We start from the raw sequence: 71819 nt of genomic DNA on the forward strand, positions 1-71819 counted from the left end.
GTCGCTTACGAATTGCCGCCCCACTGCAGGCAGGGACACACGGAGCGTTGAGCATCGCTGCGCCGCTCTACCCAAGCTCCGCCCATAACCGGTGTCGCACTTCGCCGCCGTGCAGCGTACCTAAGCGCTGCTCGGGATGGTGTAAAAATATCACAAGAAAAGACAAGATCGCCTTGTTATCAGAAAGTCTGCTCGAGCAGCGACAAACCATGCCTGCTCATGTTGCGAGCTTTCGGTAACGGCAGCGCTCGCGGGCAGTCCGGGCGACGAGCTCTGCTGCTGCCTGGCTGCCGTGGTCGTCGCTAGGCCTATCGCCTCTATCGCATCGAAGCCGCAGCGGCCGGCGCATCGGAAATCGCCTGAGCTATGTTGAAAGGCCTGCTCTACACATCGCTGTGCTGTCAACCGCGTCATGTCACAATAAAGTAATAGTATGGTCAATTTCCGCGACGCCATCAGCAGCGAAGCGAGCGGGCGCCAGCCGAGCCGGACCCTAACGTCGAGCCAGCGGCAGCTGCGAGGCGGTTGCGGCAAGAAGTTTGGTCGTATCACAGTCGTTACCTTTACCAGCAGCTCAGTATGGGTCAGCGATCCTCAAAAATGACACATTTTTCACATTTCTTATCCCAGGGTTTATTATTTAAGTCAAGAACACACTTTAGCTCGTTTTTATGACGCCGGCAGACGGGATCCACGCCGGCCGGCCGGCCGGCCGGCATGCTCGGCGTACTACGTTCGCACAAGAAAATACAGAACAGCCGTGATACCAGAGAGGATACTTCCTAGATTCGAGCAACGACAATATACCTGTGCAAAAGAGGATCTTTCGGCAACGACACCGCCGACGGCAACGCCGGGCGACGAACTGCGCGCTGGTCCCGGCTTCCCTAGTCGTCGCTAGGCCTAGCTGGTTTCGCATCGAAGCCACAGCTGACGGCGCTTCGGAAGTCGCCTTTGCTATAATGAAAATGCCTAATATTTGCATCGCTTTACTGCGAACTCGTGCCATAATAAAAGATATGTTCGACAGAACGTTAACAAACAATACTCGCGCGTTTTTCCGTCGCCGGCGGCCGGCATCAAAGCTCGCAGACCGGCCCGGCGTGGCTCGGCCCCGAGCGCTCTGAGCAGCGCTCTACGTCATCATGACGCTGCCGCTCTCCGCGCTCGCATTGGCTCCCGCTTCCCGTCGTTGCGTTTGCCGCGCGCGGCCAACACCACCTAGAAGACTGCGGCTCGTCGTTGACATCCAGCAGGTTGGACGCAGGTGACGAGCTGCGATCGTTCGTTGCGACGACGGTCGCAACGACGCGCCGCAGCGAATCGCACGCACTTTTCGCACATGTGTCCCCGTCTTAAGTCGTCGCAACCGACGAGGGTCACCTCCCAGTCCTTCCGCGTTGGGTTGGACTTTTTAGGCCTGCGCGCGGCGCTGCAGCAATAGGCCGGAGCGTTCATTCGGTGAGCAACCTCTAGCCATCCCCGATTAAACTGCCACCTGCCAAGGTGGCAGGGTGGGTGCACTGCCTCTCCAGTGTCCCGACCACACTCAATGTTACAGATGTCAAGTCGCGTCTAGTTGCCCGATGCAACACTGCTTTCTCCCACTAACCAGGTTCAACAGCAGTTAAACCGCAGCTAATTTTGGTCGTATTATGTGGTCGGTTGGTTTATGGGGTTTAAGGTCCCAAAAGCGACTCAGGCTATGAGAGAAGCCGTAGTGAAGGGCTCCGGAAATTTCGACCACCTGGGGTGCACTGACATCGCACAGTTCACGGGTCTGTAGAATATCGCCTCCGTCGAAATTCGAGGTCCTATTAAATTCGTTTGGCAGGAGAAGCCGTACGGTTGGCCCATGACAGGTATCGTCTGGAGCGCCTTGCGTAATGTATAAGAACAATCATTTCCAAGTATGACTATTATGCCTAGGTACTCAAGCCAGTCGAAATTTCTATGTTCAAGAAGACAGCAATAATTCAACCAGGTGGGTTCTGTCAAAGTTGCGAGAGTTTTGAAGGTAGTTTCTATAAGCAGTCAGTAAACATGTCAGGATGTGAAAGAAACTTTTAATTATTTATTTACAATAGTGACACTCTAAATCGAAGACCACAGCAGGTGAGCTAACAAAAGGAGAAATATATCACGTTTTGAAATATGCAGGCATTCTTTTCCCATCAAAAACTAAAGGGAACGTAAGAGCGATTGAACATTTAAATTAGAAATATTAAAACACATAACAAAATAATCAATATCGAGCCGGCATGTTCCGCATCACGGGTGAAAACATGTATAAAACATGGACAAATCAGAAAAAACACCGCTCACAAATCAAAAGTTATGACAGTGTAGTGGTGCGTTTAAATATAACAGCATTACTAAGTGTATATTTCTGTCTGTGGTGTGAGCGAAAATAATATGTCTATAGAAATTATTTAGATGGTTCAAGGGTTTTGACCATTGTATGCGATCCAGCAGGACGGATCATCATGTGGACGCTGGGGTAGGAGTAGTGGTCGAGTGGGTGGGGATCCGCTCGATAACTCCACTCGATACCATCAGCGTAACTGTCGTGTTTGCCATTCAGGTTCAGGCCGTTCAAGTTGGACGAATGGCAGTTGCTGTACCACCACGCTCCGCGGAATTTCACGGCGCAGTTCTCCAGCGAATTGTCATTGTCCCGGTCGAAAGTGCTGAAACCGCACATGTTGCTGCTCCTCAGCCCGTCCCAGCCTGCGTGTAACACGGTATATTATAGCTAACAGGAAAGCATTCCTGCCACGGCATCAAGAAGCATCTTATATATGTTAGCACATGATTTAAGTACTAAAGCGCCTCTCAAGCCACGCTAGGACTCTACAGCATTTATTCCGTCTAGGCACACACTTCAAGAAAGAGTCCACCCTCTCCGTCGAAACATTCAGAACCAAAAAGTGCAAACTGTTGAATACTGTTCAATAAAGAAATAAGAGGCATCAAAATACGGCTGAATCTAAATAAAGTGATGGGAAAAAGACTGAAAATTAGCAAAAGTATACGAAATGACAATGGACTCATTAAAGAAATTACAGGCATCAAAATATGGCCCAATGTAAAGAACGTCATGGGAAATGGACCGAAGATTACCGAAAATGATACGAAATTCGAATTTGTGCATGCACCTTGCTCCTACTGTAAAAAAACATTCCGCGCGAATGTGAACGTTGGGTAGGCACTATTGAATAGTACTGGCCGGCCTTCGAAGTCTGCCACATCGGTGCGAATCGTCCTTGCTTCACCGAGGCTGTAACAATAACCTGTGCACCACCGCGACAACTATGCTACAGGTTGCAGACACAGATAGCAGATAATGGGAACCAACGCACGCCCACGGAGCCATCTCGAATATTGTGCTATCAAAACAGTCACACGCTTCATTGCCATGGCGCGGCCGCCTAAAGGCGCGTCTCCATGGGCCCATCCGAGGCGCACGAGCGCAGCGCCTAGAGCGTACGCTGGAGCCGGTCTGCGCGTGCGCCAGGCGCAGGCGCTAGCTGGCGCTGGCGCGTGGCCAATATCTGTCCAAGTCAGATACTCGCGCAGCGCTCGCGCTGGCTCCGGAAGTGGCTCGCTGGTTTCCGGTCGGTGTAACCAATCAGAAAACGCAGTTCGCCCGGCATTCTGTACGGCCCTTCGCGCCGTTTTCTTCACTGAGATGAGGCGAGCGCCATTATACGAGCGACGGGAGGCGACAGGCCATTAAGTTGCATATCTTTTTCGACGCTTGTCGCGACGCGGCGCTGGGCGCGTAGGCGCTGCGCTCCTGTGCCTCGGATGTGTCCATGGAGATGAGCCTTAATGCTGGACCGGCGGCCGTGGCATGCCGCCTCTGTATCTTACAGTTTACCATTCAATGCCTTATGCTTTAGATTTACCATCCTCTGTCATCAAAACATGGCTGAGTTCGAAGAAGCCAAATGTCTGTCTGAATTAAAGGTAAGTTTGAATGAAGTGACTTCGAAGGTTTAACACTCGCTTTCATAAATATGGGCTTTGAGCCACTTATTTACCGATGTCAAAAAACACCCTTGCTACTGCAGCATGCCTTGAGGACGATATCGTTCCTCGACAAAGAAAAACAGGCAACAGAAGTGGGCAAATAATTCTTCCTCAGCCGCAGCAACTGCACAAGCAGAAACCAACAGCCAGCAGCAGCAGCAAGCATCATACAGCAGGAAGTAGCAGCAGCAAGCATTTTACAGCAGAAACAGCAGGAGCCGCGATGAGAATCATGCCGCAATAATCAGAAGCAAGCAGCAGCAAGCAGACAGCAGAAGTAGCCGCAGCTGCAGCAAGCATCATGCAGCAATCAGCAGAAACAGGCATCAAGCAACAGCAAGCATCATGCAGAAATCAGCAGAAACAGGCATCATGCAACAGCAAGCAGTCTGCAGCGGCCACAGCAAGCAACAACAAGAAGCAGCATTCAGCACCGCCAGCAGCAAGCAGCAGCGAGCAGCACCGACCCACGTCGAGAGAATTGACTCTCGTAGCAATTAATTTCTACTTGCATTATTATAGCCACCATGTAGACATCAACACAAAACATGGACATGGGCTTATACATTACCCTGATTACTGAATAATATAGTAACGTTCCCTTTAGAGCTTCATGGAAGTTTGTTCTTCCAGCTCTCTCCTTTTTCCCCTGTCAGGACATTTTTGCCAATTGACTGCTTGTACGTACCAGGTGGACCAAGGAATTCTCCCAGCTCCAGTCTGAACAGCTCCTCTTCACTGCCAACGCGGAAGCTCTCGTAGTCAAGAGAGGCTGTCTCACCCGTGCCGTTCCTGAGGACCACTTTGAGTTCCATGCCACCCGGAACCGACGTCAGAGCGTGCAACGCCTCGTTTCCTGTCCGCGCAGAACGAACATGGTGATTCAATATCTAGGTCAGTGCACTACAACGCAACATGCTCGCGAGCAAGAATTTTAGCGTTATAACCTAAGCACAACGAAAGCAGATGAGCAGAATTCACTAGCTCAGATTCACAAATAAAATAACAATGGTATGAATTCAGTAGGTGCTCACACCGTGGAGTCGTCTTTGACGCTATCCATAATGAAAACAACGTCCGTAAGAGCTCTCCACTTAAAAAGTCTGTTCTCTTCAGTTCCGATCTGCGCCTCCCTTTTATAGGGATCTAACAGACAAATGTACCAGCCAGCTTTAGCCATGGCTGGAAACTATACTGAGACACAGTATCTGAAAGCAACGTCTACCATATTGTTCACCGATGTGTGTATTAATTCGGAGGAATTTTAAGGCGAAAGCGTTTAATGGCTCATGCTCGCTGCGTCATTCCATACTCGCGGTGTCCATCCGCACGCTGGAATCGTGCCAACTGTGGCCTCTCCTCAGGGCAGCGGCGCAACCTCCTCCGTAGTTTCCTTTCCTCAAATTCATTTTCTTCATTACGAGGGGGAGGGGGGGGGGGGCTCTCTTTCTGTTTCTTCTTTCACTCCCACTTCCTCCCTCCTTCTACAAACGAATGACGGGTGTGCACCGAGATATGCGAGACGTTTACTGCATAATTTCCTTTCAACAAATACAATTTTCATTTTCTTCACTACGGCCCCTCTTTGTCTTTCTTCTTTCACTCCCAGTTCCTCCCTTCCTGTACTGTGCGGTTCGCGTGTCCACCACGGCGGTTTCTAGGCAACGGCTCATAAGGACGCATCAACAACACAACAGCGCGATTCAGGTGTCCACTGACCAAGGGAGCCAGTTTGCGCACTTCGTTTCCTTGAAATGATCGGAGTGTAAAACGCCAACGCCAACGCCAATGAACATGAACGCCGAACGGGTGACGGCGACGGCGACGCCGCAAAACGGGCGCCAAAGAGCTGCGCTCTAAAACACTATAATAAAATTTCGCAGTGGCTTAGCTGTGGTTAAGCTTGGATATACAAGCGAAAAGGTTCAGTTACGCTTGGTTTGACGTCATGGCTGTCGCAGTTCGCGCACAATGCACTGGGAGCACCACGATAACGGTGGAGGCGTTCGGCCGTCCACACACTGCCTGTACGGAGGCGAAGGGGCTGCGCGTGTAGTGAATACGGTGCTGTCTTAGTAGGTTGCTTTAGAGACACATACTGTGGTATCTATATCTATTCCTTTCCGGTGTACACCAAGATATGAGAGACAGGCATTTCCTTTCCTTAAAACAAATTTTTATTGCATTTAATTTTCCTTAAGGCCCTTACCGCGCGGTTCGGGTATCCACCGAGATATCAGAGACAGGCGTCGTTTCCTTTCCTTTAAACCAATTTTCATTTTTCTTCCCTTGCGGCGTGGTTCGGTTGTCCGCCAATATGTGTGTGTTTCCTGGCGCACTGCTTGACTTTTATTTGTTTTTTTTATTTGTAATGTTTTATTTTCCATTTCTTTTTATTTTTGTTTCTGTGATTATTTTTATTCTTTTTTTTAATACGGAGTCGGCGGCCACCAGCGATACGCGTGACTTCACTCGGTTTCGCGCATGCGCAGAATATGTCTTTTGCAGCATACCCGGCGTATGACCCTCGTAGTGAAGCTTTTCGCTTAAAAAAAAAACGAACGCACTCGCCAAAGACAAAAAAAAATGGCTGAGGCTTAGCTTAGGTTAAGCCCAGTCAGATGCGAAGCATATTGTCGCCGAGTTGCATATCGAGCAAGCCGCTTGGCTAGACGTTGTAACGCTCTTCATCAGTCTCTGTAGCACGCCGCAACTTTTGCTTCTCATTCCAACGAGCAGCCCTGTTTCCAGGAGGCATCTCTATCCCGTGTACGCCTAGCAGAGGCAGGCGCACCCCCTTCCCTTGCATAGACCAGATTTTTTTACCCTCGCACGCAGGCTGCGGGCGCGCTCCTACTCTCGACACCAGTCGCCATCTGTCGGCGCGCGCGGCCCGAGGGACTGCGGGTCGCGCCGGCGCCGCGCGTAGAACGCATGTTTACGTGTTCGCTTCGGTCGTTGTCGTGCTCCATCAGCTAACGTATGAGGGTGTGTGCTGTGCGTCACTACTCACATTTTCCCTCTTCCAGACAGTACTGCGGTTATCTTGTGCGCAGTTACTCGTTAACGTGACATCCGAGGGTAGTCGACCAGGTAGTGTACGGACTGGAAACCGGCACTTCAACGCAGATTTCTGCGCTGTGTCGTGTCGTTTGTTGTCGCCTTTTACGTGCGATATCATCTATGATAATTTTATGCATCAGAATGTAGATCTATTGATTTGACTCAGTGGAGTAGTAACTGGATAGGCGAGCTGCAGACTGAAGGTTGTCCCGACGGAGCACGTGTTTTCTATCACCAGTACGTGTTCGGCATCCTTGAGCTGAGCTTGCTCTTGTTCCCATTAAACACATTTTATGCACAGGATTGTAAGCACGACCGCTACCGATTTCAGCTGCTTTTTCGGCACGCATGTCAGAGGGATATGGGGGGTAAAGGTTTATCTATAGTATCTTTCTGCTCTTGGTATCTACACTAGTTTGGTTTGGTTTATTAAGGTTTTACGTCCCAAAGTGACTCAGGCTATGAGGGACGCCGTAGTGAAGGGCTCCGGAAATTTCGACCACCTGGGGTTCTTTAACGTGCACTGACATCGCACAGTACACTGGCCTCTAGAATTTCGCCTCCATCGAAATTCGGCCGCCGCGGCCGGGATCGAACCCGCGTCTTTTGGGCCAGCGCCGAGAGCCGTAACCACTGAGCCACTGCAGCGGTGCGGTATCTACCTTATTCATAGGAAAATACTATGCGCGATTTCATTACATTTTCCATACTTAGCCAAACGGCTAGAGCTCCTGAATAAAATAACGCGACTTCAGACCTCAGAATTAGTGAAAGCTGGATTAGCTGCTCATATCTATTCAAGCTTTGATAAATTAAGCGAAAGTACGTTTTTATGCACCAGGTTGGATAAACCATGACAAAATTTGTTTTCTGTAGGCGCTGCGGCTCAGTGAGCTCACAGCGGTAATTTGTTGATAACCTGGCGCGGCGACAAGAAAGCTGTTTGTGGAAGGGGGGGGGGGCTTTATGGCCGGCCGGCAGGAAAGAAGAGTGCATGGGAATTGGAAGCGCATGCTAGCCGCACACCTAATACTTGATATTGAACAAAAAGTTTTCTTTGCGGTGGAGCACCAAGACGGAATTCGATATCAGCACGACCGCGTTCTAAGCGCCGGCACAATTAACCTGAATGTCAAACTAAATGTCATTAAAACGCGTCAACGTTTTCGCTTTGATAACGTAAATACTTCCTGCAACAGAACCACGCAGCGGAAGTATGCTCGACAATGTTTTTTTGGCGCCCGAAGCGCGGCTATATGCCGGCGCGGCCGCGGAACTGCCGCAGCCCCGCAGTCCCCAAAGAAACGCCCGCACCGCGGCGCGCCAGTCGGTGCAAAATGGCCGCGCCCGGGAGAGGCTCAAAATTCTGGTCTATACCGCCGCTCCAGCATCACGTGTTCACTACAGCGCACCTAGCGGCAGAAGCAGGAAACACATTGGTCGCGACGCCTCGCGCGACGGCGCGAGCTGGGGCCCCGTTTCTCCTATGTCGTTACGTCACGCATCACGTGGTCCTCCTTGGTCGCGACGCCTCGCGCGACGGCGCGAGCTGGGCCCCCGTTTCTCATCTGCTGTGACGTCACGCACCACGTGGTCATCCTTGGTCACGACGCCTCGCGCGACGGCGGGAGTTGGGCCCCCGTTTTTCATCTGATGTGACGTCACGCATCACGTGGTATGACATGGAGGTCACGAAAGGTCAATGGTAACGACACCGCCGCGCTCGAGGAGCTGGGTTGGGCTATTTTAGTATGCTTCGCATAAAATTGGCTGTGGCTTAGCTAAGATTAAGCCTGGATATCTCGAAGCGAAAAGCAGCGGCAAGGCGGAGGAGGAGCCGCGTGTGTAGTGAATACGGTGCTTTAGCGACATGTACTGTGGCTTGCATTCCTCTCGGGTGTACACCAAGACATGAGAGACAGGCATTTGCTTTCCTTAAAAGCAATTTTCATTTCATTTTATTTTCCTTAAGTCCCTTACGGCGGGGTTCGGGTATCCACCGAGATATGAGTGGTTCCTCACGCACTGCTTTTCTTTTATTTATTTTTTTATTTGTGCAGCATGTGACGTCACTCCTTTCGGGTGTACACCAAGATATGAGAGACAGGTATTTCCTTTCTTTAAAATCCAATTTCCATTTCATTTCATTTTCCTCAAGGTCCTTACGGCGCGGTTCAAGGTATCCACCGAGATATGAGAGAGACAGGCGTCGTTTCCTTTCCTTAAAACCAATTTTCTTTTCATTTTCCTTCCCTTACGGCGCGGTTCGGCTGTCCAACGTGACGTCACGCAGTTCGCACGCGCGCACCTGCGGCTTTTTCTGACGACGGGGCCCACGCTAGCCTCGGTGTTGACTAGCCTAGTGAAGCTTTTCGCTTCAAAAATCTCTGCCTGTCCCGTAACCGAGAGTACAGTAAGCATGAAGTGTTTACGGGCATAGCACATTGGTTGTAGATGGTACTAGTCAAAATCTTGAAATGGGTCTAGTGTTCAACACACCACATCAAAGCACGACGAGACGCAGGCCTGACAAGAATGTATATGCAGCGCGTTTGAAACTCTAAAGTGCATAGAGGCGAAAGCGTTTTCCGCACCAATTTGCCTATGTGACACTGGTGACGTCATCACTGGATTAAGTCACACATAATTGATGACGAAGTAAAGACCAATTACTATTTAGTGACTAAGTACTGATTAATGACTAAATACTAATTAACTGCTAATTAATGACGCTTAAGCTTCGCCTTTAGGAGTGGAACGCGACAGCGTATTGTAGCGCTGCCAGGCAGTCCACGGAACTCCACCACCCGTTCGGCCCTATGCCTTGCCCTTTGAACGCGACCATCCTGGCGACTTGCTCACGAGCCGTAGTTTCGGACCGACTGGGTGTGCACAACACGATAGATGAGCTGATAGAGGCACACCTTACGGCGCAGGTGGTACGGCTGTCCACAACTCGGACTGGCCGACAAGTCCATAGTGATTTAAACATCAGTTGGCCCCGACAGCTAGACACCAAAACCAACATCCTAGCCTCATGGAGTGGACAACTCAAGCCAGCTCCACTACCCAGGAATATGCACCCCGATTCTCACCAGTCAAGACGACAAGCACGAGCCGAAGCCATGAAAAGGCACTACGGCGGGGGCGAGGGCGTGTTCTATGTCGATGGCGCGGGTCCCGAGCAGGGAATGACGGCCGTCGCGGTAGTGCATCAAAATACAACAGTCGACGGACTAGTACTGGCTAGCTAGGACGTACTGGCTGCGGAAGAAGTGGCGATTGCTCTAGCTGCCACACACACAAGCTCAGAATACATTCTCACAGATTCACAGACAGCATATCGCAATTACCTCAGGGGCAGGGTCGCACCGCTAGCAGCTAAAATCCTGCAAGATAGCTACACCCGTGGCTACCAACCCCCCCAAAAACACTTAATATGGGTACCAGGTCATCAGGGCATCCCACGGAACGAGAGCGCACATGCCTCAGCCCGAGCATTTCTCCCTCGGGCGCCCAGTACGGATGCCGTGGAACCTCCTACCCCACTACTAACTTACAATGACATACTTCAGCACTTATAATTATTCCGTCCGGTCTACCCTCGCCGGCTAAGACACTAGATAAAGGGGAGGAACACCTCCGAAACCTACAGACCAACAAAACAACCCACGAAGACTACATGCCATAGACCCGGAGTCATTTGACTCACAATGCAAATTCTGCGGAGAGAAGGCGGACCTGTACCATATATATGGTATGGGCCTGCCAACAAAATCTGGCGATCACTGTTAATAACCAGCCAACGCAGGAGGGGTGGGAGGCAGCTCTGACCATTTCGGGTGAAAAGAGGCAAAAGCAACTCATAGAGAGAGCCCGGACAGCAGCCTACGCCTAATGGGATTCCCGACTGAGAGCTCTAACCACCGCTACAACCTCCTAAACTATTTCATTAAAATATTTTCACCCCCACCACCCTTTGAACGCGACGGTGTTTGAGGAAACGAAATAAAAAAATCCCGTACGGTGCCCGGATGCTCTCGTTTCAGCTCCCGGATGTGTCGCATTCAGTGCCTGTATGAGTGGAATTCCCGGATATTGGCTCTCGGTCTCGGCGTGACGTCACCACACTGCCGACAACGGGAGCTAAAAGCATTCTATGCTTTAAAAAAATACCGCACAGGCGGGAAGCCGACCACGCGCAAAGCGGTCCGGGGAAGCGGCAGTGGGTTCACCACAAGGCTTTCGCCAAGCACACTTTAGAATTTCCGAAGTGTCTTCAAAAATTTTTATATTTGGTTCAATTGAATGTTTAGATGAATTGAAGGCTATAACTTTAGATGTTGAGTTTTGAGGAAGTATTCGAGTGCCGAATTGTAGACCACCTCATAAAGCGTCTAATTCATCAGTTTCTATTTTGATGTAGGCTACAGATTTGTGTTTGCGCATTGAAAGTAAAGCCCGCAAAATATAAGATACATTCTACATGTTCTACGTAACCACGCCTAGGAGGGGGGGGGGGGGGGGGGGAGGTGGTGGAGCGATCGCGGCTTCGGCCGCTTATCTGTGTTACGGTGCGGCCCTTGCCATATTAAGTGTGATGAGCGTTGTTCGCGCGCTATCTTTCGTGCGCGTTGTTTGTGCGCGGTTTTCAACCCGGCGTGCTGGATCCACTAGAACTTTTTTGGACACTTTTTGTTTTTGGACACTTACGTTCCCTGTGAGTGTGTGTGCATAGGGCGACGTCAGTTGCCGCAATGTATCTCTGTTTTTGTAGAGGGACGGATGTCCCCTTTTGATCGAGAGTCCAAATAAACTTATCTTATCGGTTTGTCCAGCAGCGTCCGCTTCGGCGGACGCGGTGGTTGCTGCGACGCGCGTCTTTTCTTTTCTTTTATGTATTTCCTCTGATCTTTTAACTCTCCTCTATCTGCACGCGGCAGCCAATAGGCAGGCCCGTGCAATTTCCTTTTCATCCTTCTCCCAGTCACAACAGCAAAAACACCATGCCTTGGCGCTCCTCGACCACAGTGTTTTAATACATTTTGGAGAAACCGCGCAAAGTTGTCTCAGGTGTTTACTGGTGGTTTAATATTTGGGATTCCGGAAAGTAGCGACGCTCAGTGGTGCCACGAGTGTTACGGGGCAATAAGAATGCACTGGGCGATGGAGGCAAAATTAAAAGTAATACTTTGTGACCTGGCCGCGCTTTCCTAGTCGCTGGACGGCGTTTCGCGGCTGGCGTCTCGCATCTGGTGTGTTGTCTTTCCATGCACCTGACACCCTTCGGCACGAAATTTTCTGTCCGAGAAATTCAAGATGGCGGCCTTGTACTAAATCGATATAGGCACCCAATCGGTGATTTATTTGTGACGTCATTAGTATATCAAAATGGTGATAGCTGACGTCACTGATTTTGTGACATCATAACTAAGTAGTCATGTGACTACGTTTGTTCACTTTGAACTCGGTAATTATTGAGGCATAATAAAACGAATTACATATTTGGAATCCTCTCTAGGATTAGAACAGGATATGCACCAAAATTAACTAATGACGGTAATATTTAGTTGCGGTTAGGCTTATATTTAATTGCTTATAATTAACTAATCGATAACGCAATGATCTAACTAATGGATAATCATAACGGACTCGAAGAGTAGGAGGACATTTAGACACCAATATTGTCTAATTAGGCTAACATTTTTTTTATGGTTAGGTTAAACAAGGCAGCCATATCGTCAGCACTCGGCAGCTCACAATTTCATACCTCATGGTGATCGGCCACCTGCCGCCTTGAGGTAAGGAAAAATGGCCCTCCAAAAGATCGAAAAACTTTTAGGACCAAATTGGTAAAAAATATCCGACTACAAGGCTACCGTAGGCGCCCGCTCGCCGCAAGGTATGAAAAGTAGCCTGAACAAGTGGCAATGCATCGCATGGACGATAGATGACGCTACTGAACAGCTAATTCTCGCTATTTCAGCGTCTCCCAGACGGTCGCGGCATTTCTTTCTCCGGCTCGACGGAAGATACTTGCGACCAATGACAGGAACTATGCTTAGCATTTCCGCCTGCGTATGATTGCGGGAATTCGGCGCGCCCGCCAATTCTCTCCCTGAACGCGGTCAGATCGAAAGTGTCACTTTCAATTTTGCCGCCAGCGGCCACAATTGCTTTCTCCCCTCACAAACGGGCATATATCAAACGAAATGAAGGCATTCCAGATTTGGGAGTGCCCCTGTCGCGGCGCTTAACCGCGTTTTCACGTGCCATATTTTTTTCCTATATTTAGATTTTTTTTCTACGGTAAAAAAGTCAATGTACGTTGAGTATTCTGCTATTTTCTTCTGTATATTTTTAATATTTGGATATAGTTAGCTGTGGCGCTTGGCCTACAGCAGTAGCCTTAGCATGAGCCCAACTATAGAAGAAGCGTTATTCTCCTTATACCTCTTATTAAATGCACCACCACATTCAGGCTTTCTAGCGCGTAAGCCTACGTATGCCACAAGGTTCCTTTGACTCACAAATAGGTAGACCCAGACATGCCGTAAATAGAAATACTTTTAGTCAAACAAACTACTATACTCAAACCTCCAGACTTCAAATTCTTGATAAGGCAGTATATACTCATTGACATCCACCCGAGCGCAGCCATACGGCTACAAAGGAAAGCTATACAGCTTTCTCAGAAACTTCATAGTTAAAGAAAAATTCGTCCTGGTTCCGGGTTCGAACCCGGGACCACCACTTCACTGGAGCAGTTGCTCTACCAATTGAGCTAACCGGGACGGCAAGCTTATGGTAGCGCTAGAGTGAATTGATCAATAACTCGAAGTGTTGTTGTTGTTGTGACTGAGACAAGGATGAAAGTGCATGGGCCTGCCGACTGGCTCGAGTCGAGCCACCACCGGTGGCACGTGCAGATAGAGGAGAGTTAAAAGATAAAGGAAAGAGTGAAAGAGATGACACGCGTCGCAACAACCGCGTCCACCGAAGCGATGACGCTGCCGGAACTACAGAACTTTTGGTCAAATGTTTTAGGGGAATAGCCTAAAATGGAGTAGATTTGTACCAAAGAAGTAATTACTCAATGAGTAATAACTCGTAGTTATCTACTCCACCTCGGGGGATGCCCCTAAAACATTTGACTTCATATTCTTGTTTAACTGCTGGATTAACTTTATCGTAGTTAAGTGTGTAAATTTTTTTGTCTATGGCACTATGCCGCTTGGATTGACAATTGATCCACATGTACTAAAGCGCGTAACATGGGTATACACAATTTCTTACCAATCCAGTACTCCTTGGATGGGTCACCGAAGCCAGTGGCGTACTCCGTCCAGTTTCTGTAGAAGTAATAGGCTCGATTGCGGAACTGACCGCGCCTTTGGATCACCTGCGCAAGCAAGAAGTGGTGATAATACTTCCGAATTACAAAGGTTACAGCGCTGCACTTTCAGCATCAGTACGAAAGTACTTGCGACCCGAAAACTCACTGTTTTCTGGCTTAAAAACGAGCACAGAAATCACATATATGGACCACATTTTAGTGCGAGAGCAATTATAGTGCGCATTCCCTGCATTAGCCCTGGTCTGTCCGTCCGTCCGTCCGTCTGTCTGTCTGTCTGTCTGTCAGTCCGTCCGTCTGTCTGTCTGTCAGTCCGTCCGTGTCTGTCCGTCCGTCCGTCCGTCCGTCCGTCCGTCCGTCCGTCCGTCCGTCCATCCGTCCGTCCGTCCGTCCGTCCGTCCGTCTGTCTGTCTGTCTGTCTGTCTGTCTGTCTGTCTGTCTGTCTGTCTGTCTGTCTGTCTGTCTGTCTGTCTGTCTGTCTGTCTGTCTGTCTGTCTGTCTGTCTGTCTGTCTGTCTGAAGCATGATCTGTGCCAGGCTGCCTACCTGCCCACATTGTTGTGGAAGTTTTGGATATCAAATCTCACAGGTTATCTCCGCATGCAAGGGTATCTTCTGGGATGTTGCCGTCAGCACTTGAAGTGTTCGGTTGTAGTGACGGGTTCGGGCGTCAAGGGTGTTTTCAGTGGTAGAAGCTTCAACGGCAAACTCGCGACGGTGTTTGGAGGATCTCGGATCAAACCGGCGAACAGTTTCTATTTTATGCCGCGCATCAGAAAGTTGAGCTTCTTTTCCTCAGTCATGTCAGGGTTGGAGCGCCTGAAAAGGCGGTTCATTTCGTCCACATACGCAGTTACGGTTTCGTTTGGGTGTTGAATTCGTGACTGCAGCAGGACCTCCGCTCTTTCCATCGGTACGGCGCAATTGAATGTACCCACTAGCTGCTTCTAGAAGGTCGCCCAGGCCGTGAGGAAAGATTCGTGGTTCTCAAACGACGTTCTGGCAGTGCCGTCCAATGCAAAATATACATTTCGAACCTTAGCGCTGTTGTCCCAGGCGTTCAGCGCTGCCACCCGGTCGTACATACATGTCCAGCCAGTCTTCCACATCGTCGTGTGGTTGTCCACGGGAAGTCGGTGGCTCACGGCGCTGGCGAAGCACGACGGGCGTTGGCTGTGAGCCAGGTTTCATCGTGAGGGGCATAGCTGGATAGCAGGTCAGCAGCTCCATCAGATGTCACGTTGTGGTGACTGCAGTCGGCGAACAGGAAAACAGCGGGAATGGCTTCTAAACGAAACTCTTTATTTGGGCTGACTTGCACCCGCAAAGAACATAATCACTCGGTGGCGGCGTAGCAGCAAGCGTGTTCGGCGGTCGTCGAACAGAATGCCGGCCTCTCTCGGTCAGGCTCTTTTTAAAGCTGATGGCGAACTTTCGAGGTAAAGCTTGGAAAGTTACTACAACACTCTGCAACAAAGTAGAATCGGCTCCGCCTGGATGCGATCAATCGAGAAAAATCTGGGCGTGTCTTGCATCACAACGCGATAAAGCGGCGTGCTGGCAGCTTTGAAGAATGAACAAAGACTGCAAACATTCGCGGGAGTATATACCAGTGTTTCAGGTAAGCTGGTCACTAAATTCTAAAAGTGGGGTTTCTGACGTAACGAGAAGCTTTTTGCGGCATAGTAATACCAAAGTTTGCGTATGTAAAAAACCTGGTGAATGATGTTAACCAGTAAAGTTATTAACTAATTCTAAAAATTGACTTTTTCATTATTACCGATAGGAGCATGATTGCGATTAACTATTGTTAACCGGCTTTTAGTAGCAGTCACATAAGTTTTTAGAATTTAGAAAACGCGATTACTCTCGCCGCTGTGGCTCAACCAATTTTGGCTATATCGTACCAAACTGCATGTACTTCCGAGAAATATGCAGGCAAATGCAGTGCACCTGAGCAGTCTAAATCGCCTAATTACCTATGGCGAAGGCGTTAAACATCAGAACATTGCCATCGCCTAAAATAAAATTCACTCCGATAAAGGACCGTGAGAATTTAAATGAAACTGATTTTTAAATGAGGCACTTTTGGTCAGCGCTTTATAACTTTGACTGGATTTAAAATGTCAAATAAAACATATCTGACTTTCTAGCGCACAGTAAACATGCATTAGCGCCTGTGTGCTTTGCACTTCTTCCAATCTGTTTGAACCTTTTACAATATAGTTGCCATGAACAACGTTTAGTGTTACCATATTTCCAGCATTGTTATTATACAGTGCCGTCAGTTCCCGCCATTCCTATGTCCATTGAAATCTGTCGTGGCCCGTGTACTCGTGATGTGAGTACACGTTAAAGAACCCCAAGCAGTCAAACTTCCGGAGCCAGTCACTACGGCATCCCTCATAGCCTCAGTTGCTTTGGACCTTAAACCCAATAAAAGCAAACCCAAGCCTATTCCCATTCAGCAATTAAGATTCCACAAGTGCTCGCGCTGTTATGACGTTCAAAGAAATGTCACACGTTGTTGCTAGACACCTTTTGTAGATGCCGTTCGGTCGACGTTATAGAGTGCTAAGAATATATTAACAGAGTTCACTTCAATCACTCTGGAATATTGTCGGCACATTGCCGATAGGGCGTCGTTACACCAATTGTTGCTAAGCCTATGGTAGGAAGTAGAGAGACTTTCGATGAACACGAGCGTTTTCAATGACAGCGGCCAATTTTCGGAAGAATATCGACAGGTTTTTGCTGGGCCAACTGTCTTCATATATAAAAGTCAATCATATGAAATCTAAAGGCTTCATATGAATACGATCTTTCTGAATGACGGTGGCGACTTCTCGGATAGTTGTCAATTAGTTGTTAATCAGATGTATATAGATTGCTTATAGATAGATATTGAATAGTTTGGTAATTGGTTCTATAGCATTAGTCAATATACATCCTGCTGAACGTCACTGAAAGTTTTGTAATGCAACAAAGTACAGAGTGCCTGCTTTCACCAAACAGCTTCCTTCTTGCGCGTTACGAACACGACGGCAGTTCTGGTGAAGAAAGCCAGGTAATTAGTGGCTAATTACTATACTCCAAACAACGTTCTTCAGTACAGCATGGCAAGTTCAGCCCTTCTGCAACAATAATGAGGATACCAAGTCCTCTCCGCGTAGCTATGTGGATTTACTTACCGTCCACCCTCCCCCGTCCGTTTCCATGTCGCAGTACACAGCCTGTCCCGCCATGGCATCCGCCCTCGGAAAGATAGTGTAGACTCCGCTGGTCGTCTGGCCCGCGTGCAGGTGGTCTGTGCAATGCTTCGGCTGCAGGTTGTCTGCGGATATTGTCCTCGTATCCACAGTCTGATTCGATCTTGCATCACGATCTTTATTTCATATCAGTTTCAAATCAGCTTCTTTAATGTTTGTATAAACTGCGCGAGCACATCGGAGGCATACGCATCTAGTATGGCCTAGAATATCTCCTGAGTTACGGGAAATTCAAAAGGTGTATCTTCTTTGTTTCCATCAGCATCAATACATGATGGTTTGGTTTGGTTTATGGGGTTTAACGTCCCAAAGCGACTAAGGCTATGAGAGACGCCATAGTGGAGGGCTCCGGAAATTTCGACCACCTGGGGTTCTTTTACGTGCACTGACATCGCACAGTACACGGGTTTCTAGTATTTCTCCTCCAAAGAAATTCAGCCGCCGCGGCCGGGATCGAACCCGCGTCTTTCGGGCCAGCAGCCGAGCACCATAACCACTGAGCTACCGCGGCGGCGGTGCATCAATACATGAATATGCACTCGGTTGCTCCACATGAGCGCTTCCTTCAGCTGTCACTAAAAGCCTCCGCCGTCTTAAAATTTTCTTGCAGAGAAATTTATCACTGAGAAGTACTTGTGGTTAGGTTTGTCGGTGCGTATTTAGGAATGACTTAGGAGCGGAAAAATATGATCGCGCTGACACATGTACAGCGCCAGTCCAGTTTGCGCTCCTATGTCTTTCCTGTGTTTATTAATGTTGTTACTGAGCAGAAGGCGGTCGCAGCGCGTAGAACCACCGAAGAACTGACAACACGAGGCACAGGCACTAGCCACACAAGGAGCACAAGGCACCGGCCACCACGATAAATTCGGCCAGCGAGCACTCGCACAGCACACAAAAACTTCCTCAGTGTCGTCACCACTAGGTGCGTTTGTAGCACTATCATCGCTAACTGTTTATTAAAAGAACCCTGAATCATTTTTAATTGGAATACTTAAATAAACAGATCAGTAGAGGACTTCTTTTTGAGTTTTCAAGCTAAGTTAAAAGCTCTTCGTGTACCTTACAATTTAAAAAGAATTCTTAAAAAGTGCTGCTCGCAGTAGCTCGCAACCGATTAGGGCTACACCTCACCGCGCACCCCTACCCTGATGACATCAGCGGCCAGTATGGTCTAGCCTTGTCATCAAGATGGCGACGGTGAGATGGGGCACGGACGGGTGCAATGCTAAGCTGTTTTCTTTTTTTCTCTGGCACGTTGGCGTGCATGAGTTGTGGAGGCCGAGGAGGAGCGTCATTTTCAATCGCTGATAGCTTTCTTCGTAATGATCGGCGCCAGCTTAAACATGTTTGCGGTGCGCCGACGAGTGATAGAATACCGGTCTTTCGTGCTTTTCCTGTCCACAATATATAGAATTTCATGGTCCATTTAAGATAAGCAAATTTGCTATGACCACCCACAGCTGCAATACTCTTTCTCATCCTCATTGTCAATCCGTGTTGCATGGTCACAAAGCGCCCCGGATATGCCTACCAACGTGCCTGCTGGGGCCGTTATTTTCCTACCCATTATACGAAATCTGCGCAATCATAGACCGCTTGCGCAACTGCAGCTCTAGGGAGCAAGAGAGAACGACTTAATCTGAGGGACTGCTAGTAAGGTCTAAGATGTTGTTGGTCAAGGCTGTGGGGATGCCTTCGTCCCCTGCGTTCGTTTTCCCGCATTGCACACCCCACTGTTGTTAGCTCCCCCCGAAAAGCACTCCTCTCGGTTCGGTTACTTTTAACTAACAGGGGAGGGCGCTCGCGTCGCGACACCAGCGCCACGGATGGCGTTTTGCTGCGCGCGCGCGAAGGAAAAATGGGCTCTCTTCTCCCTGGGCCCGGGAAGCGTGTTGGACGTTCACGCGCAAAGCTCCGCTCTTCGCCGCGGGCGTCCTCTTGTGGAAACGTGTTCCCCTCAGCTCGTCCCGTCCGGCCTCGGAGATATTCCCTTTGCCCTAGCGTGGGCGAACGTTCGCTCGTAGCCGTGCTGGTGAGTCGGACATCCTCAATTCCTCAGTGTATTTTGTTGCTAGCTGGCGTTATTGTTGTTATAGCAATAAATGCCTTGTTTGTGTCAGCCAGTGTGTCGTTCCTTTGTTCCCTCAGAGCAAGGCCCGCCGTGGTCGGCGTGCGCTCGGTAGCGCTCGCGACCACGGGGTGGGGTCCGCGCGGTTTTGAACTGTGTCAGCCGCGGTTAAACGGGGAGAATGGATTTATCTCCCCAGTTGAAAACCCCAGAAGGCGTGTTGCACAAATGGAGAGGTCGTGTAGAGACAAAGAGCTCAGGATTGTAGGTGGTGTGTGAAGAAACAGGAGCAATTAAGCTGTGTTAACATCATCAAAGGCGTACGAAATTACTCTCTGAAGCTTAACGTTCGCACCAATTTTTGATACAAACAGTTTACAGTAATATGCAACACTGATCCCACACCTGAATATTGATCTGTTTTTTTTTTATAAATACAACAGACAATATACCACTGCCACCCGATCCTGCGCCGTCCTGTTACTGAAGCGCTTCACCGCTACGCCCCGCTGCCATGCCGCCCAGGCAGCGACTCGAACAGCAGGCTTACCCTTGATGTCTGAGAGGACCGCCATGAGGCCCTTGATGTGCACTTCCGCCTGGGCGATGGAGGGACGCACTGTGCCAGCAGCCGTCGCACTCATTGCGAACGCAGCGACGAGGACAACGAGCAGCTCCATGCTGGCTAAACGCCAAGCGAATCTTCCAGACAGCTGGTCAGCTCTATAGGCTTCCAATAGCCAAACTCTCAGCGGGCAGCTTCTGTACAACACAAGAGTAGACAGCACTTAAACCAACGCCCATAATAGTGACACTCCAAACCTGTTACAGACATCAAACATTAGCTTATGCTAGCAGGGCATGTAATGACCCAAGCAACAGTGGGGCACCGCGATCGCTGCAAATGTTTCCTGCTACCGATTTGGCTGTATAAATATGCTCTTTTGCGGTTCTCGTGTTTTGCTACTGTTTTATATTGGTACAACAGCAATAAATGTTGTCATAGCTGTCGGAGTAACAGCCCGAGAAACACATAAATGAAGAAATTTCCTAATAACCAACTGTGAGAAGCGAAGAGCCTTACCAGCTACGAAAAGCAAGGCCTCCAGCGAAAGCGACAGAGCTCCACGTGGGTTTCAAGGAGCGCGCTGCGCCGAGGCCATCCTTTCAAACGCTAATCTTGGCTTCAAATACTGGACGCCTCTTAGAAGAGTGTTCGCGACATGCGACGGAAATGCACTCCATCCCACCCCAGGCGCAGCAAAATATCTCCCGAGGAAATGAAGTAAGTGGAGAGGAGATGCAGTGTCCTTGATGAACAAGTACGCTGACAGGCGTCGGGCGGTGCCAGCCGCTTCCAGGGCGTTATCGACTGCATGAGAGGAAACCCCTCAAGAGCCTGCGCATTGTCCTCGCCCTCTAACTTAATCTCGTCTCCCTGGCTGCCCCACCCCCGCCGCCGATTTGCTAGGAATCACATTTTTTTCTGAAATATTCCATTCAGTGCGTGATGCTGCTTTTTATTTCACCACTGCTATCAATAAAACTACACTTAAGGAAACATTATTAGTTAGTTCAAAGGACTTTTTTTTAATTTTCATTGTCTCACTGCCTAACAAGCCTTACTTGCTTCAGCTGCCCTGCCCCATTCTTTTTCTATTTTTCTTGGAAGACACAAGGTAGGTCCTATTTTTCCCATATAGTTCGAGCCATATTTTTGGCCCGTTTCTTCAAAAACTACATCTCCTAGCTGATTACCGTTTATTTTTCAAAGCGGTAGCTCTACTCGATGAAAAAGTATAGTTCTAGTCCGTGTGCTTGTATGACCTTCAAATGACATTGGGATCAATTTCAACAACAGCCATTTCATTGACTTCATCTATAATAAGGGAGTAATTACACATTGACATCCACCCGAGCGCAGCCATAAGGTTGCAAAGAAAAGCTATACAGCTGTCTCAGAAACTTCGTAGTTAAAGAAAAATTCGTCCTGGTCCGAGGTTCGAACCCGGGACCACCGCTTCACTGGAGCAGTCGCTCTACCAATTGAGCTAACCGGGACAGCAAGCTTATGGTAGCAGGCCATAAGCTTGCCGTCCCGGTTAGCTCAATTGGTAGAGCGACTGCCCGGTGAAGCGGTGGTCCCGGGTTTGAACCTCGGACCAGGACGAATTTTTCTTTAAAGGTGCACTGAAGAGGAATCTGAACTTGTCTTTTTGCCGCGGGAACTCGATCTACACGTTCCTAGCATTCTTAGAAACTGCGACTTATTGCCCTGTATGACCGATTTCCCAAATGAAATCGAATTAACGGCCGGCTCCCGCCTTTTTTTTTTTTTTAATTCTGCCGCGTACGGTGGGCGGAGTCGACCAACGCGTGGAGTGCCTTTCACACAGTCCCGTGGCGTCTTGCCGCTCTGCCATCGGCGGAGTAATACGTAGTAGTCCGTAGTAGCAAATAGTCCGCGCGTATTTATATTTCTGCGGGCTTATTTTGCGGCTATATTATCTGCGAATGAAACTATTTAATCATGGAAACCTAAAAAAACAAAATAAAGCGAAAGCAAAGCCTCCACGGAGCTGGCTGAAAGGAACTTCACGCGTTGGTCGACTCCGCCCATCGTACGAGGCAGAATTCAAAAAAAAGGGCGGAAGCCGGACGTTAATTCGATTCAATTAGGGAAATCGGCCATACAGGGCAATAAGTTGCAGTTTCTAAGAATGCTAGGAACGTGCTAGGAACGTGTAGATCGAGTTCCCGCGGCAAAAAGACAAGTTCAGAATCCTCTTCAGTGCACCTTTAACTACGAACTTTCTGAGAAAGCTGTATAGCTTTCCTTTGTAGCCGTATGGTTGCGCTCGGGTGGGTGTCAATGAGTAATTACTCCCTTATTACAAATCTACTCCACCTTGGGGGTTTCCCCTAAACATTTGACCATTGCCTGTATCTGACACCGTCCTCAACAGCGAACGTGTGATATGGATGCAGTTTTGGACAGTACGGCCTTTGATTCCGTACACCTGGTACGGTCCTAATAAAGCAGATTGCACAAGTTGCAGGCGAGAAGATAGAATCTTCGCAAATACCTTGTAATCCACGTTGAATAAGGATATCGGACGATACCCTTCAACACCTTGCAAGTGATCTGCATTTGTGCTTTTGGGAATTAGCATGGTGTGTACATTACAGAATGCGGGAGGTAGAAAGCCCGCGTCATAAGCAGCACTGAAAACTTCCAACAAGTCAGGTGCTAGGCAAAGTATACCGATCACCGCTTTTAACGAGAACAGAAAACTGGGCAAGTTGGAACGGATTCATCTTAAAGCAGCGCGATACACAGGACGAGAGAAAGAAACAAGAGACAACACGAGACAACCGCTTTTGTTTACCTGCCGTTCTCTCAAGCTGTGGATTGCATGTCGTCATCTTGACCAGCTTCTATCCGTGCGCAATGTATCCACAACTTACCTCTATCGCAGTGCCCTCTTAATGTGCGTTAGCGGTTTAAAATTTTATAGTGCGCTTCCACCAAAGTCTCCAATCACCAATTTGAGCATAATATATATATACGACATTGACCAATGGCGTCGCGGTAAATCTTAAACACCTGAATTTTGGCCTAACCGGACTGCCATTTTTGATACATGGATCTGGTATTAAGTTTCGCGACTGGTAATAACAATGAAGTCTACTTGTATATAGTAGCGATAATGACCGAAAGACCGCTTCCTAGTGCACGTGGTATATGGAAGGTGCGCGGGAGAAAGCACTAACGACGCACCCCAATCCATCGACGCTGGCAGCCAGCCGTGCAAGTTGGAGAACATCCTGTGGCCCCGTCCGTTTGGCGATACAAGCGGTCGTTGTTGCCGACCTCGCCACTCTTCGTTCTCTGTTTAAAAAAGCGCAATATCCGACGCGTCATGCTTGTAAGAAGTCAACGCTATACTTTTCAGAAAGTCGTAAAGGTAGGACTCCCAGGGATCCGGGGCTGCCCACTGCCAAGGAACGACTTCCGTCATCAAAGAATCCCTCTAGAATCGCATCGATAGAAGACTACAAGCCTTCTCACGACGGACTTCTGGTCCGCGGTGAATACTCGCCAGAGTAATGAGAACCGGTTAGTCATTCAGAGATACTTTTAATTCAAATGCATTTCTAGCTGTGGGCGCATCCGCAGCGCCTTTGAAATCGCCACGCTGCCTAGGTGCTCCAACATTAGCTTCGTTCATCGATGGCCGAGATTCGAGACGGACATCCACGGGTCCCCCACACGCAGCCTTGATACGACCCTGTAAATGCTCTAAGTTAACACTGCCGTCTGCTCTCTCCCGATTGGCCCCGTCTCGTTGGTCTGTGACAGGAGGCAAAAAGGGAAGCAGAATTAGCTTGTACTGACGCTACTGGTAACTGTCCGGTTAGTTTCTTTCCTATGTTTTGTTTTTTTATATTACTTTTCGGGCGACAATGCATCCCGTTAAGAAAGATGACACTTTATCAAGGAAGACGCGCGGGGCAGTTCAGTGTGGGGCAAGAATGAATGTTTAAAGGAGAGGAAGAATGAAGAAGGCATAGCTATAGAAAAGAGAGACACCGTCTTTGCAATGCAAGGACATTACGCGGCTCAGAAACACATTGTCAGCTTATATAATTAGAAGTCTAAGAAATTGGCGGCGACTTAGCTTTGATTAAGCCTGGCAGGTTGCGAAAGCGAAAGCGCAGCGCCTCCAACTTGAAGGAACGCAGTGCGCCACGTCTACAGGTCACGCGTGGCTACCGACCGCCGCTGCGCGACGACTCGACTTGGTAGTCCAACTCTCACCCTGGTATGACGTCAGAGGTCATTCTAAAGGTCAAACTTAGCTACCAGCCGCCGCTACGCGAAAGGCCGTTCATGAGCGTAGTATTGCTTTCGCAATAAAAACTGCACACAATGTTTTTACGCACATAAATTTATAGTCTGCAGAGCCTACGACTCAAGGTGGGTCTTCTGTACTTGCAAATAAAAAAAAAGACCCAAACCTAAGCAACGGTAGCTATCGTATAATAAATAGCAAACGGATATTAGAGAGAAGAAGCCATTATATATATTTGACGTACCAGAAACCAACGGCGGTCATCAGTGACTATATAAAACGAAAACTACGCAAGTAGAACTGAAAAAACCCGCCCACTTCCCGTTTCAGTACAACTAGAAGGAAGCGATTCGAGACTTACGCCTACTTCCGTGAGCCACATATCACGCTCGAGGTTCCCGCCTTCACAGCTCGGCCGGAAAAGCCCAGCCTTAGCGATTATCGTGACGTGTGCGCACTCCGGTGCTGCAGTCTTAATCATTGCATTGTACCCGAGGACTAGCATGTTGGCTATGCGGGCTAGAAAACTAGTTCCTCTTTCAATTAAATTTAATTTTATTTAGCATTTTTCACGGAAATACAAAAATGCGAGGGCAAGCAACAAAAAGATGCTGATTAACAGCTTGAGGAAGGTTGCTGACCCTGCATTTCTCAGGTCGAAGGGCAGTAATATGCAGTTTTATTTTTTTTTAATGCGATGTTTATTGCCTCAGGGCATAAAACGGCATGTAATGATAAATGAGGATGCCTAAATAAATGAGTAAAGGTTCGCTGATCTAATGAAATCGAGCAGTGAACGATGATGAGGTCCTTGTGTCCAAGCAGTGTATGAAGCACTGTTATCGGGCGAAAGACCCGCTGCCGCCAGGTGCCGAATTCTTGTCGGCTTCAGCGCCGGGCAAACCCACAACAGGTGGTGAATGTCGGCCTCAAGATTTCGGTTCTTGCAGACTGGACACCCGGGGCGGGGAAATACACCTTCGAATTGCGGCCACTTTCGTGTAACGGCCGGAGTTAGGGCAACCCCGACCCGGATCCTCCGAAGCGCAACCTCCTCTGCACGGGTAAGACCACGGGGGAGGGTTACCGAACACGGAGGGATTAGAGCACGTGTGCGGCGCCGGAGGTGTTCCTTTTTTGTTAAAAGGAGGGTGGTGTCATCCAGTGTTAGGACTCGAGGCGAAGACGAAGTTGGGGTCACAAGGTGGGTCGCAGAATCTGCACGGCTTTGCGAACTCAGGAGGTCTCGTGGGACCCACTGAATTCGGATTGCCTGCGGGATGCGTGCCGCGAGACGATGGATGTCCTGGCAAATGCCTGGGGTGCGACTGACGCGTCGTAGTAGGCGAATGACTTGAAGAGCGTTGGTGCGGATGACAATGCGAGCCGTATGTAGTAGGGGAACGGCGGCCACTGAGCATAGTGCCTCTTGAACGGCAAGCATCTCCACACAGAAGGAGGAAGGAGGTTCTGGGAAGCGAAACCTGGACGTTTTGTTGAGGGCAGGCTTGCAAGGGCAGTAAATTGCAGTAGTGGTTTCGCAAGCCTGGATGCCTGCGTCAACGTATAAAACGATGGAGCCATGCGGCAGATGGGCGTCTTCTTGTGTAATTCGTTCGCGAAACGACGCCGCCGCGAGGGTAGATGATGGCCGACGTAGATCTGTTGGTTTGTTATCGCTTAGCTGCACAAAATGCCAAGGAGGGAGAACTGGCGGAGGCGGCTGTCGATTGGAGTGCGAGGAAGCATACGCCCTGAGTGCACACGTTGCGTGTGTAAGGTTAGACTTAAGCCGGCGAGCATCACGTCTTTGCTGCACCAGCTCATCTAGAGTATTCAGCTGCGCATGTTCTTGGAGCGCCACGATCGGGGTTATGCGGGGAAGGCAAGTGATGACCCTCATTGCCTCTCGATTAACGGCTTCAAGGCGAACCCACTGAGCCCTCGTCAAATGCTGGAATTGGGCTTGGTACACGAGGCGCGGTTGCACAACCACCCGCACCAACTGCCTTGCAACATGAGAGCGGGCGCCCCTGTTTTAGGAGCAATTCGTCTAATAAGACCTAACGCCTGAATCGCTTGCTTTTTAGCTTGAGAAAGCCAAGCAGTCCCTGTTCCTGACTCGTGAATCGTCAAGCCCAATATTTTGACTATCGAACTTTCTTGAAGTGGAGTTCCGGATAGATGGAGACGAATTGGTGTCGCAGCGAGTTTACGGCGTCCCCAGCGGTTGGCAACCGACACATACGTAGTTTTGCTCACTGAAAGCTGAAGACCAATTGAAGAGGCATAAGTTGGCGTTATATCTAGGGCTGACAGTAGGGCGGAGGCTTGAGTCAACAGGTCGTGGTGGGTGCTCCACACAGTGATGTCATCAGCGTACAATAAAAACTTAATATCAGTCACTTCATGTAAGCGCCAAGCAAGGGGGATAAAAGTAATATAAAATAATGTTGGCGATAGTACCGATCCCTGGGGCACGCCGCGAAGAGGCACAAAGGATCCGACGGCCTCACCACTGAGGCGTATGGCAAAGTGTCGGCCTTCTAGAAAGGATTTTACAAAATTGCGCACTCTAACAGGGAAATGCAGCATGTCACGTGATTCCAGGATAGCAGCATGACTGATATTGTCGTACGCCTTTTCAACGTCCATGGCCAGTACGGTACGCACATTGTGGCTGCGTGTTGATGCTAGAACTGATGACGCCAAGACAGCCAATCCATCTTCTGTACCTATGGACGTTCGAAAGCCGATTTGGGCGGGATGATAGAAACCGTGGTGCTCAAGCCACCACGACAGACGTGTGGCAAGCATCTTTTCAGTAAGCTTGCACAAAGTGGGCGTAAGCGATATAGGCCGGAAATTACCAAGGTCTGTCGGCGGCTTCCCTGGCTTTGGGATGGGGATCACAATAGCCGATTTCCAAGTTTCTGGTACGACGCCTTCTATCCATACCTTGTTGATGGTGGCGAGGAGTTGAGGCAGTAGAGCGGAACTCATGTTCTTGTACACCTCGTACGGAATGGAGTCCGGGCCGGTTGCAGTCTTCCGACGGGCCTCATCTATTGCTGCAAGCACCTCGGGCATGGAAAATGGGCTTGCGATACCCTCGGCGTCGGCTGTAGATGGTAGCCTGTCGACATATGCCGGAATGCCAGCCAAGGAGGCTCCTGCGGTCCTTGGAGGCAACACGTCATACTTCGAAAAAAACTTCCGCGCTGCTTCTCTTGCGAAGGAAGGGAAGGGAAAACTTTATTTACACCAATGGTTTTTCCTGCGGTTTGGGGGCATCTTCAGAGACGTCTTGGTTCTACCCCCAGGAGCCTTCTCTGTCGAAGTCGTCCGCCTCTAATCAGTGGTCGGTTGCCCTCAGTCCAGGGCTCCGCTGGCCACTGCCGCCCGTTGAGCTCGCTGTACCAGACCTTGTTGGTCTTCACAGCGGTCGCTCGACAGCAGAGTCTCCCACTGCTCCGCACTCGGGTTTTGTATTTTGGGGACCACGTCTATGTTTTGGCAGGCCCATGTGATGTGGTATAGTGTAGGTTTTTCGTCGCACCAGGGACATTTGTTCGTGTATATCGTAGGGTGCATTTTGTTTAGTATATGTAGGTTTGGGAAAGAGCCTGTTAGTAATTGTATCCAAGTGACAGCTTCCTCTCTGCTGAGAGATTTGTGCGGTGAGGGATATCGCATTCTTCTGCCTCTATAGTTTTGTAGTATGGCCGAGTATTCCCTGGGTGCTGGCGCGAGTTCCGCGGTCTCGTCGGAAGCTCGGAAAGTAATGTATCCTCGAGCTATCCTGTCGGCCTCTCGGTTCCCTGCCACCCCCGTGTGCCCCGGTACCCACACAATTTTGTGTCGGATCTTGTCGTTTTGTTCTTCCCGGTTTTTAATTCTGTCACTCGCTGCGAGGAGTATACGGAGTGCGTGACGACCTATCCTGCCATTCATGTAATTTCGGCAGGCTGTTTGAGAGTCCGTAAGTATTGTTAGTGACCGCCCGGTTCTATAGCCCTCCGCCACCGCTGGAGCAACGGCTACTTCCTCGGACTCTGCAGCTGTGCAGCCTCGGAGAGACGCGCTGGTCATTTCGCGTAAAGACGAATCGACCACCGCCGCTACAGCGATTTTGGTGTCTCCTCCTCTCCAAGACGCGTACACGGTACACGGTCGTGGCTTGAGGAGCGTATGTTTTCTCGATGAATTCGGCCCTCGCTTCTCTTCTGCCTCGATGGAGGTTGGGATCCATGTTTTTTGGTATTGGCGCTACCTTGAGGGTCTTGCGAAGCTCGTCGGGGATCGTTGCCGTCCTCGACATTTCTCGCATCTGCTCGCGGTATCCGAGCCTCTGCAGGAGCGCTCTTCCTGTCGTTGTTTGCAACAGCCTGAGTTTTTGCGACTCAAGCTGCGCCTCTCGTAGCTCCTCAAAGGTGTTGTGTAATCCCAGGGCCATGAGTTTTTCTGTAGACGTGTTGCGTGGTAGTCGGAGCGCTGTCTTATACGCTTTGCGTAGCTGGGCATCCGCTTGTTGTATTTCATTTTTGTTGAGGCACTGGTAGGGTAGGCTGTACGTGATTCGACTAACTACTAGGCTTCTGACTAGTTTTAGTGTGTCTTCTTCACGCATGCCATGTCGCCTGTTGGTGATGCGGGTGATCATGCGTGCGACTTGTAGCGTTGTTGCTTTCAGTAGGGTAAAAGTGTGAGTACTGCGCTGGTTGGATTGAACCTACATGCCCAAAATTCTTATTGTTGTCTTTTCGGGTATGGGCGTCCCTTCTATGTAGACGTTGAGTTTTATGTCCTCGTTGGTTGGGACGGTCCGGTTTTGCTTGCCTCTCCAGACTCTCAGCAGTTCCGATTTCTCGGTCGAGCATGAGAGTCCTCTTTCTGCGAGGTATTGCTCTACACAAGAGGCCGCTTGCTGTAGCCTTTCTTCCTTCTCTCCGAGACAGCCCGTGTTTGTCCAGACTGTTATATCGTCAGCATACATGCGAAATCATCCGGAGCTAAGTTAGCAGCGAAGCATGCTGTGGCCGCTGCGTCAGGACGACGAGAACCATGTTCCATAGCGCGAAATGTTCGCCATAAAGAAGCATTCGATGACTGTGTCGAAAACTGGTCACACCACGCATGCCACTGCCTTCGCGATAGATCACGTTCATATCTGCGAGCCTTGGCAGTAAGGAAATTCAGCCTTGTGCGTGCTTGTGCAGAAGTCGAGTCTCGGGAAGCTGCCATCTCCGCTTGTCGGCGAGCAGCCCACAAGTTAAGCAGACCCACATCCGGCGCCGGACGATTGACGTCTGTCCAGGTGACAGTTGTAGCCTTGTTGAGCGCAGTTTGTATGCAGTCCATACGTAGTGTAGATGACTGCACAGAGAGAGCTTCGAGCGTGGTGCGAAAGGTGTCCCAATTGACCACAGAACACCTACGGCGTAATCGGCGGGCTCGTAACGGATGAAGACCGATGATGATAGGGTGGTGGTCACTACCCCAGCAGTCAGGCTCCAGGTGCCACGAGGGAGTGCCGGGACCGGACCACCACGTAAGGTCCGGAGCATACGTTGGACTGCGAGCATGGCGCACAGCCCGCGTTGCTGAATCGGGATGGTTGAGTAATACAAGCAACGCATCCGCGAAGGCGTCCCGCACACGCCTACCACGGGGGCAAGAAGTGGGGTATCCCCAGTCTGGGTGAGGGGCGTTAAAGTCACCACCGACTAAAATAGGGCACCCTGGGTGTTGTCGTCGCAGAGTTAATAACCACCCCAGATTAATGCGGGAGGACGCTCCACCGGCGGGCCTTACATAGCATGACACGACTACAACAGTTGCCTTGGGAAACTTCACGGCCACTGCAACTACCTCCTGATATGAGGTGCACCATTTTTCTAGGGAGAGGCGAACTTGAGGAAAGCGCGTATCGACATATACCGCCGCCTTTCCTGTAGGAGCTGCAGTGTGCACACGGCGGTCGGTCATTGATGGAGACATGTATCCATTAAAGCCCGGAATGGATGGCAAGGCATTTGTCTCCTGCAGTAGCAGGGCCCACACCTGGAGCTTGTTCATGCGAAGTCGATATTTGAGCTCTCCCAGCTTTGTGGAGAGGCCTCTGCAGTTCCACTGGAGCACGCCACAACAACGTGTACTCGCCATTTTCGATTAAGCGTCCAAGCGTTGTAAAAGAACGGATGTCAGGTTAGATAACTGGGTTACCATAAATCGGAGGAGGGATGTTGTAGAATTATCCCGCAGTGCAGCAGAAGACCTGGTAGAGTCAGCAAACAACGCGTGAGGGCTGGACGTAGTCGACGGTGCGGCAGCACTCAGTGGCGCGGCGTTGGATTCCGCTGTTGGTCTTCGACGAGCAAGCAGCTCACGGCGCTGTCGTAGCTTAGAAACCTCGGCTAAAAGGCGTGCGATTTGGCCGTCAACTGCTGCCATGTCCTCAGGCAGTGGCTCCAGCATGCTGGTATTGTTTGTAGCCTGAAGGCGACGGCGATCCTTGCGCACTTTATCTCTGTAAGACAGTTGAACAGAGGCTGCAGGCGGATTGGACTCGGAAAGCTCTGGCCAGTCGTCGTCATCCCACTGGAGGGCCGCAAACCTGTTGGATGTCTGTATCGGTGCTGCATTTTCAGGTGGAGGCACGAGTTTATGTATCCTACGCCGAACCTTTTCAGTTGCCTTTTGTTTTGTTGGGCAGGTTGGAGAGGTGATCTCATGGTCGTCGGTCTTGCAAAGTCCGCAACGGTAAGACGGCGTGCCTTGTGGCGTAGCCTGATCTTGAGTTGTAAAAGGGCATGATCGGCGCATGTGGCCAGATCTGAAGCAACTGTAGCAATAGACAGCGCTCGGTTTGTATGGCCGAGGTCGCAGAATACAGCCATAATAGTAAAGGCGTTCTGGAGGAGTTGGTGGGCCTTGCAGTGTAACGATACAGGAGCGCCCTTTGCCCATATACCGCGCTTGGATAACACGGTGCGAAGGGCAGTATAGCTCACGCTGCAGGGTTGCCTGGTCTTCGGCGACGTCGACGTTGTACACAACACACCGTTGTAGGTCCGAACCTTCTACAAGGTACACCTGGACAGGCACCGAGATCTCGCTTGTAATCGATATACACTTGAGCGTTTGCAGACGCTCGACGGCAGCCAGAAGCAATTATAGTTTTTTTTTTTAAAAGCAGAAGAAAGCCTTTATACATACGTTGTAGACACTCTCATTCGACATAATAAAACTTACCATTATTCACAGGCGTACAAATGGACATATTGCAAGCCATAAGGCGCAACTAATAACACAAATTGGTGTGCAGTAGTTCATATGTTACACACTGGAATACTACCCATGAACTGGACATGTCATGTTACCATAATACACATCATAAAAAAACGCACTACGTTCACTGTGCTGGAATCTCACAGCAGAGAGGAAAAAAAACAGTTACATCAGACTCCATACAAAGAAATGGAAGAGAAACAAATAAAGCCCACATTAGATGCACGACACGGAAGTCATCGATACAACCGCAAAAAATTGTCATTTGAACCGGAAGCTAGTTAAATTACTGGGCTGAGTTGCAAAATCTGAGCTAAAAATAAGATACTTTCTTCCACTCTTTTCTTTGCATATTGTTTATATCTAGATTCGCAGCCTCTTAATTATTTAACAGTTCCAGAAAACGGTTTCCTACCCTGTTGGCCGGTTGGTACGTTCTACAAATTGGCGGCGTCCAACTCTCTCTCTGCTTGATGTCGCGTAGAAGTTACGAAGCTTCTGTCTACTCCCACAGTTTGAACAGGACTTCTCAGAATTTTTCCAGCTCTGTTAGTATTTTAGCAAAAGGCTGTGTATGTACATATGCTTGACAGGAAGAATGTCAAGAAATGGAAATAGATCGGTTTTTCAAGCGTCGTACGAAACATCTGTGATGTCGCTGTTAGCTCTCTTTTGTATAAGAAATAATTTCCGAAAATGTTTGTGATGTTGTGCCCCATACAAGGCTGCAATAATTGAGATGAGTAGAGAATAGAGCGTTATACAGTAAAACCTTAATCCTTCGAGGAATCGTGTAGCGAAGTCGAGATAGTATCGCAAGTCTTCGCGAGGCTTTTACTTACACGGTCTACATGCGCATCCCAGGAAAAGTGTCCATTAAAAATTACTCCCAAGGTTTTTATATCTTTGACAAGGCCTAGCCTACCATTTCCAAGGTATAAGTTCATGCTAAAATTTACAGGCTTTATTCATGGTGCGAATAAAGTGGCCTTTGTTTTTTATGTGTTTATTTTTAGCAAGTTCGTCGTACTCCAGTTAGACAAAAAAGCGAGCATAGTATTGGCTAAGCGCCCATGACCCATGACATTATCTGACTCTAGAAAGATACTTGTGTAGAAAGATAATTGTGCGCGGTTATGCCGGGAAAACGATGTTACCCATTTCCGCCTTAGTCTACAGCCTCTAGAGCTTCTTTATCCTCTTCGCAAAACGTGTATTTTAGTCCGATCACTCTATAAATGCTCCTCTTTCCAGAAGTTCACCGCCTGTGTCTTGGCCACTCCTCCGTAGTGGATATGTGCCATTTTATTTGAGGCCAACCAACCAACCAACAATAATCCTGCACGCGGTGCGGTGAGCCGCACGCATTGCCAGCCGTAGGTCACGAAAATAGTGACCACACCATCCCAGTCGGTATTTTTTTTGCAACATGATTTGAACCCCTGATCGAAGAAAAAAGCAGATTGAAGCTTTCGCCGCAAGCGCCTCCTTCCGCCAACCCACTCACAGACCGCACTCCACTGTGCACGATCTACGCCCACCGGGTACAGCGAGTGACCACAGCACAGCGCCCCCGATGCAGTGATGGAACGGGCTCTGGCTGTAAATCTGAAGGAGGATCGCAGCACCCCTGCAAAAAACGGCATCACATGGCGCATATCACGCCACTTGGGCGAACCCTCTAAGCGCGAACTCTTGAGAGTACTCAACCACGTGTGGTTGTCCAGGAAACAACCAGCCGAGTAAAGTTACAAAATTATGCGTCAGAATGAAACCTGAAAAAAATAGACCATATTCGAAGCATCACCGGTCGATATGGCGCACTGATGAACTTAAGTTTATGGTTTATGATGGTTTAACGTCCCAAAGCGACTCAGGCTATGAGTGACGCCGTATTGAAGGGCTCCGCAATAATTTCGACCACCTGGGGATTTTTAACGTGCACTGACATCGAACAGTACACAGGCCTCTGGAATTTCGCTCCCATCGAAATTTGACCGCTGCGGCCAAACTCCTTGGTCACCACCTAATGCGTGAATGTACCATTTACCAACCGGCACTCCTACCATAATAACTGCGGAGCAACTAACACCCGCGTACCTTTGAATTTTATCGTCCTGAGCTACATTTTTTGTTCCTAACATTAGAAAAAAATCACAAAGCGAAATTTACGATTTTTTTAGGCTTTCATTTTTATGCCCTAAGGAGACGGGGTCTTCAATTGCTGTTCCTGTGGCAAACCTAGCGTCACTTTCTCGCACCGTTCCTGAAGGCGACTGCTTGAAATTTTCCGTGATTATCTATGATGATGATCTGAATAGGCAACCAAAGTAAACATATGAAGCTTTTTACGCGTAAGGAACGACGCCTTGAATTCGCTTCGCGTCAGCAAGCAGTTTGGAATAAGAAAGCATGCACATCTGACAGCGCAGATGGAAACCCTAGCGTAGTCTAGAAAATCCTTCAAGGGAACCCAAAGCTTCGAGGGCTAAATCAACCCCTTCGTCAGGGTTGCGTCTAAGGGAGAGACACCGCGAAGTTCTCCCCCTGATGAAGGAGGCCAGCCGACGGCGAAACCTTAGGCTTCCTCTAAAAAGTCCCTGGACTTTTTTGCGGACACTATTTATGCTTTAGAAGCCCTATCGTGTCCAACATTCTTGGACAAAATTTTGAATATTTTAATATTGTAATGTACCATCATGGAAACATTGCAGGTAATTGACCATTATTCTGATGCATATCAAAAATTTTTCTTTAAACCTTGTCTATCACTTTCATCTAGGAGCTCAGACTGCATCAGAAAACCAATAGGTAGCGTTTTTGGCGATAGCAAAAACGTTAATAGCAAATAAGTGCTAGCCCGCCGACGGGAGATTTGCGAATGTATTTATTGTTATAGTGGAAGCTTGCAATGTGTGAAAAAATTTTGTTCATAAACTAGTTCCGGTTGAATAATGTTTTCGTCCAGAATTGCAGGGTATGTAAGTATGCTAATGTCTTTCAGTATAGCCACTCGTTTTCTCTGCATATCCAGCTTGCAAGCTCCATTTATCCGCTGAACAGGAAAGCTTGTCCACTGTTTCCCCGTGTGCAAAGCTTTGTGCCAATAAAATTGCCAGCGGTTTAGCTCTGGTTAAGCCTGGAGGATTGCGAAAGCAACCAGGAGAGAGAGAGAGAGGCGATGGAGAGCGCGAGGCAGCGGTGGCTGCGGCACGCTAGCTGTGGGCCACTACTGCGCATGCGCAACTGGCGAGCGCGGCGCCGGCACATCTGAGTCACCGGCGCAGCGACGGCGGCGGCGCGCCAGCTGTGAGCCGTGTGACGTCACTGCTCCCCGCGCATGCGCAGAATGGCCTTTCCTCAGCTCCGGGAAATGGCTCGGCGACTCTCGTAGTGTTGCTTTCGCAACAAAATGGGCTTTTGCTCGAGGCTCCGGGTCTTTCTTTGGATTTCAGAGTTGCACTGGAAACACTTCTGATGTTTCAAGCTTCTTTTACGCAAAGACCAGTTTAATTTCCTCAAGGAAAATGAACGCGGACTGGAAAAGTAATGCCATTGGCTTCAATCTGAATGTGCTCACGTAGTCTGAGTTTAAAACCTCGAGTCTGACACCCCCTCGGTAGTTTATGGACCTCGACTAGTTGGTAACTCAAATACAAATAGAGAAAGGCAGAGCAAGACAACGGACGTAGCGCACTGCCAACTAATGAGTATTCCTGAGTTCGGCCGAAATGTGGAGGAGCATCTCAAGAACAACGAAAATAAAAGCAATCTCAAAATGAGGAGGTGATGGCAATGCAGCAATCTCCTTCTTACTCTACCTTCAGCGCTTTACTGTAATCGCTCTTTGTTTCCGCCCAATTTGTTTTAGGGAAAACTAGACTGAATTCATAACTACACGTGCCGCTTATGCTGTACGCCGCTACCTGTATGCATTCTGAATGGCCTCCAGCAAATTTACCTGAACCTTTTCTTACTCAAAGTGGAGTTTCATTGGTGCACTTCAATTAGACACGGATCATATTAGCGCTGAAGGTAAATGTGGCAGGTTTTGCGTCGTTCGCCGCCAACAAAAGTAATGACACCTTAAGTTATGGCGAGCATGACATGCGGCTTGAAAGCATGTGGATGCTCAGCAGCTTCCTCCCTGTCATATAAGATGGGCGCCAGAAGCAGCGAACGGAGCAACTCTGTTACCGTAGCGTCGACTGCGCAAGGACCTGGAGCAGACCACTGGGACGCTCAGAAAAAAAAGCTAGCAGAGGTATAGTGCTTCTTAAACGAGCGAAAGCTCTGTTAAGCCTGGTTATGCAAGGTTTGGCGCCGGAGTGAGTCCGGCACGCGCCTCTTTCATTTTGAGACTGAGCGGTCGAGCACCAGCGAAGTGTTTGGTACACCCCCGTCAGTCACGTGGTGCAGCAGCGCCGACGCTCCGAGCGACCACAGCTGCGGCGCCTCTCGACAGTGAGTCCCGTGGTATGACGTCACTTCCCACATCTCCGCTCGGCCGGCTCAATGTCAAACGCGCCCCAAACTTGAACTTAGGCGTTGTAGTGCCAAGAGTACAGGTTTCGCTCTAAAGCGCCGATGCCTAGGCGACGCTGACGAATAGATGCCGGAGTCGGGCATAACGAATTTCAGTCAAAAAGGTAAGCTGGTGGGCGGTAGCGGTACCGGCTTCGGCGGACCTGTGTACCTCCTCCGGTCCATGTCACACAAAACGTATTGGAGGAGAGATGAAGGGCATAGCTCGGTTTGGTAGGCAAAACATTCCGCTTCTGGAGGCGTGATGCAGTGGATTAGGCTTGAACTTTTCTTGATGCAATCGAGTTGTTGCTGAGTGGTGTCGATTGAAAAAGGCCGGTCGCATGTATTCCTTCCGGTATCCAAAGGCAAAAGTCGACGGAGGAAGGGTTTTTATCCACGCAAACGGCGAAAGACACTCCTCCAAGTGGTGACAGCATGTACGGCATGCACTTGACTTTACGCCGATAGCCAATAATACTTGTGGGCACAAGTATTATTGGGGAAAAAATAAGCAGGGGTTTTGCTCTATCGCTCGTTCGAACGAACCGCGCTGGAATTCTGGCTGGCTGAATCATGAAAGGTGCTATCTTTCGAAAGAGTCGAAAAACTTCTTAAGCATTTAATTTGTTCAAGAGAAGCCTATGGTGTTCATTTTGTCCCAAGGTGGGTTCACAAGGGTGTGCCAGCAGCATAGTAGCCGTTATAAAAATGAGATTTGAAATTCTGTTGACGCAATGTTAAACATGTGTTGAGCCAACCGCAATTCACTGGAAATTCAACGTGTGTTGAGTTTACACAACACTCACTCAAAAGAATTTCTGTGCCCAAAAACGCAACACAAATATGGTGCATAACTTCTGTTGAATTTCTGTTGTTTTTCTTTGAGTACCCACCAGAAAAATGTTCCAAAGCAAGTGCTTTGCAACCATCGTGGCACTGTGTACGACTTTATTAGCTGTTCTGACAGGAGAATGTAATGTTATGTTAGAAATCAGCTGCTACACTTAATTCATGCACAAAGAACACGGTGCGAAATACGGAGACAAAACGAAAAGCACGACGAGTGGCGCTGTCGCGGGACACTGGTACTGTATCACATTATATATATTGAGAACGCATGCAGCACCTGTAAAAATTCTCGTAAACCGCTCAAATAGATGGAAAACTTTATTATGCAACCGAGTTTGGACCGTGCAAGATCTCAGGGCCACCGCACAGCCCTCACATTACGCGCTTGTGTCCAGGCCGCGTAGGGCCGTGGCACTGGCACCCCGGCTCACACAGCGAAGTTGCGTGTCCGGATCCTGCGACGCAAGGAGGGCCTCCCATTCCTCCCATGTACCAATGGCAGGCTGTCCCTGCGGGGGAGGATCGGCAGGGCAGCCGAAGAGGATGTGGTCCAGAGTGACGTGCGATTCTCCGCAGAGAGTGCACTCTGGGGAAACATGGCGGAAGTAGGATAGAAACTGAGGGGTAGGAAGAGTTCCGGTCTGGAGTCGCCTCCAGAGGATTTGTTGGGAGTGGAACAGGCGGGGGTGGGGAGGGGGACAGAGTCGGCGGGCAAGACGTGTTAGTTTAATCAGTTCTGAGAAAGTGTCATTTTCTTGCGTAGAAAAAAGTGCAAGTAGTGCAATATGCTCTATCAGGCATACCTACTTTGGAGGATTCGTATATGCGCTCATAGAAAAGGGCGCTTAATTGGTGCTTTATTTGTGTTGTTTATGAATGAAACAACATCTTCAACGAACAGAACGTTGCATGTGAACTCGATTACTTCTGCTACACATAAAATAACTAAATATTAGTAGTAACAATTGAGATAACTTTGTTGTTCAGCAGGCCACTACCTGCGCAGATCTGGACACCACTGGATATGACTCTATAAAGGTTAAGCGGAGATTAAGCTAATTTGTGAACTCTTAGTTCATGCTACAGCCTGGTGTGTAATAAACTTTTCTTGTATTTTTGGAGGGACTGTGGTCCCTTATCGTGTAACCATGGGGTCCAATAAAATTCTCTTGAGTGTGTAATAAACTTCTCTTAACTGTGTGAAATGTTGTGCCATGATGTTTATCTGATGATATATAAATATATATATATATATATATATATATATGTGTGTGTGTGTGTGTGTGTGTGTGTGTGTGTGTGTGTGTGTGTGTGTGTGTGTGTGTGTGTGTGTGTGTGTGTGTGTGTGTGTAAGTACAGAGCACTACACGACTGGGGTTGTCATCGTCACTTTAACGAGAAATTGCAGCCACAAATGTGAATACACCGCCGAATATGGCATCGGTGGTCGGTCCATCTTCAGCACTATGAATGTATCACTGAAATTTCTTCCTTTTCGTGTTGTGTTAATTCAACACATGCTCAACAGAACCTCGTGCGCCATTTTTCGACGTGCTCTAAACACTGCATCACCCAAAAACTCTCCACCTTTTCAACATGCTTTTAACAATGTGTGTTGACACGGGTTGCTGGAATTTGAACACAAAGTCAACATGCATTTTTGTATTAAGTTAAAGCGGCTGTACTAGAGCTAGCTCAAGTACAGCCGCTTTAATACTTTCAGTGAACTCATCGACCAGCGGGTGTCAAGCAGAGCTCACAAGCAGGCTCTACAGCTCCATCTTTTAAAGACGCTCCCTCCATGGTCGTACTGTCAGCTCACAGATAATCGCCCCACTGTTTTTCGTCGATATCAGCCGCTTACCTGCCTGAACAGTGCATAATGTACACCGATGCATCACATGCTGCAGAGCGGGGAGTACCTGCTGTGTATAGTCCCTCCCATCCACATCTCAACTCTCGAGCGACATACACTGCGCATACGTGCACCCACCTGGCACAGGAAATTCAAGCCATTTACAGTGGCAGTGATTCCCTTCCGCTCGCTCCTACATTCAATGCAGTTCATCTTTACACCAACTCCCTCGCCGCCCTTGAACACCTTAAGGTTGTTCGACGCACATTTCAGATTACACAATCAATTCATCTGCTATGCCCATACGCTGTATTCGCGGCTTTAGTCACGATCCACATAACACTCATGCGGATGCTATGACTCACCTTGACACATAGGCGACCCGCCACATTCCCCTCTTCCCTCAGATCCGTTCCTGTCCCATGACTCGGATTCACAAGCTCTGCGCCAGCGAACACGCCCTCAATTTCCTTCGTGTTCGCACCCTCTACCCCGTAGTCTTACTCGGCACGATGAGGTATACATAGGCCTCATTCGTGCAGCGACGGCTTTGACCGTCATGCGTCAGTCGTGGCGTGATAAAGATCTCCCAGCAACTGACAGGTGCCCTCACCACTGCACCGGATATCTGTGATGTGCGGCACCTGTTGTGTACGTGTCCAGTGACGGCTCCTACTAGAAAATGGCTCCTCAGGGAGGTCGCCTTGCAGTGAAACCGCGAATGTGACTATGTGAAGTGGACTATGAACAATCAGTTGACCGACAACCTCCGCGACTACCTCAGCGAAACTCGCCTTCACTCCTGCTTTTACGTTCTGTCTCATGCATTCAATTCCTCCTTTCTCAGCTTTACAAAAAAAAAGCAGAGCCGCCTGCAAAATTCGGCTTTAACGGCTGCAGCGGCGGAGTGGAAAAGCAGTTTTCCTTCGCTAATTTATGCACTATTGGGCGTTGCGGTATAAAACGTGTCTTAGCCTTCTATTTTCCCCACATTTCCTATGCGACACGCATCGCATTCGTTATTCAGCACTGTAGTATTTGTCAGGCAGTACGTGAGCTTAACAAGACAAACTTGAAATTTCCCAGCCTGAGAGAAAAAAAAAACAATGTTTTGTTGTGCTTAATAAGCTGGTTCCCCAACAAGCACGGCGCGCGTGCATCGTATGTCTGCTACCTTCGCTCATGAGCGCCCAAACTTTGCAGGATTGGACAGCCACTTTTATGAAGGTTTTTAGAAAGCAGCACCTGGCGCCAAGGTCTGAAATGGTATCGCTTGTAACATATCAGGAATATGACGCGAATACCATGCAAGCACTGGCACCTATGCAAATTCCTTCTTTGTTAAAACAATTGGTGAGTGGGATCAGTTAACCGAAACGCAAGAGTGCTGCGACTGCTGTGTGAAAGAAAATGTATTTTTTTCTCTCCTGAAACCCCTCCTAAGTCCCATTAACAGAAAAGCCGGCGGCGTTTGATAGTGTGTGTACTAGACAAGATAATATCCCAGCCATGCCAAGAAAAACACGGCAATGTCCTCAAGCCGCTGTAAGACTCAGCAACCCAAGCAGCCCCAACTGGCTGAACGCAATTTGGCGCCAGTATTCCCGACTACACTGGTATCAAAACTGTGAGCAACCGTTTGTCGTACAACGGTCCGGGTGGTGGTATAGATTCCTTTTTCCATAGATTACATGTGCTAGTCAAGTTGGAGGCTAGTTTGTGACCGGTATTCGAAGCGAAGACATATGCGCCTTCAAATGTACGCTTTCTTCCCCTAAGATGTAATATAGGTGTGCGCTGAGACGGTTGCAGGGCATTTCCACTCCACAAAAACCAATTTTCGTATCAAAATTTTGATCCAACCGTTAGTTATGCGCCATTTCGGGCGGTGTAATACAATTTCTCGTTGCATATAGCATACGTCTCAGACAGGTTGGAGGCTAGCTCTCGAGTGGGGTTCGAACCCAGCATCCGAATGTTGCACTCGGGCTTTTGTTTGTTTTGGTTTGGTGTATGGGGTTAACGTCCCAAAGCGACTAAGGCTATGAGAGACGCCGTAGTGGAGGGCTCCGGAAATTTCGACCACCTGGGGTTTTTTAACGTGCACTGACATCGCACAGTACACGAGCCTCTGGAATTTCTCCTCCAAAGAAATTTAACCGCAGCGGCCGGGATCGAAACCGCGTATTTCGGGCCAGCAGCCGAGCACCATAACCACTGAGCCACCGTGGCGGCTCGGGCTTTTGTGGATTCAGCGTTTGTGAAATCAGTCAGCGTTCTAAGGCGCATCTTTGTTTCATTTCTCCGTGCGCAACCAGAGCCGAGGTCGAACGCTCACGGTGAGACACTAATGCTTCCGCCTTCACCGCACGTAAGCAGTCGTAAGCGCCCTCTGATTTTTATTTTTTTTTCGGGTTGCCCATAAACCACACCATCACCACTTTGCGTACCTGCACCACGTGATGTCATATCGTTCGCGAACCCGTGGAAGTATATTTGGAACAAGAAAATAGGTGATGTGCTCAGTCTTTTACCTTCGTTTTTTTTTTCGCTGTTTTGCACTGCAACTACTTTTAGGTTTTGTTACCTCCTCAGCCCTGCCAACCGTTAGATTGAGGAAGCATTACTTCATTCTGCACAGCGGCGCTCTAGGCGAATTCGGCATCTGCTTCGTACGCGGAAGGTGCGACTTTCGAGCCCCATTGCCGCCAGATACCCACAGGTTCTCAGATGGGTAAAAGCTTTCCCCTGGCCTTTCTGCTTTAGCTTAAGTAAACTAGCGGGGATGTTTTTGTTTCTTTTTGTTTGCACACTTTTGTGCAGCCGTACAAGACGCTCGAAAAATCACTGTCTTCCTCTGGAGAGTAGTTGTAAGCATGAAATTCACTGCAGGATAGATGCAGTGTGTTCTGGGACGGCTCGTAGGCGGCGACAGCAGCATTCGAGTCTTGAGGAAGCTTCCTTATCAGCAACTTTTCTTTCCTTGGCTTTTCTCAGAGAGTGGCCGTGCTCGCTGCTCTCTTGGCCGCTTTTCGTGCTCACCGCGGGCTGAAGAACATGCTATGCAGATCGCTGGAACGATCGTCACGACCGGGTGCCGCAGCCGCCTCCGCTCCGTCGACCAGCACGTCAGCGGAACTGCAAGAAATTACGTCGCGGCCGTGCAGTAGAAGAAAAAAAATTGCTTTGAGGAAAAAAGGGCGCAGTAACGGTCTCACTTCAGGCCGGGCACCCCAACCCTGCCGTGAGCGAAGGGGAAAGATGAAAGCGGAAGAATAAAGAGAGAAACAGGCGCCTTAGTCAAGGGCTCAAGGCTTATTTCAAGCAACTGGGGACCCTCACTGGTCCTTCTTTAACTCTTTTCTTCATTCCATTCCGCTCAGCACGCTTGAGATGTGCACGAGAAATGAGCCAGTTACGGTACCCTTCCTTCCCAAAGCCCAATATTTCCTTCAACGGTCTTCACGAACATACGCGGTGCAAAACGAGCGACGAAAGACGACGGAGACGATAATACCGAAAGCACAGTGCAAGAGAGTTGGTAGGTGACTAGAACTGTTAAGGGGCGAAAAGTGTCCTCCAAAACCTGCCTCATAAGTGCGCCGATGCCGCTCTAGGGGCCGAGCGCTGGGGCCCCGCAGGGTACCTCAAGCCCGCGCCTGCGCTCTGTTCCACGGAGGCACTCCAGGGCGCCTTCAGAGCGAGAAATGCCAACAGCTTGCTCGCTTAACCTCGATCGCACTGTTGAATGAGACAGTGTTGTTTCCGATTCAACGGAGAGCCCGGTGGCGTACGAGAAAAGGCGGATGGATTGAACAGGTAGCGGCGTCACACACGAAGCGGCGGATTGGAAAAATGCCTAAAAGAGCGCGAAAGACGGGAAAAAAGAGACAACAAAAGTGGTGTTTTTTTTTTTTCAGAAACCACAGACGATGATAGCGATTCATGCGACACAGTATAGGTTACAATTATTGTTCCCCCTCAGCATGGCGGGTGGTGTGGTCCAGTCCCATTAATCATCACGAGACACACCGTACGCCCTCCATTCTCCCAATCCAATCCTGCACTCACAGTACGCCTCGCCGTACCCCGTCTTCCTCCACTATTTTAAGAACCTTTACCAACATGCCCAGTTCACCACACTTCGAAAAATGGTTTGGTTTGGTTATTGGGGGTTTAACGTCCCAAAGCTACTCAGGCTATGAGGGACACCGTGGTGAAGGACTCCGGAAATTTTGACCACCTGGGGTTCTTCAACGTGCACTGACATCGCACAGTACACGGGCCTCTAGAATTTCGCCTCCAAAGAAATTCAACCGCCGTGGCCGCGATCAAAGCCGCGTCTTTCGGGTCACCCACCCAGCGCCATAACCACTTAGCCACCGCGGGGGATGATGAAAACACCACGTAGACTGTAAATGTAATGTCGCAACATGACTCAAACGTCATTATTACATGTGAGAATGTGAAGAAAAACTGCACTCAAAAGTAAATTGGACGGGGCGGGAACCGAGCCCGTTCCGCCTGGATCCCAAGTTAGACACGTGACCCCCATCCACCACGGCAGGTTCGTTCGACTTGTCTAAAGTGATGCCTTGTGTGTCTTGTCCTACTATGTCCGTGTCTGCGAAGTCATATGCAAAGAGGATCCCATGCCTCTCAAAGGAGCGATTAACGCTATCATATCATACACTTAAGGCAGAGCTTAAGTTGAGCCCGAATTTTTGTCGACCCTTATTTTTATGCAAATTATCTTGGCTTTCATCTTTGGACTCTTAATAATTTGTGGTATTTGAGTTTAACGTTAGCCCGTGCTTCCCCCGTCTTTTTCTTTGGGATTCGTCGAAGCGCGCATCAGTAACAGTGTGTAGATTGTAAATGTATTTTTCATGCACCCCAAAAATTTCAACGGGAATTAAGAGCCTGTAATTTAAACAGCTCTGACTGACGGCGGTTCTGTGAGGGAATATTTTAAAAATGTATTAAATGCTTTTCGCATCACATGACGCTTGGAGAGCACATCAGTACAACGGCGAATGGCCAATCTATTAAGGCACGCCGTTGTGAAGGTCTCGGGATTAATTTCGACCACTTGGAATTGCTGGCACTAAAACCTCAGTGAAGGAGTGAAGAGTGGGACGTGCAAGCGTCAAGGTGATCCGTGAAAAAATAAAGCGAATTTTGATCATGCAAGCGCCAGGCGGCCTATGTAGCGTAAAAGACGTGCCGAAATTAACAAGCTTAGGGCCGCATCAATGTGTACCTATTAGAATATTTCATTTCAGCTTTTTTTATTTTAGTTTATTTTGTTTCGGCCGAGTGCCCTCACAACTGAGCTACCGCGGCAAATGTCCGTTGTTAGTAGCGTGGCAAGGCGAGACAGTTCCGTAGTTGAGACAGGCCACCCCATTCCTCAGTGCTTGGCGGCCGCGGATAACTGGAACTGTTACCTTCTTGACACAGATAAGTACTTTGGTCTGCAGGCCCTTCAGCGTCTTATTCAAGCAGCGCATAGTCATCAGTGTACCGCACGCACACGTGACTTCAGTGCTGGAGCTACTTTCGCTTCAGTACAATTATTCATGATCTACAAACACCGCTGTCATAGACATTAGATTGTAGTGAGTGGCTCTATGAGTGCAGGTTTATCACATAATTAATATATTATAGAAGAACAACAAAAGCAATAATGAATACCTAAATGCAATTACGGAATATGAACTGTGGGAACTCTAAAACCTAACGGGAAGAACTTCACCGCAACAATTACAGAAAACAAATGCTTTAAAAAGCCAATTAGAAGAAGAGCAGAGATTGTAAAGTTCCCTGGAAAAGTGCTCGAAAAAACTGTACATTCGCGCCTTAACTGGGACCTGCGAACAGGGGAATTTAGCCTCCACATATGTCTGTCTCCCTAAAGGGCACTGTAGCAATGACAGCCTAATGGCCCTTACCAGAGATGCGAAACATAGCAAAGCAGAGCGTTCTATAACCATTGTTGTGTTCCTTCATGTGAAGGGTGCTTTTCAAAACATCACACATGAGGGGATTCATTCAGCCTTGCAGACAATTTGTATTGGTGAGTAAACGTACAACTGCCTCTGTGACTATCTTCATGAGAGATCGATTTACATGTCAACAATTCAAGGCGACACAGCCCTGCTTCATGTATCTCGTGGAATTCCTCAGGTGGGGGGCGGTCAGGCCCTACCCTGTTTAATATCTCTCTTGTTGGTTTGAACAAATGCTTCATACCTACTGTTGAAATAACCCTCTACGCCGCTATCATCTGTGTATGGTGCTACAGACACAACAGGCGCTTTGTGTATGCAAGATTGCAGAGGCAATATGCTGGAGCCCTTGTACAATATGTCATTAGCTAGAAATTTCTTGGTGTGACCCTCGACAAGTCGTCCTGGTGGTCACCTTATGTCCGACAGCTAAATATCAAGCTCTGCTCACATGCCTTTATCTTACGTATGCTCTCGAGCACCGGAAGAGGCTCCTCTACAGATTCATTACTCCTACTGTATAGAATGCCTTGTGAGAGCCTTTTGCGCTATAGCTCCTCTGCTCTTCAATTTATATCGCATGAATGCTTACACTGTTTGAAGTCGTACAAGCTGAAGCTTTGAGAGTGTCCCTGCGCCTTTCGAGGAACACCTCCACTGTGGGTACTCTGGAGGAGGCTAGACATCTCTCCACCAGTGCTGCTAACAGATGACATGATTCGTGCCGAGATTAAGTTTGTGGCGCGTGAACCAAGCCATCTGTTGGCAGCGTACAGCATAACTGAAGTCTGCGATCTTCTCCCGTCACAGTTTCAGAGCCCATCTCACTTCATCTTCACCATCCTGTGAGTTGGCTGCATGACAAATCAGAACAGCTATTCCTGGCATTATGAGCAACGCCGATACCCTCGGAACAGCACTTAAATGTTGCGCCCTTCAGTGCATTCTGGATGCTCCAGTGCGCAGTGCCATGTCTGAATTAATGGCTCTGCCACGCCCGTCTCATCAGCAGTCGGCGTGTGGATACCTTCAATGCGCACCACAATCTCGGCGAGACTCAGTCACCAAACATCGACTGCTGCTGCCAATCTGGCTGCTCTGCGGGCAGCTTTTGCTTTTATTCTGCTACAACCCCTTGCACTGCGTTATATTCTTATATTCTACTCCTACTTTTGCTATAATGATTATATTCTGCGGCACCCCCTACAAACTTACTAATGTTTACAGACTCTCGCGTTGCGCTGTGATCGTTGAAGTAATCACGAATTTAGCGCCAGCCCATCGTCGACTTCAATAGGCTAGATACCAAGGCTTCTGAGCTACTTTCCGTGTTGTGGTGCTGCGGTTACCAGCTCACTGATTCCGCGCAAGCAACACAACGCTAACGCAACAGCGAAAGCGGCGCATGCTGCTTCATCCAGAATGATTCCCATTTTCTTTTCGCGATGGGATGGGGCCAGACTTGTGGCTGTTGAATGCTGGCGTTCGCAAAGCTCTCTTTCGTGTGATCCGGAGCGTCAATTCCAACCCCTACATCGCATTTACCCCACTCCTCTGTGACTGTCGCATCCAACGCTGTTAGATAGGCGTGGTCGTAAATGTCCGGACCAGGTTCGCTTGGACGCTCCTTATAAAAACTACTCCATAACAATGGTGTATTCAGCAATTCGCTGCGCCAGACATGTGGTGTGCGCGAAGACCTCGAACACGCGGTCTGCTGCAGCCCCAATTTTAATACACACTGCAAGACATCACAAGGCACTTGAACTCTCCGCCAAGATAGCGCCCTATGCCTGCAATATGTCCTTGGACCTTAGTGTGATGCGGCTTCTGCTACGCGTGGGACGAAAGCATTATTATTTTCCTGAATGATACACCCCCTTTGAAAGTCCGGTGGGTGTGTGAGTGCGCGCGTGTGTGTATATGACCTAATTCTGGTTCACCTTTTTTTTCACCCTCATCTGGAGAAAAATGTCAGGCTAAGAACTAGGCCCGCCTCTTCTGTAACCATTAAAAAGTCTCTCTCTCTCTCTGTCGCTCTTTCCCTCATATTGTTTACGCTCTAGAGGCAGCCACCTCGATTTACCGACTCAGACGAGTGTTCAAGTACTTATTCCTCAATAATAAAGGCAGTGCAGGGCTGATTTCGTTGGCTTCTTTTGCCCCTCTTGGAAATTACGTTCACTGGTTAAGTTGCAAACGATGTGTGCTCCGATGACTATTGTAACGATTTGGAACAGTTTACGTGTTACCTACTGTTTGAGATACTTGCGTTCATATATCACTCATGTGTTACTTCACTGGGTAGCATCATTAAGCTACTTTTGTTCGGTATTTTTCATATTGAACTACTTGATTGTGTGTCCGCAGTAGCGGAGGAGACGCGATCACGTAAGGCATATTTAGTGGCTTTTGACTCGTGCTGCAAGGAATTTCTATAAGGGGATTTTTGTGAATAAAAGAAAGTATGAGTACAAGAAAGAAGGAAAAAAGGCAGTGAAGGAAGAAAAAAGGAAGAAAAAAGAAGAAAAGGTTTTGGAGTGATGGTTAGGAATTTTAATAATCTTCGAGCACTATGGTGCGGGAACGCCTGGATAACTTCCTTACATAGAGCAAGTATGCGAACTGCATTTCCAGCAAAGCCACCTCATTGATACGCGATCTCACTTTGCAGCATTTTCCATGAAGGCTGTGGCAGCGAAGTATCAGTAGCAGAAAAACTTATGGAGCGAAAGCTCTATTCCTGATATACAAACTCAGAGAACGGCTGGTTCCGTCAATTTCACCTTCAAGCTCATCCAAGCTACGGCCCCCGCTCGGATCGAGCGGCGCACGCACGAAGGAGCAAGAAAATTGTGCGGCAAATTGAGCGCATTTGACGTCTGCAGCAGGGAACAGTGCCTCTCAGTAGATTTCACTGGCGCCCGCGCAGCGGGCTCACGGAAATCGGCGCACCGGCGCCAAGCGGCGCGGACAACAGAGAGCTCAGCGACAGATGCAGCGACAGTCTACCTACGAAGAATAAAACAAAATCTCTGTAAATCAATGGTCTCGCCCTTCTACAAACCAAGCAAAACCGAGGTATCGCTCGACAAACTTTGTTTAACCGCGTTCAGCCACTGGTAACTTTTTTTATTCTTGGGTTATCTACGCCCCAATGGTGAAGCCCTCTCATTAGCAGCTGCAGTCAACCCTTATAAAAGTGGTCTATGACAGTCTATAGACTGCTTACAGACTCCATTACCTTCCTGTAGATATTTTGTTTTGTCTATTCGCAGTCTGTAGACTGGGCGTGTATCTCTATATTGCCTGTAGGCAGTTTACGGGCATTATAGACAAAAGTCTACGGACCGTCTAGAGACTATGCAGAGACATTTGTAAGGAAGGCTTGTCCGGTCGATCAGGCTACGCATGCAGGTAGTCCACGCCTGTGCTAGAATGAGCGGCTTCGAATTAGTAGTGGGAGGGCTTGGATGCGGGAGGCTGCGGGGGGTTTTGAGAAAAACGAGAGAGATAAAAAAAAAGAAAGAGAGAAAGAAAGAACGAAAGGAAGAAAGAAAGAAAGAAAGAAAGAAAGGAAGAAAGAAAGGAAGGCAGAAAGAAAGAGAGAAAGGAAGAAAAGAAGAAAGAAAGGAAGAAAGAAAGGAAGAAGGAAAGAAAGAAAGAAAGAAAGAGAGAAGGAAAGAAAGAAAGAGAGAAGGAAAGAAAGAAAGAAAGAGGAAGAAAGGAAGGAAGAAAGAAGGAAAAAGAAAGACAGAAAGAAAGAAAGGAAGAAAGAAAGAAGGAAAGGAAGAAAGAAGGAAAGGAAGGAAAGAAAGACAGAAAGAGAGAAAGAAAGGAAGAAAGAAAGAAAGAAAGAAAGAAAGGAAGGTAGAAAGAAAGAAAGGAAGGAAGAAAGAAAGAAAGAAGGAAAGAAAGAAAGAAAGGAAGAAAGGAAGAAAGAAAGAGAGAAAGAAAGAAAGGAAGAAAGAAAGGAAGAAAGAAAGAAAGAAAGAAAGAAAGAAAGAAAGAAAGAAAGAAAGAAAGAAAGAAAGAAAGAAAGAAAGAAAGAAAGAAAGAAAGAAAGAAAGAGAGAAAGAAAAGTGATACGGTTTTAACGTAGTTAATAGGGTTGCCGTTGGTATCTACTGTGTGCCAAATTGGCTACTTTTCAACGCTTTCTGGCGATGAAAATTTAAGGTAGGCGCCCTGGCTATTTTCAGGCGACTTTGAACTTTTATTTGGTGCATTTCCTACTGCCATTTTGTTTTTACTCGTAGCGACCTCGCCGGCAGGGTCGATGCGCTCCACAAAAAATTGGCGGGGACTTAGCTTTGGTTAGGCCTGGTAGGTTGCGAAAGCGAGCACAGCGCCTCTAGCGGAAGGAACGCGGCGCGCCGCGTCTAAAGAAGGAACGCAGTGCGCCGCGTCTACAGGTCACGCGTGGCTACCGGCCTCCGTTGCGCGATGACTCGACTTGGTAGCCCATCTCTCAACCTTTTATGAAGTCACGCTATGACGTCACTAGGCATGGCACGGCGTCATAGGTCATTCTAAATGTTACGCGTGGCTACCGGCCGCCGCTGCGCGACGACTCTTGGTAGCCCCTCTCTCACCCCGGTATGACGTCACGCTCTGGCATCACTAGGCATGGCATGACGTCATAGGTCATTCTAAAGGTTACGCGTGGCTACCGGCCGCCGCTGCGCGACTACTCGACTTGGTAGCCCATCTCTCACCCTGGTATGACGTCAGAGGTCATTCTAAAGGTCGAACGTGGCTACCGGCCGCCGTTACACGAAAGGCCGTTTATGAACGTAGTATTGCTTTCGCAATAAAAAAGAATTCACTAGGCCATGGAGCCGCGACAGAGCGCTGCGTCCAGTTCTTGGGGCAAATGGCGATACAACTGCTGCAGCGGCTTCCAAATGTCTTGCGCTTCGGAGGCTGCATGCCATCAATCCTGCTGATAAAGATAGCGCGAAGAGCCTGAAGGCAAGTCAAAGAGGAATAGCTAACACCGAAAATATGGTTATCAGCTGATTACTACATACATCCCTGCTTGGAGCGTGAGGGCGTAAGGAAAAAAAAATTTAAAAATGAATTCTTGCATTGTGGCTATAGTGCATGTGTCCACTGGCACACATTGCATATGCAGTGTAGTAGTGTCTAGTGCAGTCGAACTATTTGAGCATGCCAGGAGTAATAAATGAAGGGTGCGCGATGACCAGGACTTCATCCATTAAAAAAGCCTTGTTCTTGCGCGGCACCTAGTCGGTGATAATTAGGTGAGCTAAGACTCTCTACAGTGGAGTTACCGACAGTGCTGGGTAATTCTTGTGGGGTGTTTTTTTTTTCGTAATCTTCTTTCAAGTAATGCTCAACGTAACTCAAGTGCACTTTCTTTTTTTATTAATGCGATCCGTGCGCAGTGGTGCTAGCGGTTTTTGTGGCATGGAAGTACACCGGACAGAATGGCGCGGTATAGACGACCGCTATAGGCGGCTGCTGTGACTGCGCACCGTCTTTTAATCGCTGCTTTTTTCACACAAGTCTCATTTCTTCGAACAATTCGCAAATATAACACAGAGTCCACGGCTCCGGAAACCATTTACTTCGCTTCTCTATGCGATCCAATTGGCCGGATCATCATGTGGACGCTGGGATAGGAGTAATGGTGCATGTCCGACTCGGTTCCTCGCACGCTCCATTCGATCCCGTCGCCGTAGCTGTCGTGCTGGCCATTCAGGTTGAGGCCGTTCAGGTTGGTCGCGTGGCAGTGGTTGTACCACCAGGCTCCTAAATACCTGACGGCGCAATTTTCCGGTGATTTGTCATTGTCTCGGTCGAAAGTTGTGAAGGCGCAGTCGTTGCTGTAACTCAGTGCGTCCCAGCCTGCGTAGGATACAGTATATTAAAGCGGAAACACGTCCGCGATGCCAAGAATGAGCCCTCTATAATTATTCTAAGGTCGCTTTCAGCATTTAGAAAGCTTTCAGAGCGACATCCGCCAAAACAACCTCTACACTAGGACAAAAATTAAAAAGCTAGTGCTTTGTACCTGCCCTTATTTCCGTGCTATCTGGCAGAAACACCTGAACGGCGCAGACCGCCCCAGGCCGTCCACAGGATGTAGAAGAATGGACTTTTGGGCCGCACCACTGGGCGTTACTGGACTTCCTTCAAAAGTCCATTGTGAATCTATATCTGTAAATAATACTTTATGCCAGCAGGTACACTGTCGCAATAAAAAAAAGTGCCTCTGGGGTCCGCCTGAGATGTTTGATTATATGCATGAAAAATATTAATAAACGGTCCCGAATCACTGCTTCGTCGATCACAAGTTGCCCCATGAAAACGCTAGGACAACTCACTAAGGACGCTCGTGCAGTATCGCTATCTGAATTTTCATCTTCTGCGTTGGCTTCTTATCGGAAATTGCCGCCTGGTAACAAGAGTCACAACAAAAGTTCTGGTTTGCCCCACTATGCAGGCAGCCTATTGACCAACCTGTATAACGCCTGCTTTTCCCATTAATCCTGGCAGATAATCGTCATGTAGCATTGCTGTTCACCACGGAATCTGACGTTTCTAACACACAGCGGGAAAATGAAAGCCGACAGTACAAGCGTTCTTTTCTTACTAGATATAGTTATTACATAAGCATGAGAATTTTTAAAGAAGCCTAGAAGATGGGCAAAGTGCTTTTGCGTTTCTAGCTGGACGCAACCTTCCTCCACTGAGTAATCACCCACGTTGTATTCTTTCTTGCTTGTAGTTAGTTCTTTCGCTAAAAGCCTCTCATAATGTTCCTCCACCATTGCTTCCATTTAACAAAATTTCTTTGAAGCGACTGATTTTGTGTACATACCATCCGTACCAACGAACTTTCCCAACCGTAGCCTGAACAACTCCTCTTCGTTGCCGACCCAGAAGCTATCGTAGCCGATAGAGATGGTATCACCCGTGTCGTTGCTGAGGATGACCCTCAGCTCCATGTCGTCAGGTCCCGACGTGAGAGCGTGCAATGCCCTGTTGCCTGCACGCCGCGAAAGCGACGAATTATTTCCCAGATCACCCTTTCAGAAGGCTGATATTACTGGATGCCTGACGTCCAGTGTTACAAAGTTTGCAGAAGGAAGGCTTGCAAGCAGACGGGACCAGTTCTCGACAGACAGGAAATTGGCACTAAATCACGATCGCCATTGAGCACATAAGCATGCCTTTCATCACATCAGGAACAAAAGCAAGACAGAGAGAGCTGCATTTAGAAAGAATGGCAGAGAGGTAGGCCTGCGAGATCGTTATCTGTCCGGCTGCTCTGCAATGAGAAAGGGAAGAAAAGAATTAGTGTTGTGACAAGAGGAAGAGCGTCCGCCTGTGTACGCTACTATTTTACCCTGCATTTCTGCGCGCATTGCGGAGAGAGAAAAATCCCCATTTTATCATTCTTTTTTTGTTTCATTGCACTAGCGCAGTTAAGCTTTCAAGTATATGAACGCCGATGTGCTATCACCTATATTTTACGAAGAAATCTTGTAGTTAGCAGTATCTCAGAGAGAAAACCATTCGTCAGACGATCAACCTTGCGGCAGCCTGAAATATGTCTTGAAAGATCTCATCAGTTTTTAATGAGAACGCAATTAGGTCATGGTCTTATAAAAAAAATGCCGTTTTCTGTGTCACGAGACTGCCTGATTGGTAGAGAAAGGTCCTGTGGCCATGTGGCGAGATCACAACCTTTTCACCATGGCACGTGGCAACCTGCAAAGCGGGCTGTGAGCACCTGCATCCTGTAGCACGTAGCAATGAAATTAATTGAAATAAATTTGATACAGTTACCACCTGCCCACCGTGGCGTGCGCATGGGCCGCATGGGAGCTCGGGAAGAGCAACCTTGTTCTCACAAACCCCACCGGTGTCTGCATTTGAAACAGCCATCTGTCGGAGCAGTGGCGCATCGCTTAAGCGCACACTAGGGCACTCCCCGCGATGTACGAATCTAATTGAGAGGGTCGTGACATCAGCAATGTCACGTGATCAGCAGTAGGTCAACCATAGGGCGCCGCCAAATTTCAAATTCTGAAATTTGTAAGTTTGCCCACCCCTGAAAATTTCAAACGACCCCAAAAATTTTATAAATTTGTCCACCATAAAAAAAGAATTAAGGTTAATTAGTGTGGATTGGTGGGCGGATTAAAATGGATTAGTGTGCCTGATTAGTATAATTCAGTGTTATAATTCGATCGAAGCTACTGGAACATTCTGGAAGGTGATGACTCATGCATACCATCTAGGGGCAATGGAATAGGCTCAAATCAGAGTTTTGGCGGCAATGTCGCAACAACATCAGTCACTAATTGCAGACACCATAGGAGGCAACCTAAACTACAAGAATTTGTTCTTTAAGAACGTGTTCATGAAGGCCCTCAAGGTTTCAGTCATTTGTGCCTGGCTATGTCTTTTTCTAATTATTCACAGCCGAGAAAACATTCCGCTTCGAATGACACTAGATGTCCAACTAATGCAAGCGAATGAAATTGGTGTCTGGAGTTAAGCACCAATCCAGTACTCCTTGGCTGGGTCACCGAATCCCGAGGCGTACTCCGTCCAGTTTCTGTAGAAGTAGAAGACGCCGTTGTCGAACTGCCCGCGCCTCTGAATGACCTGCGTGACACGGGTGCACAGGGAATGTAACACTGCCACCTGACTATAGCGTTGCCCTTGCGACATAAGCACAACCAGTAGCCCATAGTGCGAGCAGAACTGTTTCAACCTCTCACAAGCGCCACCTGCTCCAGTGAATTTACTGCTACGGAATACTGCGCCCACCAAGCGAGTGATATGTGTGTCTTTGACGGTGGCTGGGAAACTAAAACAAACTAGCTTACTTCATGGGCATTAAAAAACAAAAACTGAAAACATGAGACTAACTTTCATGTCCCGCGTTGTCCTAACCTAACCTAACACAACTACACCCAACCCAACGCGTTCTAACTAGCTTACTTCATGGGCATTAAAAAACAAAAACTGAAAACATGAGACTAACTTTCATGTCCCGCGTTGTCCTAACCTAACCTAACACAACTACACCCAACCCAACGCGTTCTAACCTAACCTACACGTCCCCAGACAAAGTGCCTAAGTTAGAATGGTAGGGCATGGCCTACCAGTACGCCATCGCTACAATTTCCATTCGCTGTAATCCACAGCTCGCCAAGTGCAAGGCTAATTGATGGGGGAGACATAGGAGAGGGCTTTCTCCTCCAGTTAACGTAATTAAGCTGGTGTGATGATGATGATAGTAGGCATGCCGTTGCTGACGTCGAAGAAAAATGCGAAGCCCTGCTTAAGCCGGATTCACATTATATCTATCATGCCATGAGCACACTGACAGAAATCTCAGAAATACTATAGACAAGCTTTCACCGAGTTCTATATATACCCTGCCCGCTCTTATGAAGAAGGGCACGACCCGCCGACCAGCGCAGGAATTCTGGTATAAACGCGAGTGATGTTGGCGACAGGAGTGCTCCTGCCAGTGATGCGGATTAGCTTACCGTCCATCCTCCGCCGTCCTCATCCATATCGCAGTACACAGTCTGCCCCGTGAGGTCACCCGGCCAGATGAAAATGGTGTAAATTCCGCTGGTCGTCTGACCCGCGTGAAAAAGCTCGGTGCAGTGCCTGGGCCGTATGTTGTCTGCAAATGGCGTTCTCGCATTCAAAACTAGATTTCACCTTGCTTGAAATTCTTGTTTTCTTACCGAGCTGTAAATCGGCCTCTGTAAGGTGTGCACAACTTTTGACTTTTAGCGCATCGGAGGCGCATGAACACAGCTGCCTGGAAACTGTGCTCTCTTCCTCAGCGTGCAAGGTGTACCAAAACTGCGTTCTCTTGATTTCTCTGAGCAGAAATGATTTTATGGGCATGGTTGGTAAGCAGCCACCACCCACAACTCATGCTGTGACTCTTCCTTTTCCCTCCCTCTTGCGCCGTGTTGCATATATGGTGATGATGCGCGGTGCACCTGCCTGACTATGTCTGTTTCGTCAGATACACCCTCATTCTTACCAGTTGTATGAAATGGACACAAATCCATCTCAATAGCTTTCAGTTTACCTCTGGCGAGGGAAAGAAAAGCATCTCTTAAGGCACCTTTTAAGCATCCCTAAGGTATGAGATGCTATCGATCACAGTGTGTTGGTTCGTGAGTAGCTAATTGTGTCATATTGGTATAGAAGCACGGAGGTGAACTGCTGAGCGGTATTCGCTTTATAAAACCCCCAATTCTTCATTTCGAATTTTCGCTGTTGAGTTGGCCTTTTACACGCTTTAGTTACGCCCAGATATTCCATCAATGCGTAAGAATCTCTTCATAATATTGACGCCCAAATGCTCTTGCAAACCCATAGTTTTCGTCAAATTCAACCTTCATACTCATTTGTTTAAATAAATCAATAGCCCTGTCAATGAAATCCTGACACTCCAGTACTTTAATCAGCTCGCTTCAATCCCAGCACTTTTAAGCAAGGCTAAACTTCCAACTCTAACCGGCAGAAACAGAACTTTGCGCCTTAAATATTTATGTCACTTAATCAAAGGTGATTACAAAGTAGACATTTCGCACATAATCTCCTTTTCAGTGGGATAAGCTAAACAACCGAGACACGCCCTAACAATAAGACCTTATTGCGCTGGCAATAACTGTTTTAAATGTTCCTTCTTTCCTAGGAAAATTACTGAATAGAATACGATAGATAATGACAAAGTCATACTCCCCTCGCTAAATCTATTTTGCTTCCACCTCGATGCGTGAGCTCCAGTTTAACCATTCTATGTTGTTTTTGCCATGAATTTATTATTTCATTTGATGCTTTGTGTTCAAGTTTGTATGCTTGGCATATTTCTCCCTTGTTGCCTATGAAATGTGTGTCGTAGTGTACTCCACCCTGCTAAAATCCCAGTTGGGATTGCAGCATTTATAAATAAATAAATAAAGAATTTCTCGACGCCTCGAGAAGTAGACTTACTCTTGATATCCGAGAGGGCTGTCATGAGCTTCTCTACGTGCCCTTCAGCCTGGGCAATGGCGATGTGAACTTTGGCAGCAGTCGTCACATCCATTGCGTACGAAGCCAAGAAGACGACGAGCAGCTTACTGGTGGTGAAGGGCCAGGCCATTTTTGCTGTAAGCTAGTATATAATTCTGGCTCCCTAAAATCAACTTCTTGAGGGCAGCCCCTACACAGAAACGGTATGGGCAATAGTCAAAAGAATAGTTATGATAAATGAAATTCTCACCTCTAAGAGTTGATGAGTGAACTATTCTCTAGCACGTCATTCAATGTCTGAAGCAGCGCAGTAGGCACCAATGTCTCTATTAAAGAACTGATGTTTCCCACTGATATAATTCAATTTTAATATTCGGTTGAGGAACTCGTGCCATGCTAGTGTTATAAATGTTATCTTCGTGTTGTAACCTTGGGACGCGAAAAATGAAGAGTCTTTCCATCTAGATTAAAGAAACGTGAATCACAATAAACATTTTCGTAATAATGGAGAGTGGAAATGAACAAAGCTTACCAGTTACTGAGAGCAAGGCCTCAAACGAACGCGACAGCGGTACCCGTGGGATGAAACGCGTGCGCTGCGCCAGGAACGTCCTTTCCCGTACACCCCTTAGAAGCAAATGCTCGACGCCTTCTCGAGGCGTACTCACATCGTGGGAAGGCGGTGCCAACCCGAGCGCCGCTTAACAGATCCAAAGGAGAGGAAGTGGGAGATGAAAATCAAGTCTCCTGACGTACAAGAGGCATCGGGTTGCGCCAGCCGCTCCGAGGCCGCAACAGGCGCGTTTTCACGGCCAGTGAGCGCCACCTATGATTGCGTGAGGAAGGGAACACTCCTCATGTACCCGTACGGTCTTCTCGCCATCTCTCGCGGTGTATCGTTTCCCGCTGCTGTACCCACTTGGACAGTTTAATTACAAATCACTTTTTATCCGCATTTCTTATAAATGGCTGCCAGAAATGAATACTTTTGCGACTCATGTATCGCTGAGGCATTGTAATCAACTCAACGCATGTCTCGCCATTAATTTAGCATTTATTGCCTTCCTTTCTTTCCCTTCACGTTGCCCGAACCGACTGCCGGATAAAGCCTGACTAGTCTCACTGGCTCAAGCTGCCCCGCTCAAGTACAATAAATATATCATTAGACGACTGTGAAGATGTGCGCGGCCGTTTAATCGTACTTTATTGAATCATTCTTCATTTCGCCTGAACAAAACGCAGAGGACACAGAAGAAAAAGTTCTGATGAGTTTGACAGGATTGTGGACCCCATTTAAAATCGCACAATGGCAGCGGCTGAAACCGTACAAAGAGCAAAACCAAACACACAGGCAGAGTATATAAATCACGGAGATGAACGCAACCAATCGATGGCAATTAAGAACAGTGGCAAATAATAACTGGTCTTCATGACCTTAGAAAAGCTTATCAAAGAAATGGCTATGAAATGAGGCTGTAGTGACGAAATGAGATATCTATCACTTGCAAAAGCCTACCAGCCGGCGATGAGGTGCAGAATACACAAGATGCTAGCAAGGAAACGAAATTTGTCCGCAGTGAGTGTACAGGTAACTATACCGTTTGTTCCTCTGCTCTCCCCTGTATTTTCCCGTAACTTTCCGGGCCAACATTGCATCCCATGAAAGGGAAGGTGACTTCTGAGCATCGAAGTAGAGGTTGATCAAATGATCAGTCAGGGAGGAAGATGAAGTGTTGCGGGAACTTCACGGTGCGACATCCAATGCTGCTTGGACATAGGACCGTTATCACTGGTCCCTTCTGGATTTCATTCGTTCAGCAAATATTTCCCCATTGACGTCATTCATCCCTCCTATCCTATGCCATGAGTTTGTAACCACTGCTTTTAAAGAAAACTTGCGAGGGCATTGCTCTCTGCTTTATCAAGTTCGTTCCTTCTTGCGCTGTCTTTCTGTGCTGAAAACCAATTCTATTAAATAAAGACACCGCTGAAGATCGCTCCAGGAAGGAAAGGTCATTGTTTTAGACGGGAGAAGTGTGCATGTAGAGAAAGCGGAAAACTGTTAAGAACGAAAAAAAAATTGTTATGACCGATATTTTATCATACATGCGCTAGCAGATCGCAATTCAATAGTCGGCAGTTGGCGTCATATTGACGCAAATTTAAAAAAAAAAAACATTGTCAGCGAAGAGCTCAGTTGTTCTAATACAAAGCTGTGTATTTCAAAGGAAGAAGAGAGTTAGGCGTATAACCGATGGTTTGGAAATCAGAGAGTAATATGTGTCAACAACCGCAACAACGAGATGACAAAACCGAAACAATGCAAGTGGAAATGAAGGAACCCGCCAGATTCACGTCTGAGCGGATGTGCAAGGATGCGATTTCCAATGGAAGCGAGCGTCTTGGACGTGTGTCTCAAGTTGAACAACATCTGCCGGAAGCGTTATCACACTCTCGAGTTTTGCGCTTTCAGACCTCGGCCGGAAGAGCCCAGTTACCCAGCAGTCTCCAGCTTCCTGATTCCCGTCACAAGCACACGTAGTCGGCCGTTTTAGGCTTCATTCGGCTGCGAAAGCGATTGAGTTACTTAACTGCTTAAAAAGTTACTTAAAGTGTTCATAAACGCTTTCAGTGGTCTAAAGCTGATTTAAGGAAAATTGATAAATCTGGTGTTACCATAAAAGCTCAACTGATAAATGTCACAGTACCAGGACAGTAAATCGGTGACAGTTTGGAATAATATTGGAATGAAATCAAGCCGCTACGTCTAGAGCAGAGTTCTTTAGATATGAACAAGGAAACCATAAACTAGCAAAACAGCACAAACAAGCAGATTATGGAATAGAAAAAGCACAGCAGAAGGAACATAACTGAATTACAAGGCGTCCCGGTGACTGAAAAGTGCTGAATGAAGTGCCGAATATGACCGGTGCCTGTTGATGAGAGCAAATTTTGTTAAAATTGATGACAGCCAATTTTTTTAGTATAGTGCAGCATCATAACACCGCCTCTTCATTCCAACTTCTGGCACCTAATTAGCATACTTATACTTTGTTTTAATTTTAATGACTATAACATCAGTACACATCTAAAACACTCGTAACTAAGCCATACACACCAGAGCGCATTAACTGGGCGCCTCTCTAACATGCCTGATCCATCGACCCTTTGCAACCTTACGTTGCGTGCCCGCCTCTCAGGTCCAGAGCCTGAGTTCACACCCTAATTCCGGCTAATTAATTTTAATACATTAGTTTTTCATTCTGAAGCACCCCCTTATAGAGAAACCTCCTCGCCAATTTTGGCTACATTAGGAACCTTCTGTAATTCGTTAGCTTCATTTGAAAGTTCTAGAATTTTTTCCAACTGAAGCAGGACGATGGTCTACTACACTGGGGTTTCAGCAGAACGAGCTCCTTACGCTACTGCGTAATAGGAAACAATATAGGGCTTAGCACACTGCCTTGCAGCCCACCGGGGAAAGATTTGATTAACTTTTCAATAGTTACCAAAGCTCTCTTGTAGTTCTGCACAGTTAGAAGCTTTATTTATACAACTAGAATATTCTGTCACTCTGGAAGAAGATTACCTCCCCCTAATTCTTTCTGCACTCCAAGCCTTTTTAAGCATGAAATAATTCTCTCCAATTGCAACAAAAATCTTAATGGACCCGCGGAGATAGTAGGAGACTAAGGTTTTTTAAGGACACCAATTGTTGCGGAGATTATCAGCCCTTATTACAATCTCATAACTTCTATAACCACATCAAAGTCCACGCCCGTATCACCAAAGCTTCAGCAACTTTGATCGACCATGTATTAACTAATATATGCTTGGTAGAAGATCGCGCAGAATTCGACTGCGCATCACCTGCCTGCTTATGATAGAAATGTCAACAGGACTCTTTACTACAGCAGGGAATCTCTCGATCTGAAGTATTGCGATTGAATGCTCGAGGTCTGCGAGGCCGCCTAGCAGAGTTCAGGAAGAGGATTTTCAAGTTCCAATTACCTGAGCTTGTAATATGTGAGCCGAATATCACATCTCCTTTTCGACTATCTGGTTATGAGAATTTCCTCTCTGAAGCGGCTGGGCATTTCAGCTAGATACCACTATGCGTCCGCCGCGACCTTACTTACGTTCGGCATAAAATTACTGGGGGCAGTAGCAACAAATACGTAGCAATCACTGTGAATTTGAATGGGAACACAGTCTCTAGTATAGGTGATTAACCCCACCAAGGCGTCGATTTGACGCCTCACGACCAAAATCGCTACTCGACAGGGTTTCAGAGCCCCATATAATAGTTGGAGATCTCAATGCGCATCACCATGGCTGGGGAAGCGCCGTTACGAATATTCGAGGGCGGGATATCGCCTCGTTCATACACAGTGCAGGTCTTGTTTTGCTCAACGCCGACGTTTTTGCTCGAGGCTACCTACAGCAGCTGCCTGGACCTGGCATTTGTATCGAGGCGCCTGCGCCTCTCACCGTCCGCAACGTGGTGTGCTGATATTGAAACGTATGGAAGTGACCACAAACCAAGGTCTGTGCAGCTAAAGTGGTTTCACCTTCTTCCGCATGCCAAAATACGCTGCACCGGCTGGAGTGCTTCCCGCATTATTCTAGAAAATATCTGTGAAAACCTTGCTAACAACCCCAGGTGGTCGAAATTTCCGGAGCCCTCCACTACGGCGTCTCTCATAGCCTTAGTCGCTTTGGGACGTTAAACCCCATAAACCAACCTAAACCAACCAACAGATGTGTAGCAGCGCATTATTGCGGCCTTGCAATATACAACGCGCAACCTTTCAGCGCCTAGGTCCACATCTCCAGTGATGTGATGTACGCGCAGCTTCGGACGATTCGGCGGCGCGCAGAAAGAAAATACCGCAAGACAAAGGATCTATCCTATCTCCAACATCTCGACGAGTCCAGAAGCAAATACAGCGCTGCTTAAAGAATCTAGGCAGACAATGGTGGCGGTCGTTTTGCAACAGACTGGATTCCTTCAAACCGCTCTCCAAAATCTGGCAGGGCGTCCGACCAGTGCCGACATTTCCCCAGCAGCAGCACCCTTTTCCTGCATTGGCACTTTATGAAAAACGGCAAGAACTAGAGGTCGCCGAGGATTTCTCTTCGAGAATTGCCGGAAGCGCTACTTCAGCTCGGCAGCATCAGTGTGCTCCTCCCACAATAGACGATTGCCTGGACATTCCCTTCAGAATTCAATCTGTTTGTACGCATCCTTCGTCCACAGGACCTGATGGTATCACATACAGCGCGCTTCCTCATCTGGGGCCCCAGTCAATAGAAGCCCTCTTAACATTGCTCAACCAGTCTTGGGTCTCTGCCATTGTTCCACAGGAGTGGAAAGGAAGCCGCACTGTGGCATTGCTGAAACGAGGAAAATTGCCATTCGACTTAACATCCTACAGACCAGTAGCTCTTGGCAGTTGTATCGGCAAGACGATGGAGTGTATGTATGGTGTACAGTATATACGTACAACCATTCCAGGGATAACAAAGAGGCCGCACCATCCCAACAGACGGTCTGAAACAGCTGGCGCTGTCATACATTGCATCTATGTATGGTGACACCCAGCATGTTTTTGTGGACGGATCCGTGACGACCATATCTTCAGCTGCTGCGGGGATAGTTCCAGAAATGCCTTATGTCACCGTTTCAGGCTCATGCATAAAACGTCATCTACGGCAACCGAATTTGCAGCCATACGAGAGGCCGTTCGTTTCATTGGTCACCAGTCAGTGCACCAATGGATTATATTCTGCGACTCCAGATCGGCATTACAGGTCATACAAACTTACGTTAAACTAAGGATATGCGAACAGCTGGCTGAACACATTGTGCTTTTGTTAGCTGAGGCTTTCCACTGCGGTCATACCATAAAGCTTCAGTGAATATCAAGTCAATGCGGCACAGAAGAAAACGAGCGTGCTGATGCCGAGGCTCGGCTAGCGCATGATCATGGTGCTTTTATTGAAACTGCCTTTTTCAGATCTGACATTGGAGCCTTGCTGGCGCATGTAATGGAAGCCGCAATGCAGTTGCACTCGAACGATTCGAGCCATCAATGGAACCGCATCTCTAAGCTTTACGCTGGCGCACGAATTCATCGGCCATCTTGAGTAATGCGACGTCAAGGAACTTTATTGCACCGGTTACGGCTTGGCGTTGCCTACACCGAACACTACCGTCACAAAATCGGAATATAAACTAACCCAGATTGCGTACAGTGCGACACTCGGGAGACTATTGAACACCTTCTTTTCGAGTGCCCGAACTACAGTGATGAGAGGAGAACGTCGGAAGTGACCGTGAGACAGCTGGACGCTCGCCCTTTTTCTGAAGAATCTCTTCTAGGCGCCAGGGCGAAACGTGCTTATGGGTGGTGCGTGACGAAGGCCGTGTTCAAGTTTTTATGTGAAACCCTCCTGGATACTCGTCTGTGACCGCCTGTGACTGCCAGTGCACTGCCTACTCGGTTTACACAGTTTACACGGTTTACTCGCTTTACGGTCTGACATGCATGAGAGTGCACATCTGAGTTTTCATGGAGCCCCTACTCCAGTATGCGTTAATGACCTGTGTCGGTGTGTGTGTTCAAGACACGAGCTTTATGTGCGTATACTCACCGCGATGAGAGCGCCAGCCAGTGTGTATGTGGACATTACCCATGAAACTAATTGTATTATGCCGTCATCAACCTTCATTCGCACATTCCCTTTCATCCCCTTCCCTTTCCCCAGTGTGGAGTCGCAGGCCAGTTCCATGTTACCACCGGTCGACCTCTCCCTCCTTTCCTCTCCTTAAAATTCTTTCTCTCTCTCTCTCGCAACAGGACTAGCGAAAAACGTGCATAGGACAAGCAATTCACCACAATGCATTAAGAACCGCTTCAGAATAACATTCGTCCACTTGATACCGATGATATCTATTTTGGCAGCGTTCGCACCGAAATCACTAATTTCATGGAGGCCCTCAGCCGAGCATAAAAGAATAGCCGCTAAACAGGAAGCAACTATTCGTACAAGACTCCAATATGTGTTTAGATGAACAACCAGACTGTCGACTTAATAATAATAACTTGTTTATTTCCATCAATGATGGGGGAGGCTGCGGATAAAAGCCGCTTGACAACCAAGCGACTTGATGAAGTCCGCAGCCTCCCTACAATGCAGGCAGCGATAGAACAACAACAAAAAAAACTTTCAGAAAGCACAACAGTCAAAATTAATGCGCGAACACTTGATAGTCACCAGAGGTAAACATAACAAAAGGCAAGGTAACACTTTTAGTTGTTATTGTAAGCAAGGATTGTTAATGAAATGTTTGCGTAGGGTTCGTACAGAAGTTAAGATAAAGACATAAAATATAAGATAAAAAGATAAAAGATAAAAAGGCTACTGGTGACAGAAATGGCAGCATCACAAAAACAGCAAATACTCCATTTTTCAGTACAATAAACTGCGCAAAAAAATCTGTCGTTGCACAGAGAGCAAGAAAACAGATTGGAGGGGACAGTTCAGATCCGCTTTAAGGGTGTGATGCGATAGCGATAATCGGTTAATGCCTATACGTGCTGAATCAGTCATTCTCTGCGTTACATTCATAGATCCCTGCAAATCCTCACTCCAATCCTGGCACAGCGGAATGGAGCTATGCGCCACTATCCTGCGATAGCAGGTGGCACAGCTAATGGGGCTTGTGCTACCCAGGTTGCTCGTCCCTAGCAACCTTTAGGACTAATCATTATTTAATTGCCACCTGCCACGGTGGGTAGTTTGCTCAAAATCCTGTGGGCAAGTTGTGATGACGTCGCAAGGTCACGTGACCTAGGTGGCCACCCTGACAACTAGGGGCAGGGTGACCACGTGGCCACCCCACTTTCCAAACGACTTTCCAAACGTACTAACTAGGGGTGTGCGAATATTCGAAATTTTCGAATATAATTCGAATAGTATATTTCTAGTATTCGTATTCGATTCGAAACCTAAGTATTCGTGTTGTTTCGAGTATTCGATCCGACGCGAATATTCGTACCCAGCCGAATATTCTATTGCGAGCACCGGCGTTCATTTCGGTCCGCAAGTCCTATCAAAAGAGACATAACAATATAGCGGCGCTCAGAGCAATGCGTAACGTTGGGCCATGCAGTAGCTGACTACGCTGGTGAGCTTCTTTGTGGCTATGCCTGCGAAGCTGGTATAGTCAGAGCTCTGCACGAAATACCTCGCAATACGTGCCAGTTCAGTGCCAAGTGAGAGGGCATTTTTGTGGCTGGAGAAATCGCTTCAGCTAGAAGGGAACTAGCTACTTCTGCCTGACCGTATGGAGCAGCTGGTTTTCCTTCACGACAACCTTTTATGTTCATCCCAGCAACGCGCTTTTGTACTTATGCTGTGTACTAGCCATCTTCTCTGATATTTCCACTCTTCTATGAGTAATGTTCGAGACTTTGATACTTTTTGTGCAGCCACACACATCTTTGTGTTCATTTCATCACTGATAGTTGAACTGTGATGTTCTTGGGTGCTCAAATAACGTTTTGTACGAGTTAAATGCATCTGTCCTTGATTATTCGATATTCGATTCGATATTCGGAACCAAGTATTCGTATTCGATTCGTATTCGAAAAATTTGGTATTCGCACACCCCTAGTACTAACCTCAGAAAAATGCTGATGTATGCTGATGACAGAAATATAGTAACGGCAGAGAATTTGAATGACATAGAAAAAAGATAAATTTGGAGTTGAAAACGTTTCTGAATGGTTTCAAAGCAACAAGCTATCCGTTAATACCAAGAAAAAGAGCAACAAATTGAAGTCGCGGAACAAAATTGTTGATTACGAAAAACTGCAGGTGTTTGCGGCTGCCGGAAAACTAAAGGGCACAGCTTATGCAATCAGTGAAGAGTACTGAAAATCAACACTAGACTTGAAAGAAAATTGCCGACGATTACGTTACTTCCTAATGCGAACTTTGAGCGCAGCTCATCAGCTGTTTCAGCTTTTCGACAGATTGACGCAAGGAATTCGAGCAAGACATGTATGTACAATTACAGACAACTTGTTTTCACACTTATTCCCTCTTCAAGAAACACTCCACTTATAGTTCTTGACTGTCATAAAGGATGCTTTGTGGACGGAGAAATAGATGGATATATGCTCGACTTGCTGCACCAATGCCTGATTCTCAAAGACGAGGTCTGCGCAAGTATTTCGCTAGGTTGGCACAGCTGTGGGAGCCGTTACGAGCGAGAGGAACGGGATGTTCACCCGCATAAGTGGTAAGAAATTCCGGCTTGTCTTTGTATCTACATTAAAGTCCCAATCCACCCTGCCACACGGGCAGGTGGCATCGTTTCTGGCACAACGTTGTCAATGGCAAAGCATGCAGAGCCCATCTGTCACTACCACCATATAGCTTAAAGCATGATTCAGGTGCCCACTGTTACAAGAGGTCAGTTATGCGCCTTCCCTCTAGTTCAGGTGTCCACCGAGATGTGTGAGACAGAGCTGCCCATTTCCTTTCCTCAAAAATTAATGAAGAAATTTTACCCTCTGCTGTCCAAGCTCCGGCTCCATTGGTTTCGCAGCTGTGGGGGAAAGATACTGCGCATTTACTTTCCTCAAAAAAAAATACCAATGACATTTTGGAAAGCCTCGTGGTCAACCCGCTGCCGCTTCCCCGAACTGCTTGGCGCAGCATCACTGGGCTGCTTCGTAGCCATGCGTCTCACTCACTCGACTGCAACGAGACGTCTGGCGAAGGAGCGGGGGTACAGCTGGCACCACCGAGGCGCGCACTCTCGTTCTACCACTACTGTGTGACGTCACGGTTGCTATGCACAGCTACGCCCCCCACCGGCGTGCCGGTTGCTAAGGAGGGGAGAAGGTTGCGCTTTTAATTTCTCCTTTCCAAGCTCCCGCTCCATTGCTTTCGCAGCTTAAAGAGTGCCCACTGCTGGTTACAATGGACAACGGCGACGGCGACGCCGCGAAATGCAGAAACGGGCGCCTAAGAGCTGCGCTCGAAAAACTACTTGAATACGCCCGCAAAAAGGAGTCCGTTCACACTTAGGTTCAGTAACCTCAACATGGCTAATGAATCATTTATTTACGATAATACAACAGACACTGAAATAGCAGCACCCCGATAGCAACCCCAGAAGGCCACCGAATTTAAATCTAGACCTGGCGGTAAAAATAATTCAACGTGCATTGATATAAACTGCTCCAGTCTAGGAAAACAAAGTATTTGAAATGCACACTTTTAGAAATCTCATGAGCCCCGGTCGTGGCTCAATGGTTATGGCGCTCAGCGGCCAATCGGAAAGACGTGGCTTCAATCCTCATAGCAGAGGTCGCTTTTCGATGGAGGCAAAATTCTAGAGGCCAATGCACTGTGCGATGTCAGTGCACGTTAAAGAACCCCAGGTGGTCGACATTGTTCCGGAGCCTTTCCCTGCGGCGTCCCTGGGAGCCTCGGATGCTTGGAACATTAAACCCTCATAAACCATAAACCATTCTCTAAATTTTAAAACCACACATCGTTTTTGATATCGAATCATAGCTTCACGAAGGAATAAGCGATCATGTAGTATTTCCACCGAATTATGCTCTTTACAGCAGAGACAGAAGTAAAAATGGTGGAGGCGCTTTTGTATGATTCACACTAGTGTCTGTGAATGTTGTTGCTGATGCATGCGAAGCTGTTTGATGTAGACGAGGTTTGAAAAAAGGGTCCACATTGGCTGTCGGTTCCTTAGCCGCCTGAGCAACCTCAGCGGCTCAGGTTCCTCACCCGCCAGATCGAATCTATAAAGAAACTGAAACATTGCAAGCAGGAAGGAAGAAATCCTTCAGCTACGCGTGTAACCCCATGTAAAAGGAAGTGGTCGCACCAGGAAGCTAGCTTCCAAGTCCATGTGTTACAGCTCTTTTCATTTCCGTCGGAAGCGCTATCGATATGTCCGTTTTCACGCTTTCAGCGCTCGGCCGCAAGTGCCTAGTGACTCAGCAGCCGTTAGCGATTCGACACCCATCGCGCGTATGTTGCCAGTAGCTTCCGACTTTCTTCGGCTCTGGACGCGATAGTGCTACTAACTTGCCGGGCAATTATCGAGCCCAAGAAACTGAGCAAGGCACGGTGGCAAACAAGTTCCTCTTTTTGGTTCGATGCGCAAGCACAGATTGGTAGCCGCTCTCCAGTTCACCCAAAATCTTTTAAAGTGAAGGAATTTCTTGTCTGATGAGTGGCGTGTACAAGACCTTTCAGCAGAGCGTGAAGCGTGAAGCGTGTCAGTAATCATTTTCATGCGGATGCACGAAAATGGCCATTCGAAAAAAAAAAACACGCCGGCATTCCGGTTCGAAATCGAGCCCTCTGTGTGCCATACGGGCAATAGACGCATACGCCATGAAGGGTCTTTTTTTCTCCCTTCCATGGTATTTATTTACATGGTTTTGTATAGAAAGGATCGTTGTTTCTGGCGTGTTCGGGGGGCACGAAGTTAACACGTTGTGGAGTGTACGACGGTAAAGAGTGCGGGGGATGTGTACTGATGTAACACAACGATGACTTGCAAACAAAAAAAAACATTTGCTGGCGTTCAAAATAAGATGCTTCCGCGCCGCCGCGGTGGCTCAGCGGTTATGGTGCTCGGCTGCTGACCCAAAAGACGCGGGTTCGATCCCGGCCGCGGCGGCTAGAATTTCTTTGGAGGAGAAATTCTAGAGGCCCGTGTACCGTGCGATGTCAGTGCACGTTAAAGAACCCCAGGGGGTCGAAATTTCCGAAGCCCTCCACTACGGCGTATCTCATAGCCTTAGTCGCTTTGGGACGTTAAACCCCATAAACCGAACCAAACCAAACCAAACCAGATGCTTTCGCATTTCTCCACTGCAGCAGACTGCAGCGCTCTTAAGTTTTTTTTTACCCTCTAGTGTTTCCTCACCCTCCCGAAAACAGAAGCAACTTAGAAACAGCAGCGCATGTGATCATACGGACGGAAATAACGAAATGGCCGCAGCCAGAGGGGCTGGTTGCGTCGCTTTCTTTACCACCACCATGCGCTGCTGTTGACAACTATGTCTCACCAACTAGCCTCCAAATATGTATTAAATAATAAAAGTATTTTAGTCCGAGCAATTGTACACGCAGGATGGGAAGCCACACGCAAGCCGCATAAGGTTAAAAAGCAAATTTAAAAATGATCACGTTCTCACAGTCACTACCATTTTGCCAGCATTCCTTAACTCATTAGGGCGGAAGAAAAATCTGACACAGGGATTTTCTTCATATTTAGCACATAACGCTCTCGTATAGATGAAAACAGATCACTTAAATTTCGTTACGATTACTTCATCCGTTCCGAAGTTACACAGGTGTACTTTTTGTAGTACACTGGTCTTCCCCGTTGCACATGTGACTACTGCGCTCCACTCCTACTTCGTGTCGTGAATTTTGTTAATGTGTCCGTGATTTTTGCGCAGGGTAGTATAACACTTTTTGCAGGCCCTCAGGAATCTTTTTTGGCTTTATTGGAACCGCAGTTATTCTAATGTGCGCGGAAATCTTTCTCCTTTTCAAAACGCATCATACTCGTTTGAGCCAGAGTGTCTGCGAACATCTGGTTGTTGCATGTCAAGGCGTACGTAATAATGAATAACGTTCTTACCAAGGCAAAAATAGTCAGCAGGCTCGTCTCTAGCAATTGGGTAGATTTTTCAGGCGGTCACCATTGCAAAGTGGAGCTTTCGTGTCAACAGCTACCCTAACTTTTTGTCCCTGATGCCGATGTAGTAGCAGTTGACGGCTTGATCCGAAAGGTCGTCACCTGCCATACCACTGTTGCAAAAGGAAAAAGAGTTTTGCCTTACAAAAGTCCCGTTTTTCGTGCGCTTTAGGCCACCACAGCTTTACAAAACATCTGGGCTCAATACCGTTATAGATGCCGGCCATGCTGACTACACTGTTGTCATTAGACTTCAATAAAAGCACGTAAGCTAAACTACTGAAGCAAGAACCAATTTTCCCTGGCTGCTTCTATTCCTACGCTTCTTTAGGCCCAGTGGACACTTCCCAAACCCGTTTTGACGAACGGATCCTATAGCCCGAAATTCCTCCCGGCGGAGCGTTATCAGACTGCCGTGACTGGTAAAAAAATTTCCCAAAAAGATGAAATGGTCACCAAGCATTGAAATAACCTCAAGCAACGATAGGAGAACGCGTGCTTGCAAAAGCTTTTCTTCCGAACTCAACGACTCTCCATAGTAGGTTTGAAATGAATAACAGTAACCATCTGCTCTCAGAACAGCCACTTATTATAACTAAACCTTGATTATAACCAATTACAGTCACGCCATCGTCAAACTCACGATATCTGCCGACAAGTACCGCAGTCTCTGCGGTCTCGCTGAGCAGACAAAGTTGGTTTTTTTTTCAACGAATTGCAAGGAGCCATAAGATCTATGACCTGGAATAAATACGCACCGTTTAGCACACAGCAAGAACCAGTGTAGTATAGAAAGTACAGCATCATATAGTTCATCATAGCGCAAAAAAAAACCAAAGCTGCGGTACATTCAAAGCGTCTACTGTTTACTCTCGTCTTTGGTGCCTCCGTACACTTAAAAATAGCGTAGTATGTACATAAACGTGGCCGTGATGAAATTATAAGGCAGCGACTACCGGTGCAGTTCATGGGAAACATAGTGAAGTTTCACCATCAAAAGACAATATACTCAGAAAAGGAAAGGCGCCTTCTAAGTTATGGGGCGTCGGCCTATCCCCTGGTGACAAAAGCATGATCTACTTGATAAGAAAGATTTAATCTTCCGTGTTGGAATTATAAAAAAAATTTAACTGCACTTTTAAAACTGCGCTGGGCGCTAATGGGTTAAACCACTAACAAATACCGAAGAAATTTTAGACAGCCACTTGAAACGTCTCTTTTTCGAGACTTGCATACTTATCCCGCTAGAAAAGGGAAATGACATAAATCGAGCATTTCATTAAAATGCTTGCCCTATGGGAAAATGTTATATAAGTGGTTCATATGTTTCTTTTATATAGGCGATCTTCGTATGTGTGTCATATGTGTATCGTAAACACGCGACTATTATATATGTGTTACATTTGCCCACATATGCCATACGTACCCACATCTCATTTTGGCACGTGTGTGTCACAGACGTTTCATATTGGCGTGATAATGCAGGCACAGAAACGACGGGTTCGAATAACAAAAAAAGAATGAATTATAAAATAGATGTCAAATCATTTACGCAATTAAAAAAGGGTGAAAGAGTAAAACAAATGCACCACCAGAATTCTAACCACAATCCTGTATATTTTCAGCTGAATGCCCTAAACCACTACACTTTCTTTTTTTTTTAATATTCAAGGATTTACAGTAATAGAATGTTCTGGTGCATGAGTTTTTTCAGTCTTCAGCAATCAATGCAGAATCATCCTAGAACCAAACACCTGGAGGCAGAAGACGACTAGAAGGAAGGCAATACTGAGTCTGCCACGAAGAAGGAGTGCCACTCTAGTTCAAAGGCAGTCTGGTCCAGATGAATGATCATTTAGGGGAAATGGGAGAATATGCCGCTCTATGCTAGCTCCATGGGGTCTTTTCGCCCTATGAACTAAAGTCGCATTATGTGAATCATGAAAACCATCAGATCATAAACATGTATAAAGTAAATAAAGCCAAATTTGTGATTTAATTAAGTGAGATAAAAACGAAGTAGTCTAATACGCAAGCTTTGGTCATGGAAATGACACAAAGAAAACTTGCCCTCATCCTTCAGATGCGCACAATCCCAAGGGAAATTAGACACGAAAGGCATCGTGTTTGCCTGAGAAATACAAGAAAGTTGTGTGCTGTCGTTTCAAAGCGGCAAGGACCTCTTTGTCAGGGATGACAACTGCATATGCATCGGTTCGTTTTTTTTGAGGAGCACTTTTCTATTCGCGTTGGGCACGCGTTTGAAATCATTTCTTAATCACTTCCAAAGTTACTAAGCGAGCCCGTCAGTTTCATAATATGGCATGTAGGGGCTTGAAATTCACACACTGGCCTTTAAGTATATGCTTGTTGTGATCTCCACACTCTCACTCGAAACAGTTTGCAAGCTTTATCTTTGCGAAATGCCAGCGTTAACAATTTTGCGCCACCGTCATGATCGATGCAACACTGCAGAATTTACGTTGAATGCCGCATTTCTGTTTCACGCAATGGCTGCGCGACTTGTTCTTCAGTCTTCTGAGTGCACACATGCAAAATAAGACAACTGAACGGGCTGCTCTACAAAATCGAAAACCACCAAAAAGGAGTGCACACTAACTCTCAACCAAATCAGAGACCGGCAGCAAGTGGTTTTGACTTACGTCTTTCGGACTTACATGAGTATGCAGTACCGCGAAACAAATCATGGCTTTTCAGTTTTTGGCGACGAAAAAATTTACGGGGCCACAATCAAAGATGCAGCGAATCGACGCGCTTGGTGATCCCTTAACTGTGCTTCACTGTGACAGACTAGTCGGTGAGTGTGCTATACATCAACCCCT

General features: G+C 47.7%; 2 protein-coding genes across 2 annotated transcripts; both read right to left on the reverse strand.

Annotated features, from left to right (window-relative positions):
- Positions 1–2387: 2387 nt before the first annotated feature.
- On the reverse strand, positions 2388–20545 carry LOC149362839 (techylectin-5A-like). Its single transcript, XM_089569828.1, has 5 exons — positions 20342–20545; positions 17643–17785; positions 14395–14500; positions 4724–4891; positions 2388–2730 (listed from the first exon to the last, which is right to left on the reverse strand). The coding sequence occupies exons 1-5, from the start codon at positions 20469–20471 to the stop codon at positions 2429–2431; spliced, it is 849 nt and encodes a 282-aa protein (XP_089425954.1). The 5' UTR covers positions 20472–20545; the 3' UTR covers positions 2388–2428.
- A 30206-nt stretch (positions 20546–50751) lies between these two features.
- On the reverse strand, positions 50752–56890 carry LOC149362840 (techylectin-5A-like). The gene is made up of 6 exons (XM_089573266.1): positions 56746–56890; positions 56193–56403; positions 54719–54861; positions 53720–53825; positions 52030–52197; positions 50752–51053 (listed from the first exon to the last, which is right to left on the reverse strand). The coding sequence occupies exons 2-6, from the start codon at positions 56341–56343 to the stop codon at positions 50770–50772; spliced, it is 852 nt and encodes a 283-aa protein (XP_089429392.1). The 5' UTR covers positions 56344–56403; positions 56746–56890; the 3' UTR covers positions 50752–50769.
- Between the last annotated feature and the right edge of the window lie 14929 nt (positions 56891–71819).

Source organism: Amblyomma mixtum, chromosome 2, assembly GCF_055824585.1.
Source record: "Amblyomma mixtum isolate Tamu chromosome 2, ASM5582458v1, whole genome shotgun sequence".
Classification (NCBI taxonomy): Eukaryota; Metazoa; Arthropoda; class Arachnida; order Ixodida; family Ixodidae; genus Amblyomma; species Amblyomma mixtum.

Coding starts and splice junctions, on each gene's coding strand:
- LOC149362839 (XM_089569828.1), bottom strand. CDS start 20,471: ATGGAGCTGCTCGTTGTCCTCGTCGCTGCGTTCGCAATGAGTGCGACG. Junction 4,892..14,394: donor ATCCAAGGAGTACTGGATTG/GTAAGAAATTGT, acceptor CTGCGCGGACAG/GAAACGAGGCGTTGCACGCT. Junction 2,731..4,723: donor AGAATTCCTTGGTCCACCTG/GTACGTACAAGC, acceptor TGTTACACGCAG/GCTGGGACGGGCTGAGGAGC.
- LOC149362840 (XM_089573266.1), bottom strand. CDS start 56,343: ATGGCCTGGCCCTTCACCACCAGTAAGCTGCTCGTCGTCTTCTTGGCT. Junction 52,198..53,719: donor AGCCAAGGAGTACTGGATTG/GTGCTTAACTCC, acceptor CGCGGCGTGCAG/GCAACAGGGCATTGCACGCT. Junction 51,054..52,029: donor AAAGTTCGTTGGTACGGATG/GTATGTACACAA, acceptor TATCCTACGCAG/GCTGGGACGCACTGAGTTAC.